The 65,904-nt window shown below is 49.7% G+C and overlaps 1 protein-coding gene across 1 annotated transcript; it reads left to right on the top strand.

Moving 5' to 3' along the window:
* The first annotated feature begins 12,340 nt into the window (after positions 1-12,340).
* On the top strand, positions 12,341-52,864 carry LOC144489236 (protein NDRG3-like). Its single transcript, XM_078207081.1, has 13 exons — positions 12,341-12,446; positions 14,565-14,685; positions 17,395-17,457; positions 18,940-19,000; positions 21,003-21,089; positions 21,727-21,783; positions 31,826-31,929; positions 33,126-33,191; positions 36,073-36,124; positions 40,992-41,039; positions 42,714-42,749; positions 48,313-48,364; positions 52,758-52,864. The coding sequence occupies exons 1-13, from the start codon at positions 12,383-12,385 to the stop codon at positions 52,847-52,849; spliced, it is 903 nt and encodes a 300-aa protein (XP_078063207.1). The 5' UTR covers positions 12,341-12,382; the 3' UTR covers positions 52,850-52,864.
* Positions 52,865-65,904: the final 13,040 nt, after the last annotated feature.

The following is a 65,904-nucleotide window of genomic DNA, read 5'->3' as shown; positions in this document are numbered from 1 at the left end:
GTGTGTGGGAGGCGGGGATGTGTGGAGAGGGGGGGGTGTGTGTGGGAGAAGGGGGGGGTGTGGAGAGGGGGGGCTGTGTGATTGGAGGGGGGGTGTGTGTGGAGGGAGGGGGTGTGTGTGGAGAGGGGGGGTGTGTGATTGGAGGGGGGGTGTGTGTGGAGGGAGGGGGTGTGTGTGGAGAGGGGGTGTGTGTGGAGAGGGGGGTGTGTGCGGAGAGGGGGGTGTGTGTGGAGAAGGGGGGTGTGTGTGGAGAAGGGGGGGTGTGGAGAGGGGGGGTGTGTGATTGGAGGGGGGGGTGTGTGTGGAGGGGGGTGTGTGTGGACGGGGGGGGTGTGTGTGGAGAGGGGTGTGTGTGATTGGGGGGGGGTGTGTGTGGAGAGGGGGGGATGTGTGTGGAGAGGGGGGGGGGGTGTGTGTGGAGAGGGGGGGGGTGGTGTGTGGAGAGGGGGGTGTGTGTGGAGAGGGGGGGTGTGTGTGGAGAGGGGGGGTGTGTGTGTGGAGAGGGGGTGTGTGTGTGTGGAGAGGGGGCGTGTGTGTGGAGAGGGGGCGTGTGTGTGGAGGGGGGTGTGTGTGTGGAGAGGGGGGTGTGTGTGTGGAGAGGGGGTGTGTGTGTGGAGAGGGGGGGTGTGTGTGGAGAGGGGGGGGTGTGTGTGGAGAGGGGGGTGTGTGTGTGTGGAGAGGGGGGGTGTGTGTGGAGAGGGGGGGTGTGTGTGGAGAGGGGGGGTGTGTGTGGAGAGGGGGGGTGTGTGTGGAGAGGGGGTGTGTGTGTGTGGAGAGGGGGTGTGTGTGTGGAGAGGGGGGTGTGTGTGGAGAGGGGGGGTGTGTGTGGAGAGGGGGGGTTGTGTGTGTGTGGAGAGGGGGTGGTGTGTGTGGAGAGGGGGTGGTGTGTGTGGAGAGGGGGGGTGTGTGTGGAGAGGGGGGGTGTGTGTGGAGAGGGGGGGTGTGTGTGGAGAGGGGGTGTGTGTGTGTGGAGGGGGGGTGTGTGTGTGGAGGAGGGGGGGTGTGTGTGTGGAGAGGGGGGTGTGTGTGTGGAGAGGGGGTGTGTGTGTGGAGAGGGGGTGTGTGTGTGGAGAGGGGGTGTGTGTGTGGAGAGGGGGTGTGTGTGTGTGGAGAGGGGGTGTGTGTGTGTGGAGAGGGGGTGTGTGTGTGTGGAGAGGGGGGTGTGTGTGTGGAGAGGGGGGGTGTGTGTGGAGAGGGGGGTTGTGTGTGTGTGGAGAGGGGGTGGTGTGTGGAGAGGGGGGGTGTGTGTGTGTGGGAGGGGGTGGTGTGTGTGGAGAGGGGGGGCTGTGTGTGTGAGGAGAGGGGTGTGTGTGTGTGGAGAGGGGGGTGTGTGTGTGGAGAGGGGGGGGTGTGTGTGTGGAGAGGGGGGTGTGTGTGTGGTGAGGGGGGTGTGTGTGTGGAGAGGGGGGTGTGTGTGTGGAGAGGGGGGGTGTGTGTGTGGAGAGGGGGGGGTGTATGTGGAGAGGGGGGGTGTATGTGGAGAGGGGGGGTGTGTGTGTGGAGAGGGGGGTGTGTGTGGAGAGGGGGGTGTGTGTGGAGAGGGGGGTGTGTGTGGAGAGGGGGGGTGTGTGTGTGGAGAGGGGGGGGGTGTGTGTTGGAGAGGGGGGGCGTGTGGAGAGGGGGGTGTCTGTGGAGGGGGGGGTGTGTGTGGAGGGGGGTGTGTGTGTGTGGAGAGGGGGGTGTGGGTGGAGAGGGGGGGCGTGTGTGTGTGGAGAGGGGTGTGTGTGTGTGAAGGGGGGGGTGTGTGTGTGGAGAGGGGTGTGTGTGTGTGGAGAGGGGGGTGTGTGTGTGGAGAGGGGGGTGTGTGTGTGGAGAGGGGGTGTGTGTGTGTGGAGAGGGGGGTGTGTGTGTGGAGAGGGGGGTGTGTGTGTGGAGAGGGGGGTGTGTGTGTGTGGAGAGGGGGTGTGTGTGTGGAGAGGGGGGTGTGTGTGTGGAGAGGGGGGTGTGTGTGTGGAGAGGGGGGTGTGTGTGGAGAGGGTTGTGTGTGTGTGAGAGGGGGGTGTGTGTGTGGAGGGGGGTGAGTGTGTGTGGAGAGGGGGGCGTGTGTGTGTGGAGAGGGGGGCGTGTGTGTGTGGAGAGGGGGGCGTGTGTGTGTGGAGAGAGGGGGCGTGTGTGTGGAGAGGGGGGGGCGGGTGTGTGTGGAGAGGGGGGGGGCTGTGTGGAGAGGGGGGTGTGTGTGTGGAGCGGGGGGCTGTGTGGAGGGGGGGGTGTGTGGACAGGGGGGGTGTGTGTGGAGAGGGGGGGCTGTGTGGAGAGGGGGGGCTGTGTGGAGAGGGGGGGGTGTGTGGAGAGGGGGGTGTGTGGAGAGGGGGGGGTGTGTGGAGAGGGGGGGGTGTGTGGAGAGGGGGGGGTGTGTGGAGAGGGGGGGTGTGTGGAGAGGGGGGGGTGTGTGGAGAGGGGGGGTGTGTGGAGAGGGGGGGTTGTGTGGAGAGGGGGGGGGGGTGTGTGGAGAGGGGGGGGTGTGTGGAGAGGGGGGTGTGTGGAGAGGGGGGGGTGTGTGGAGAGGGGGGGGTGTGTGGAGAGGGGGGGGTGTGTGGAGAGGGGGGTGTGTGTGTGGAGAGGGGGGTGTGTGTGTGGAGAGGGGGGTGTGTGTGTGGAGAGGAGGGTGTGTGTGTGGAGAGGGGGGGGTGTGTGGAGAGGGGGGGGTGTGTGGAGAGGGGGGGGTGTGTGGAGAGGGGGGGTGTGTGGAGAGGGGGGGGTGTGTGGAGAGGGGGGTGTGTGGAGAGGGGGGGGTGTGTGGAGAGGGGGGGGTGTGTGGAGAGGGGGGGGTGTGTGGAGAGGGGGGGTGTGTGGAGAGGGGGGGTGTGTGGAGAGGGGGGGGTGTGTGGAGAGGGGGGGGTGTGTGGAGAGGGGGGGTGTGTGGAGAGGGGGGGGGTGTGGAGAGGGGGGGGTGTGTGGAGAGGGGGGGGTGTGTGGAGAGGGGGGGGTGTGTGGAGAGGGGGGGGTGTGTGGAGAGGGGGGGGTGTGTGGAGAGGGGGGGGTGTGTGGAGAGGGGGGGTGTGTGGAGAGGGGGGGGTGTGTGGAGAGGGGGGGTGTGTGGAGAGGGGGGGGTGTGTGGAGAGGGGGGGGTGTGTGGAGAGGGGGGGGTGTGTGGAGAGGGGGGGTGTGTGGAGAGGGGGGGTGTGTGGAGAGGGGGGGGGTGTGGAGAGGGGGGGGTGTGTGGAGAGGGGGGGGTTGTGGAGAGGGGGGTGGGGGTGTGGAGAGGGGGGGGTGTGTGGAGAGGGGGGGGTGTTGGGAGGGGGGGGGTGTGTGGAGAGGGGGGGGGTGTGTGGAGAGGGGGGGGTGTGTGGAGAGGGGGGGGTGTGTGGAGAGGGGGGGTGTGTGGAGGGGGGGGTGTGTGGAGAGGGGGGGGGTGTGTGGAGAGGGGGGGGGTGTGTGGGAGAAGGGGGGGTGTGTGTGGAGAGGGGGGGCTGTGTGGAGAGGGGGGGGTGTGTGGGGAGGGGGGGGTTGTGTGGAGAGGGGGGTTGTGTGGAGAGGGGAGGGGGGGGGGTGTGTGAAGAGGGGGGGGGTGTGTGGAGGGGGGGTGTGTGTGGAGAGGGGGGGTGTGTGTGGAGAGGGGGGGTGTGTGGGGGAGGGGGGGGTGTGTGGAGAGGGGGGGGTGTGTGGAGGAGGGGGGGGTGTGTGGGAGGGGGGGGGTGGTGGGGGAGGGGGGGGTGTGTGGGGAGGGGGGGGGTGTGTGGGAGGGGGGGTGTGTGTGGAGAGGGGGGCGGGTGTGTGTGGAGAGGGGGGGGGCGGGTGTGTGTGGAGAGGGGAGCGTGTGTGTGGGAGGGGGTGTGTGTGGAGAGGGGGAGCGTGTGTGTGGAGAGGGGGGATGTGGGTGTGTGTGGAGAGGGGAGCGGGTGTGTGGAGAGGGGGGTGTGGGTGTGTGTGGAGAGGGGGAGCGTGTGTGTGGAGAGGGGGGTGTGGTGTGGAGAGGGGGAGCGGGTGTGTGTGGAGAGGGGGGTGTGTGTGTGGAGAGGGGGAGCGGGTGTGTGTGGAGAGGGGGTTGGGTGTGTGTGGAGAGGGGGAGCGGGTGTGTGTGGAGAGGGGGGTTGGGTGTGTGTGGAGAGGGGGAGCGGGGTGTGTGTGGAGAGGGGGGTTGGGTGTGTGTGGAGAGGGGGAGCGGGTGTGTGTGGAGAGGGGGGGCGGGTGTGTGTGGAGAGGGGGAGCGGGTGTGTGTGGAGAGGGGGAGCGGGTGTGTGTGGAGAGGGGGGGCGGGTGTGTGTGGAGAGGCGGGGGTGGGTGTGTGTGGAGAGGGGGAGCGTGTGTGTGTGGAGAGGGGGGGCGGGTGTGTGTGGAGAGGGGGGTGCGGGTGTGTGTGGGGGGGGATGTGTGTGTGTGGAGAGGGGGAGCGGGTGTGTGTGGAGGGGGGGGGCGTGTGTGTGTGGAGGGGGGGTGGGTGTGTGTGGAGAGGGGGAGCGTGTGTGTGTGGAGGGGGGGGTGGGTGTGTGTGGAGAGGGGGAGCGTGTGTGTGTGGAGAGGGGGGTGGGTGTGTGTGGAGAGGGGGGGCGGGTGTGTGTGGAGAGGGGGGGCGGGTGTGTGTGGAGGGGGGGGGCGTGTGTGTGTGGAGGGGGGGGTGGGTGTGTGTGGAGAGGGGGAGCGTGTGTGTGTGGAGAGGGGGGGCGGGTGTGTGTGGAGAGGGGGGCGGGTGTGTGTGGAGGGGGGGGTGTGGGGGTGGGTGTGTGTGGAGAGGGGGGCGGGTGTGTGTGGAGAGGGGGGCGGGTGTGTGTGGAGGGGGGGGTTGGGTGTGTGTGGAGGGGGGGGGTGGGTGTGTGTGGAGAGGGGGGGCGGGTGTGTGTGGAGAGGGGGGGCGGGTGTGTGTGGAGAGGGGGGCGGGTGTGTGTGGAGGGGGGGGTTGGGTGTGTGTGGAGGGGGGGGGTGGGTGTGTGTGGAGGGGGGGGGTGGGTGTGTGTGGAGGGGGGGGTGGGTGTGTGTGGAGGGGGGGGTGGGTGTGTGTGGAGAGGGGGGCGGGTGTGTGTGGAGGGGGGGGGTGGGTGTGTGTGGAGGGGGGGGGCGGGTGTGTGTGGAGGGGGGGGGCGGGTGTGTGTGGAGGGGGGGGTTGGGTGTGTGTGGAGGGGGGGGGTGGGTGTGTGTGGAGAGGCGGGGGTGGGTGTGTGTGGAGAGGGGGAGCGTGTGTGTGTGGAGAGGGGGGGCGGGTGTGTGTGGAGAGGGGGGGCGGGTGTGTGTGGAGAGGCGGGGGCGGGTGTGTGTGGAGAGGGGGGGCGGGTGTGTGTGGAGAGGGGGGGCGGGTGTGTGTGGAGAGGCGGGGGTGGGTGTGTGTGGAGAGGGGGGCGGGTGTGTGTGGAGAGGGGGGGCGGGTGTGTGTGGAGAGGGGGGGCGGGTGTGTGTGGAGAGGGGGGGCGGGTGTGTGTGGAGAGGGGGGGCGGGTGTGTGTGGAGAGGGGGGGCGGGTGTGTGTGGAGAGGGGGGGCGGGTGTGTGTGGAGAGGGGGGGCGGGTGTGTGTGGAGAGGCGGGTGTGGGTGTGTGTGGAGAGGGGGTGTGGGTGTGTGTGGAGAGGGGGAGCGTGTGTGTGTGGAGAGGGGGGGCGGGTGTGTGTGGAGAGGGGGTGTGGGTGTGTGTGGAGAGGGGGTGCGGGTGTGTGTGGGGGGGGCGGGTGTGTGTGGAGAGGGGGAGCGTGTGTGTGTGGAGAGGGGGGGCGGGTGTGTGTGGAGAGGGGGAGCGTGTGTGTGTGGAGAGTGGGGCGGGTGTGTGTGGGGGGGGATGTGTGTGTGTGGAGAGGGGGGTGTGGGTGTGTGTGGGGGGGGGATGTGTGTGGAGAGGGGGGGCGGGTGTGTGTGGAGAGGGGGTGTGGGTGTGTGTGGAGAGGGGGGGCGTGTGTGTGTGGAGAGTGGGGCGGGTGTGTGTGGAGAGGGGGGGCGTGTGTGTGTGGAGAGGGGGGGCGGGTGTGTGTGGAGAGGGGGGTGTGGGTGTGTGTGGGGGGGGATGTGTGTGTGTGGGGGGGGATGTGTGTGTGTGGAGAGGGGGGGGTGGGTGTGTGATTGTACGTGGGTGGGTGGTGATGTGGATGCGCACACGCGAATCCACATCGTCCCCGGAATTACAACAATGTGATCTGTTTTGCACATCTTCCTCTGCACCGACAGCAAGAGACCGCTCGGAGTGCAGTCACATGTCCATACGCTTGGGCAATGCAATCTGCAGAGTTGCTCATAGTCCAAGTGTCGCAAGCTGAACGGACAAGGCTTGTTTGTAACACTCATTCACACTCTGACCACTAACTCCTCATGGCAGCAGCGAGTCGGGGAGTTGGACCAGGCCCAAAGCTGTGAGGTGGAACCAGGGACCGGATCTGCCAGCAATGGTTCAGTGGATCGCATCCCCACCTCTGAGTGGCAAGGTCGTGAGTTCAAGCCTCACGCCAGGACTTCCACACAAACATTACAGCTGGAATTAGTGTGCAGTGCTGAGGGGGTGCTGCACTGTCTGTCGGGCTAGAATGTTAAACCAAGGACCCGTCTGCCCTTTCAGGTGGATGCCATGGTGTTTTTCCAAAGAGGTGCAGGGGATTATCCCAGTGTCCTGGCCAAGACTTATCTTCAGTCACAGCAGACATATCTGCTCATGGTCACATTGGTGTTTGTGGGATCCTGCTGTGCACAAATTGGCTGCTGCGTTTCTTACAGTGACTACACTTAAAAAGTGCCTAATTGGCCATAAAGCACTTTGGGACATTGAGGGAGGGTGGGGGAGGTGGGGCGGGGGGAGGCTCATGAAAGGCGTTACATAAATGCAATTTTTTTTCACTGTCTCTGGACATGCTGATTTGATTGATGGTCGGGGGCTGCAGATGTCCACCAACCTTGTGGAACCTCTCCCATTAGAATTTCAGCCTTCAGCTTGTGATTAATCCAGACCTCATTTCAATGTGTTGGGGCTAGGATAATGATGTTTGGTTTACAATGTAATGGTTCAGTGTTCAGTGCAGCACCTAACACCTAACAGCCCAACAGGTGTAAATCCACCCATACCCTCACTTTACTGAGAGCTACATTATAGCCTCATTGCCTGGAAGCATTGACCCATAGTGACCATTGTAGCTCAACAAAAGTAACCTGCATTTATATAGAGCCTTTAATTGCTTATCAACAAAATTTGACACTGAGCCAGATAAAGACATATGAAATCGGGCAGACCCTGCCTACACTTCCTGCTGCCTTGGAAAGCAGCCAGCATAATCAAGGACCATGGATATACCCTCTTCTGCCTTTTTTCAGCGGGAAAAAGATACAAAAGTCTAGGTCACGTACCAACCGACTCAAGAACAGCTTCTTCCCTGCTGCCGTCAGACTTTTGAATGGACCTACCTCGCACTAAGTTGATCTTTCTCTACACCCTAGCTATGACTGTAACACCTACATACTGCACTCTCTCCTTTCCTTCTCTATGAACGGTATGCTCTGTCTGTATAAGCATGCAAGAAACAATACTTTTCACTGTGTGCTAATACATGTGACAATAAATTAATTCCAATCAAAGATGACCAAATGTTTGGTCAAAGAGGTAGGTTTTAAGGAAACTATTAAAGGTAGAGAAAGAGGTTTAGGGAGGGAATTCAAGAGTTGAGGGCCACTGTTGCTGTGGGCATGGAAACCATTGGTGGAGTGAAGAAAGATGTGCAAGAGACCAGACTTGTTGGAATGTTGAGATTTCAGAGGGTTGCAGTGTGAAAAAAGTTAGAGGTAGGGAGGGCGGCAGGGTGGCACAGTGGTTAGCACTGCTGCCTCACAGTGCCAGGGACCTGGGTTCAATTCCCGGCCTGGGTCACTGCCTGTGCGGAGTCTGCACATTCTCCCAGTGTCTGCGTGGGTTTCCTCCGAGTGCTCCGGTTTCCTCCCACAGTCCCAAAGATGTACGGGTTAGGTTGATTGGCCATGCTTAGTGTCAGGGAGACTAGTTAGGGTAAATACATGGGATTATGGGAATAGGGCCTGGATGGGATTGTTGTCGGTGCAGACTCGATGGGCTGAATGGCCTCCTTCTGTTCTGTAGGGATTCCATGAGGCCAGGAGAGATTTGAGAAAAAGGAAGGAAATTTTAAGTCTTACCAAACTGGGAGCCTGTGTAGGTCAGCGAGCGGACCGTGTTGGGCGAACGGTTAATGCGAGGTACAATAAAGGCAGCAGAAATTTATATAAGCTCAATTTTATGAAGAGTTTGATGTGGGAGAATAGCCAGGAGAGCAGTGGAACACTCCAGTTGAGAGATGACTACCTCCACAGATCCAGAAGAGAAAGTTCAAGAGAGAGTTGTCGCTTAGCTGCTCTTATGAACCTTTTGATTTGATTTATTATTGTATTATGTATTAACATACAGTGAAAAGTATTGTTTCTTGCGTGCTATACAGACAAAACATACCGTTCATAGAGAAGGAAAGGAGAGAGTGCAGAATGTAGTGTTACAGTCATAGCTCGGGTATAGAGAAGCTGATGAGTAGAGCCTGGCAGGAAGTCAAGAGAGCTGGGTTGTGGGCCAAGAACACCAATAAATCATATTGTTTTAGGGTATGTCTTTCCTATTGCGTTCCATCCATTGGCACTGCAGAGAGGCCTACTGTTTCTGTGAAGTTTGAACTCTAGGTAGGTTGGAGGATGACGTGGATCGGTGATCCTGCCAGAACGCTCCAAAAAAAAACCAAGCGCACAACATGAGGTGGCTGGATCTGGTTTTGACACTGCCACATAGATCCTCCCATTAACCCCCATGCTTCTCTCACCAGTACTCACTCATCATGTCAAAGAACAACCAGAGGGAACCCACACCAGATGGATTATAAAGTTTATTTATTTGTGTCACAAGTTGGCTTACATTAACACTGCAATGAAGTTACTATGAAAATCCCCTAGTTGCCACACTCTGGCGCCTGTTCGGGTAACACTGAGGGAGAATTTAGCATGGCCGATGCACCTAACTGTGGGAGGAAACCGGAGGAAACCCACGCAGACACGGGCAAAACGTGCAGACTCCGCACAGACAGTGACCCGAGGCCGGAATTGAACTGGGGATCCCTGGCACTGGGGGGCAGCAGTGCTAACCCCACTGAGCCACCGCGCCGCCACATGCAATCTCCTGGCCTTGCATTGCTCTGCTGGAGCATTCTGGGAGTTCATAATGAGTTCTTCATGGGTCGGAACAGATTTTACTGCCAATTATATTGCTTAAATTGTGCCATATTGAGTTTTGTAAGTTCCAGTGTCTAAATCCAAGACTTTGTACAGCTCTGCTTGACCAGCTTAGGGGTTTAAAAAAAAAAGGGTGGCATGGACAAGTTGGGCCGAAGGGCCTGTTTCCACGCTGTTATCCTCCATGACTCTATGACTGTTAACCTTAGATGTACGTCAGTTGAACTTGCAAATTCTAAAGTTTGAGTGTGGAGAAGAAGGATAATGTCACTGAACGTGTAACCCTGAGGCCCAGGCTAACGTCCTGGAGATGTGGGTTCAAATCCCACAATGGCAGCTGGTGGAATTTGAATTCAGTTAATAAACTGGAACCGAGAGTTGATTTCAGTAACGGTGACCATGAAACTATCATCGATTGTCGGAAAAAGCCACCTGATTCGCTGATGTCCTTGAGGGAAGGAAATCTGCCGTCCTTACCTGGTCTGGCCTACATGTGACTCAGCAATATGGTTGACTCTTAATTGTCCTCTGAAATGGCCCAGCGAGACACCCAGTTCAAGGGCAAATTAAGGTTGGGCAGCAAATGCTGGCCTTGCCAGTGACGCCCACATCCCGTGAAAGAATTAAAAAACATACGAGCAGCAAGGGTTTTCAGTGCAGATGGCACTGTCGGTCCAGTTTGAGGCAGTTTCCCATTGCTGTTACTGTGTCACTGCGCAGTGTTTTTCCACTCAGCTGTCCCATTTGACCTTCATTAATCCACTTAGTGTAACCAGGGCGAGGTTTAGCTGTGGCAGTGAGCTCATAAAGAGCTAATCAGTCTCTGAGTCAGCGATGGCCAAGCATCTACTGAACAGAAAAAAAGTACGTCATTTTCAATGAAATTGTTTGGCTTTTCCAATGGTGTACTATTTTAGCACACTTTGATTCCTCACCCCTTTTTTTGATTAACAGTTGTAGTGGGGACTGAGGGCCACAGGGGCCACTATCACCAGATTTGGGGCTCAGTTGGTAGCACTCTTGCCTCGGAGGCACAAGGTTCGAGCCCCCCTCAAGGCCCTGAGCACTAAAATCCAGGCCGATACTCTTGTGGCGCTGAGGGCGTGTCTCACTCTTCGAGGTTGCGTCTTTCGGGTGAGATGTTAATCCCGAGGCCCCGCCTGCTTGTTTGGGCGGATGTAAAAGATCCTTCGATCCTACTGAGCTTCAACCTTGCTGAAAGGGGAGACATGTTGTTGAATCTTTTGATCTTGCACTTGACAAATGCAAGATTGCCAAATTTCAAACAATCGCAACAATTTATACTACAGGGGGAAAGAGTGTTGATTGGCTGGTGTTATATATTTAACTGGTTGCAGATTGCTTTAAGAGCTGATCACATGATTTGATGGTGATGTCATTAGAGTGTTGCACAAGCTGCTGCTTTTGGTTTCAGTTTGTACTCTGTACAGGCAACATCTGTCAATAAACCTGTTGCGTGTTACTTTGAATCTACACGTGCAAACCACATTTCTTCTTTTTGATGAATTCCACAACCCCTAACATAGTTAGGACATGACAGTCGACTCTGGCCGAGCCGTTGCTCTGGAGATAGCAATGGCGAACTGTTGGCTCCCTAAGCTCCTGGGTAAGGTGCCAGATTTGAACACTGCTCCAAGTGTAAACGAGAAACTTCAGTAACATGTCTCTCCTTTCAGCAATACCAAGAACATTCCTGCAGAGGCATGAAAACATTCTTCCAATTTTCCCCAGATCTGACATTGATCTGCTCTGCCATCGCCTCCCCCATGGCGAGAGCCACTCCCATTTGATGGCGACCGACCCTGTTATCCTTCGCTACCTCCTGTGTGATTTCTAACAATCTAATTCGGAGCAGCAGCAGCAAAGACAAACAGGTCAGCTTAGTCTCGGAAGAACCTGGAGAGGATGTGGAGGAGATTTTACTCGGATGGGACATGGGGAGGTGGGACTTGAGTTACTGTGAGTGACTGGAGTTAGAGAAGGTTAAGGGGAGAGTTGACAGAGGTGTTCAAAATCATGAAAGGCTTTGACAAGAGTAAGCAGAAACTTCTTTCCAGTGGTAGGGTGGCCGGTAACCAGCTGGCACTGATTTAAGGTAAAGAACTAGAAGCAAATGATTATTTTTTTTCACACAGTAAATTATGATCATCAGGAATGCACTGCCATTAAGAGAGCTTGAAGCAGATTCAGCAGCAACTTTTGAAAGGATAACTAATTGAAAAGGAAAATTGTGTGGGGATATAATATGGAGAACAAGAATTGGAGTGGGACTAATTGGATAGCTCCCTCAAAGTGGGGGGCACGGTGGCACAGTGGTTAGCACTGCTGCCTCACAGCGCCTGGGACCTGGGTTCGTTTCCCGGCTTGGGTCACTGTCAGTGTGGAGTTTACACCTTCTCCCCGTGTCTGCGTGGGTTTCCTCCGGGCACTCCGGTTTCCTCCCACAGTCCAAAAGATGTGCTGGTTAGGTGCATTGGCCATGCTAAATTCTCCCTCAGTGTATCCGAACAGGCGCCGGAGTGTGGCGACTGGGGGATTTTCACAGTAACTTCATTGTGGTGTTAATGTAAGCCTACTTGTGACCCTAACTTTCTTTTTCATTCGTGGTGCATGGGCATCGCTGGCTGGCCCAGCATTTATTGCCCATCCCTAGTTGCCCTTGGAGGGCAGTTGGTAGTCAACCACATTGCTGTGGGTCTGGAGTTGCGTGACGGCCAGACCAGGTAAGGACAGCAGATTTCCTTCCCTAACGGACAGTAGTAAACCAGATGGATTTTTCCGACAATCGACAACGGTTTCACGGTCATCAGTGGATTCTTCATTCCAGATTTTTTTTTTTCTTGAATTCAAATTTCACCACCTCGCCTAGGGGTTAAAAAAAAAGGGCGGTATGGACAAGTTGGGCCGAAGGGTCTGTTTCCATTCTGTAAACCTCTATGACTCTCTGACCTGCCTGGAGTGGGATTCGAACCTGGGTCCCCAGAACATTAGCTGAGTTTCTGGATTAATAGTCTCGTGATGATACCACTAGGCCATCACCTCCCGTAATAAATAAGCAAAGTGCTGTCACAGGCAAGCTTGGGCCGAATGACCTCTTTCTTTGTATCGTTCTCGGCTGATTCTTGGCAGAGATTGTTCTGTGGTGTCGGGGCTTCAGAAAGAAAAAGCAAGGTGTGACTTTGTGTTCTCTCTGCCTACAGGAACATGACATTGAAACGGAGCAAGGTGTGCTGCATGTTACCATGCGGGGCACCCCGAAGGGGAACAGACCCGTCATCTTGACCTACCACGATATAGGCCTCAACCGTAAGTCCTTGCCTTTTTAATGTTTCCCCTTGAGGGAACTGCGTGCGTCATTCTCTGGTCAGTCTGAGGGTGGGGGTGAGCAGACTGTTCTCAGATTGTGCGGTAACATGGGCTCAAACTCTTTGCAGTTTACTACTTTGACCCGAGCTGAAGTAGCTGACCTTTACCCCCATCCCTTTACAACATGGCGGAAGTCAGGAACTCGCTCTTGGGAAAGTGTCAGCAACACAGAGATCAAATGAGAAGGCAAATGGGTACGGCCAATCCTTACGAGAGGATTTGAGTATAGGGGTGATGATGCTTTATAGCAATTATACAGAGCCTCGGAGAGACCGCACCTGGAGTATTGTGTGCGGTATTGGTCTCTTTGTCTGAGGAACGATATACTTGTCATAGAGAGAGAGTGCATCAAAGATCCACAAAGCTAATTCCTGGGATAGGGGGATTGTCCAATGAGGAAAGGTTAAATAGGTTGGGCCTTTATTCCTTGGAGTTCAAAGAATGAGAGGTGATCTCATTCGAGCTTTTTTTTCAATTCTTTCACGAGATGTGGGACGGCACGGTAGCGCAGTGGTTAGCACTGCTGCTTCACAGCGCCAGGGACCCGGGTTCGATTCCCAGCTCGGGTCACTGTCTGTGCGGAGTTTGCACGTTCTCCCCGTGTCTGCGTGAGTTTCCTCCGGGTGCTCCGGTTTCCTCCCACAGTCCGAAAGACGTGCTGGTTAGGGTGCATTGACCCGAACAGGCGCCGGAGTGTGGCGACTAGGGGAATTTCACAGTAACTGCATTGCAGTGTTAATGTAAACTTTACTTGTGACTAATAAATAAACTTTAACTTTAATGCCCACCCCTAATTGCCCTTCGAACTGAGTGGCTTGCTCGGCCATTTCAGAGGGCTTTTTTTTAATGTGTCAACCACACTTCTGTGGGCCTGGAATCTCATGTAGGCCAGGCCGGGTAAGGACGACAGATTTCCTTCCCATTAGTGAACCAGATGGGTTTTTATGACAATCGACAATGGTTTCATGAAACGAAAGCAGAAAATGCTGGAAAATCTCAGCAGGTCTGACAGCATCTGCGGAGAGAGAATAGAGCCAACGTTTCAAGCCTGGATGACCCTTTGTCAGAGGAGGTTTCATGGTTGCCATTATGTTAAATTCAGATTTCACCTTCTGCTGTGGTGAGATTCGAATCCAGGTCCCCAAGAGTACTTCTCTGGGTTAATAGTCCAGTGACAATGCCATTACGCCACCACCTTTGTTCGAACATCCAAAATTCTCACAGGGCTCAAGAGGGTAGATGTGGGAAGAATGTTTCCACTGGCTGTGGGGGTAGGGAGGCGGTTAGAACCAGAGGACACAGCCTCAGAATATGGGAAAGTTATGAGATATGACGGAATTTCAGGAATGGAAAGTCGTGTTAACGGGTTCAGAAGAAATAAAGTCAGGTGGACCAAAAGAGAAAAATCATAGAAATCCTACAGTGCAGAAGGAGGCCATTCGGCCCATCGAGTCTGCACCGACCACAATCCCACTCAGGCCCTACCCCCACATATTTACCCGCTAATCCCGCTAACCTACGCATCTCAGAACTCTTAAGGGGCAATTTATTTTTAACCTGGCCAATCAACCTAACCCGCACATCTTTTGGACTGTGGGGGGAAACCGGAGCACCCGGAGGAAACCCACGCAGACACGAGGAGAATGTGCAAACTCCACACAGACAGTGACCCGAGCCGGGAATCGAACCCGGGACCCTGGAGCTGTGAAGCAGCAGTGCTAACCACTGTGCTACCGTGCCGCCCTCTGTCGAGCTATGACTCGGGGTCATCTGGACTCGAAACGTCAGCTCTTTTCTCTCCTTACAGATGCTGCCAGACCTGCTGAGATTTTCCAGCGTTTTCCCTTTTGGTTTCAGATTCCAGTATCCGCAGAAATTTGCTTTTATTAAAGTTAGGGGGAGGTTTGTGTGAAGCGTAAACACTGGCATTGACCAGTTGGTCAGTGGGCGATTTCTGTGTTGGAAGTTCCGTGCCAGAGAATGAAAATTATGTCACGCGTGTTGCAGTTGGTTTCTCGCACCGTGTCCCCACTGACCCTTTTGTCATTTTCCCCACAGACAAATCTTGCTTCAACACGTTGTTTAACTATGAGGACATGCAGGAAATCACGCACCACTTCGCCGTGTGCCACGTGGACGCCCCTGGACACCAAGAAGGGGCTCCACCTTTCCCTACCGGGTGAGAGGTTTCTGCACCTTGTATAGTGTTTTGTCACATGGCTTGTCGTCAGGATCGATTCTTGATGGACAAGCGAGTCAAGTTGACAGTTAGGTGGACTGGCCGTGCTAAATTACCCATTAGTGTCAGGGGGGGGTCTAGCAGAGTAAATACGTGGGGTTACAGAGTTAGGGCCTGAGTGGGATTGTTGTTGGTACAGGCTCGATGGGCCGAATGGTGGCCTCCTACACTATAGGGATTCTATGATAGGAAAGTTGAATTGAGGCCACAATCAGATCAACCATGATCTTATCAAATGGTGGATGGGTTCATGAGGCAGAATGGCCTCCCTACTCCTACTCCTGATGTGTTTGCTCATATATACTGTTACCAAGCCGATCCTACAGGAGTATTTGGATTAATTCTTTGGGTGCAGATGAACATGAGTGGGCCATTCAGCTCCTTGAGCCTGTTCTGCCATTCAGTCAGATCAACAAATCTTTACTCTATCTAACCATCCCGGTTTCACATCCCTTACTTAATAGCCATAATTAGCAAATACCTCTTCCTTGGAAGATGTTTACCCCCTTTGCCCCTCTGCCTTCTCAGCCTCCTTGTAGGTCATTGCCAGTGCCCTTGCAGCTGGTGATTTATTGGGTACGAATCTCCTCTCTCATTTTCCCTCTTTCCCCCCATCCTCTACCTCACCCTCCATACCAAGAGAGACCACAACCTGCAAGTGGCCTGGCATCCACCCACACTCAACTGTCCCGGTTTTCTGTGAAGATAACCCGTCCTGGGTTAATTTCCTTATTGGCTATTGTCAGTGAGAGAACCAGGCCGAAAGCCTTCCACCGTTTCCAGGGTGGACGAGGTTCCCAGAACAGAAATCACCGTTGGCCTTGGGCGGGATTTTACGCCCTCGCTCGGGCCGATGCCAGAGGAATGTCAACAAATCTGGGCAGCTAAATGGTGGCTCCTAGCTTTTTCCTTTGCAGAATGTGCTTCAAGAATCAGGAATAGGATATTCAGAGAAACAATGGATTTCATAGAATCCATACAATGCAGGAAGAAGACATTCGGCCCATCGAGCCTGCACCGACAACAGTCCCACCCAGGCCCTATCAACGTAACCCCATGTATTTACCGTGCTAATCACCCTGACAATGGGGTCAATTTAACATGGCCAATCCATCTAACCTGCACATCTTTGGAGTGTGGGAGAAAACCGGAACATCCGGAGGAAACCCACGCAGACACGGGGAGAATGTGCAAACTCTACACAGACAGTCACCCAAGGCTGGAATCGAACCCAGGTCCCTGGAGCTGTGAGGCAGCAGTGCTAACCGCTGTGGCACCGTGCCGCCTGCTAATTTATAGGAAATATAAAGGAATGTTCACAACCACCGACCCCCCCCTCCGCCCTCCCCCCACCCCGCCTCTGTTTCCTCCAGGGTGTGGAGATGCCGGCATTGGACTGGGGTGGGCACAGTAACAAGTCTCACAGCACCAGGTTAAAGTTCAACAGGTTTATTTGGAATCACGAGCTTTCGGAGCGCTGCTCCTTCACCAGGTGAGTGGAGAGGTGGTTCTCAAACACGGCATATATAGACAGAGACACAATTGCTAGAATTCCAACCATTATCCTGCAATTGTGTCTCTGTCTATATATGCCGTCTTTGTGGACCCACCTCTCCACTCACCTGATGAAGGAGAGCAGCGCTCCGAAAGCTCGTGATTCCAAATAAACCTGTTGGACTTTAACCTGGTGTTGTGAGACTTCTTACTGTACCCACCCCAGTCCAACGCCGGCATCTCCACATCATAGGAAACAAGGGAATGGGTCAACTGCTCAGACAAGCCAATCCTGAACTGTCCTGGTGCAACATAATACCACCACCCATTTACCCATCCATTAAGTAGGACAAATGGTTCTGGTATCGCTAAAGTCACCTTTGGGATTGTTACTCATAGCTTAACTCTTGGGAAGCTGTTGTAGAAATGTGTAGGATGCTGGGCTGCAGAAAATCTGCAGATAGGGAGAGTAATGAGTCTGATTTGATTTATTATTGTCACATGTATTGGCATACAGTGAAAAGTATTGTTTCTCATGCGCTGTACAAAGTATACCGTTCATAGAGAAGGAAAGGAGAGAGTGCAGAATATAGTGTTATAGTCATAGCTAGGGTGTAGGGAAAGATCAACTTAATGCAAGGTAAGTCCATTCAAAAGTCTGATTTGATTTGATTTATTGTCACATGCATTAGTCTACAGTGAAAAGCATTGTTTCTTGCGTGCTATACAGGCAAAGCATACCGTTCATAGAGAAGGAAAGGAGAGAGTGCAGAATGCAGTGTTACGGTCATAGCTAGGGTGTAGAGAAAGATCAACTTAATGCGAGGTAGGTCCATTCAAAAGTCTGATGGCAGCAGAGAAGAAGCTGTTCTTGAGTTGGTTGGTACGTGACCTCAGACTTTTGTATCTTTTTCCCGATGGAAGGAGGTGGAAGAGAGAATGTCCGGGGTGCGTGGAGCCCTTAATTATGCTGGCTGTTTTGCCGAGGCAACGGGAAGTGTAGACAGAGTCAACGGATGGGAGGCTGGTTTGCGTGATGGGACTGGGCTATGTTTCACCTGGTCTTGGGCAGAGCAGGAGCCATACCAAGCTGTGATACAGCTAGAAAGGATGCTTTCTATGGAACATTTGCTGACTTGTCTTTTGGTTTTGCAGCTACCAGTACCCAACCATGGATGAGCTGGCTGATATGCTGCCTACAGTGTTAGCCCATTTAAAGTGAGTTGGTTGCATGTACGAGCTCGGAGTAAATCCCAATTTTCTCCTCTCTCTCCCTCTTAGCCCAGCAATTACATAAGAAGATAAGAACATAAGAAATAGGAGCAGGAGTAGGCCATCTAGCCCCTCGAGCCTGCCCCGCCATTCAATAAGATCATGGCTGATCTGAAGTGGATCAGTTCCACTTACCCGCCTGATCCCTATAACCCCTAATTCCCTTACCGATCAGGAATCCATCTATCCATGATTTAAACATATTCAACGAGGTAGCCTCCACCACTTCAGTGGGCAGAGAATTCCAGAGATTCACCACCCTCTGAGAGAAGACGTTCCTCCTCAACTCTGTCCTAAACTGACCCTCCTTTATTTTGAGGCTGTGCCCTCTAGTTCTAGCTTCCTTTCTAAGTGGAAAAAATCTCTCCACCTCTACCCTATCCAGCCCCTTCATTATCTTATAGGTCTCTATAAGATCCCCCCCTCAGCCTTCTAAATTCCAACGAGTACTAACCCAATCTGCTCAGTCTCTCCTCATAATCAACATCCCACATCCCTGGTATCAACCTGGTGAACCTTCTCTGCACTCCCTCCAAGGCCAATATATCCTTCCACAAATAAGGGGACCAATACTGCACACAGTATTCCAGCTGCGGCCTCACCAATGCCCTGTAAAGATGCAGCAAGACATCTCTGCTTTTATATTCTATCCCCCTTGCGATATAGGCCAACATCCCATTTGCCTTCTTGATCACCTGTTGCACCTGCAGACTGGGTTTTTGCGTCTCATGCACAAGGACCCTCAGGTCCCTTTGCCCAGTAGCATGTTGTATTTTTTTTCCATTTAGATAATAATCCAATTTGCTATTATTTCCTCCAAAGTGAATAACCTCGCATTTGTCAACGTTATACTCCATCTGCCAGATCCTCGCCCACTCACGCAGCCTGTCCAGATCTCTCTGCAGACCTTCTACGCCCTCCACATGATTCACTTTTCCACTTATCTTTGTGTCGTCTGCAAACTTTGTTACCCTACACTCAGTCCCCTCCTCCAGATCGTCTATATAAATGGTAAATAGTTGAGGCCCCAGTACCGATCCCTGCGGCACGCCACTAGTTACCATCCGCCAACCAGAAAAGCACCCATTTATTCCAACTCTCTGCTTCCTGTCGGATAGCCAATCCCCAATCCACGCTAACACCCTACCCCCAACTCCGTGTGACCCAATCTTCTTCAGCAACCTTTTGTGAGGCACCTTATCAAACGCCTTTTGGAAATCCAAAAACACTGCATCCACCGGTTCCCCTCCGTCAACCGCACTAGTCACATCTTCATAAAAATCCAACACGTTCGTCAAGCACAACTTTCCCCTCATGAATCCATGCTGCGTCTGCTTAATCGAACCATTTTTATCCATACATAATCATCCACTGTATTTACCTTGATGAGCGACTGCGTATAATGATTTTTATCTGATTGTTTTGCAGCGTACAGAATGTGATTGGAATCGGAGTTGGGGCTGGGGCTTATATCCTCACCAAGTTTGCAGTGAGTATCCAAAAACGTAATTGAATCATAGAATCCCTACAGTGCAGAAGGAGGCCATTCGGCCCATCGTGTCTGCACCGACCACATCTACCACCTATCTCTGTAACCCCACATATTTACCCTGCTAATCCCCCTGACACTAAGGGGCAATTTAGCACGGCCAATTCACCTAACCCGCACATCTTTGGACTGTGAGAGGAAACCGGAGCACCCGGAGGGAACCCACGCAGACACGGGGAGAAGGTGTAAACCCCACACTGACGGTGATCCAAGCTGGGAATTGAACCCGGGTCCCTGGTGCTGAGAGGCAGCAGTGCTAATACTTTGCTACCGTGCCGCCCTTGAGGTCTTGAACAGAGCAGAAGCCATACCAAGCTGTCATACATCTGGAAAGGATGCATTGAATTTCTCCTGATCGGGCAAACAATTTCTGTCTGGTTTCCACAATTTTTGGTTGCACTTTTATGCCAATGTTTAACACTGAAAATGGTTGTGTAAAGGGGATCCTCTATGTAAACAGTTGGATGTAACGAGGCAATTTCAGGCTCTGGCCAGCAGGTGGCACTTGAAAGAGCTACTGAAATGTCTTGAGTTGTTCATCATATTGTATATATATTTTAAAAATCAGGTAGGGATCAACTGACCACCCCCATGATGTTGTTCCAAATTTGCTATTAATCTTTCCATCTTCCTTTTAACTAACAGTGTTTGCATTCCTTTTAATCAGTGATCCAAATGAGAGGATTGCCTTTACATTCAGAGACATTTGTTAGGGTACCAGATCAGAAACCCCAAGGTATGTTCTGAAGCCAGACTAGACCCCAACAATTTCTATTTTGGCATTAGCGTGAGGATAAGATGTTTCAATCCAGGCGTGATTCTACTGACAAACTAGGAAGCTTTGATCAGAACAAACTTTATTTAACAACACAGCTTAATTATAACAAATGAACTAGCTTAACATTTAACAGTTAAACAATACTTAAACATGACAAGATGCAATTCTTAACTGCTAACCTATCTCTGAGTTCCAATCAAGCAATATTCCTCTTATCGACTCAAAACTAGCACAGTGGTTAGCACTGTGCCAGGGACCCAGGTTCAATTCCCGGGTCCCTGGCACAGTCCCTAGCACTGTGCCAGGGACCCAGGTTCAATTCCCGGCTTGCGTCACTGCCTGTGTGGAGTCTGCACGTTCTCCCCGTGTCTGCGTGGGTTTCCTCCGGGTGCTCCGGTTTCCTCCCACAGTCCAAAGATGTGCGGGTTAGGTGGATTGGCCTTGCTAAATTGCCCCTTTGTGTCAGGCGGATTAGTAGGGTAAATACTTGGGGTTGCGGAGATAGGGTCTGGGTGGGATTGTTGTCAGTGCAGGCTCGATGGGTCGAATGGCCTCCTTCTGCACTAGGGATTTTATGAAACCTCTCTTTAAAAATTAGCTCGCAAAACACAGGTATACTTACTTTGAAACGAAAACAGAAAATGCTGGAAAATCTCAGCAGGTCTGACAGCATCTGTGGAGGGAGAATAGAACCAACGTTTCGAGTCTGGATGACCCTTTATCAGAGCTGAAAACAAGGAAATTAGGATGAGATTTATACTGTAAGGAGGGGTGGGGGTGAAGCTGTTTCACCATGATCCTGACCCTGCTTCACACTCCCGATCTGCTTCACAGTAACCCGGACGTGTGACACACTCCACCTAATGTTGATTGTACACTAAATCTGAGGAGGAACACTCCTGTTATTCTTCATAATTATACTATGGGACCATTATTCCCACCTACACGGAGAAACAAGGTATTGAGTTAATATCTCACCTGGGAGATAGCATTTCCAAGAATGTAGCCCTCCCACAGTGTTGGGACTGCAGTGTTTGGGTAGCATTTGTCACTGGAATGGGACTTGAACTCACAACTGAGCCGCAGCTGATCCGCGGGACACAGCGCAGTGTCCAATCACAATCTGAGCTCAAACTTCTGCCTGTTCTGTTTTGTTTTGTGCAGCTGAATCATCAGAATCTGGTGGAGGGACTTGTCCTGATCAACATTGACCCGTGCGCTAAAGGCTGGATGGACTGGGCTGCATCAAAGGTACGTTGAACCACACCCTTAATTCATTTATTCCGTGAAGAAATAACATGCCAAGTTTTACCCTCCTTTCCTGAAAACATTCAGAATGAGAGTCCTCGCTGGGTTATGACCTCCCACCCCCGACACTAATTGCTGGGGTGTGATTCCACCCCCCCCCCCACCCCAGCCCCAACACTAATTGCTGGGGTATGATTTCCCTCCCGCCCCCGACACTAATTGCATTCCAGTAACTTCAATTCCTTAGCCCTTGCAATGTGTATTGGCGTGTTGTTTGGTTGTGTTCTTTGGCAGCACAGTGATTAATCACTCGGGTGGGAGGGGCACAGCCCCGTCTGACACGGGATTGCTGGTTCACTAATGTCCTTTAGAGAAGGAAATCTGCCGTCCTTACCTGGTCTGGCCCACATGTGACTCCAGAGCCACAACTGTCCTCTGGACAAGGGCAACTAGGGACAGCCAATAAATGCTGGCCAGCCAGCAATGTCCATGTCCCATGAATGAATTTTTTAAAAATCGGGACAAATAACGTTGGGATATTTGGTACCTGGCGATAGTCGAGTGTTCTGGTGCCTCTGGTTTTTCGGTGGTGCTGCAGTTTTATTCTTGAGGGATTAACCGGCCCCTTATTCTCTTGCAGCTTTCCGGATGGACAACCAACCTGGATGACATTGTGCTGGCTCACCACTTCAGCAGCGTGAGTTGAAGCTATTTACTCGCTGTGCTATTTTGGGATCTTGCCCATGAGACTGACCTCCTGCTCCTTCCACTCCATTCCCACTAAACGGCTAACCACCCAATTCCCTTCACCATCCCCGTGCTAGCTGGTGTTGTGAATGATTCCCCCTCCCCCACCACTTTCAAATCTGCTGTCATCCACCGACCCTTCTCCTCAAAATACCAACCCTTGACCTGTTCACCCTCGCAAACACAGCCCCATCTCCGACCTCCCTGTTCTCTTCAGAGTCCCTGAACATGCATTGACCCAAACAGGCGCCGGAGTGTGGCGACGAGGGGATTTTCACAGTAACTTCATTGCAGTGTTAATGTCAGCCTTACTTGTGACTAATAAATAAGCTTTAAAAATGTTGCCACCTTCCAAATGCGTGCCCATCTTTCCCTGGAACCGCACATTTGAATACCAGCAGTCGGGTTTCTGCCCCAGCTCTTGCCAAAGTCATAAATGACTGTGCCAAGGATAAATGTGCCTTGTCACTCTTCTTGGCCTGTCTTCAGCCTTTTACATGGTTGTATGCAGTATCTTTCTCCATCGTCTCTCCAATGTTGTCCAGTTGGATGGGACTGCACTCACCTGATTCCGTTCTTATCAATCCAATTACTGCCAGAGAATTACCTGCGTTGGTTTCTCTTCCTGCTCCCACACCGTTACCACTGGGGTCCCCCAAGGATCGGTTCCTGGCCCCTTCCTATTTGTCATCTACACGATGTCACAAAAAATGTTGCATTAATTTCCAAATGGACAGTCACGGGCATTCAGCCCCTGATCTTCGGGTAAGCGTTCTCCAAGGTGGCCTTCAAGACACACGACAACGCAAAATCACCGAGCAGAGACTGAAGCCAAGTTCCGCACACATGAGGACGGCGTCAACCGGGATCTTGGGTTCATGTCACACTATCTGTAACCCCCATGACTTGCCTGGGCTGGCAAAATCTCACTAACTGTCCTGGCTTGAGACAATACACATCTCTTTAACCTGTGCTTAACCCTCTCTCCACTCACATTGTCTGCACCTGTAAAGACTTGATTACCTATTAAGACTCGCATTCCAACCATTATCTTGTAATTGAGTTTGTGTCTATATATGCCCTGTTTGTGAAACAAATCCTGCACTCACCTGATGAAGGGGCGGCGCTCCGAAAGCTCGTGCTACCAAATAAACCTGTTGGACTTTAACCTGGTGTTGTGAGACTACTTACAAATGGACACTGACCACAACCAGCTCTTTGTCACCAGCACCCCTCCTAACCCCTCCACTGTCTTTACACTTCAGACTGCTTTGATTTGATGTGATTTTTGATCAGATTTATTATTGATACATGTATTAGCATACAGTGAAAAGTATTGTTTCTTGTGCGCTATGCGGGCAAAGCATACTGTTCATAGAGAAGAAAAGGAGAGAGTACAGAATGTAGTGTTACAGTCATAGCTAGGGTACAGAGAAAGATCAGCTTAATGCAAGGTAGGTCCATTCAAAAGTCTGACAGCAGCAGGGAAGAAGCTGTCCTTGAGTCGGTCGGTACGTGACTTCAGACTTTTGTATCTTTTTCCCAACGGAAGAAGGTGGAAGAGAGAATGTCCGGGGTGTGTGGGGTCCTTAATTGTGCTGGCTACTTTTCCGAGGCAGGAAGTGTAGACAGTCAATAGATGGGAGGCTGGTTTGCGTGAAGGATTGGGCTGCATTCATGACCCTTTGTAGCTTCTTGCAGTCTTGGGCAGAGCAGGAGCCCCATACCAAGCTGTGATACAACCACAAAGAATGCTTTCTATGGGGCATCTGTAAAAGTTGGTGAGTTGTAGTTGACATGCCAAATTTCTCTAGTCTTCTGAGAAAGTAGAGGCATCGGTGGGCTTTCTTAACCATAGTGTCGGCATGGAGGGACCAGGACAGGTTGTTGGTGATCTGGGCACCTAAAAACTTGAAGCTCTCGACCATTTCTACTTGGCCCCCATTGATGTAGACAGGGGCGTGTCCTCCACTATGTCCAACGTCCAGTGCTAGATGAGCAGAAATTTTGTCCAATTAAGCATTGTGAAGACTGATGCTATTCTTTTAATTCCCCAGCATAAATTCAGTTCTCCAGCAACCAACTCCTCTCACTCTCCTAGCAACCGTCTGAGATTACACTAAACTGTTCGCAGCTTTGGCATCGTTTTTGTCCCTGAGGCGAACTTCCAACCAGATATCTTCGCGATCATGAAGACTGCTTATTTTCACCTCCGCGGCATCGCATGACTGCACCCACACTTCATCTTATCCATTGCTGAAACCCTCATTCACGCCTTTGCTACCCGTAGCTTAGCTATTCTCGGGTGGCCTTCCACATTCTAATCTCCGTCAACGTGAGGTCCCATGTGAGCAAGGACACTCTGCTCCCGTGTCCTTGCTCACACCAAATCCAGTTCACCCATCACCCCCGTATTTACTGACTTACATTTGCTACAAGTTGAGTAACATCCAAATTTTAATATTCTCATCCTTGTTTTCAGACCCCTCTGTGACCTTGCTCTGTGGTTTCCTCCAGCGTCCCAGCCTTCTGAGATATCTGCTGTCCCCAAATGACCTCCTTCTGCACTGTAATGAATAATGATAATAAAGGAAATGATAAAGATGAGAGATGAGGGAAAGGCAGTGGATGTTGTATACATGGACTTCAGTAAAGTCTTTGATAAGGTACCTCATGGTAGACTGGTATGAAAGGTGAAGTCACACAGGATCAGAAGAGAGCTGGCGAGATGGATACAGAACTGGCTTGGGCATGGAAGACAGAGGGTAGCAGTAGAGAGGGGTGCTTTTCTGAATGAAAGGCTGTGACTAGCGGCGTTCCACAAGGTTCAGTTCTGGGACCTTTGTTGTTCATAGTATATATAAATGATTTGGGGAAAAAATGTAGCTGGTCTGATTAGTAAGTTTGCCGACGACACAAAAATTGGTGGAGTTGTGAATGGTGAAGATGATTGTCAGAGGATACAGCAAGATATGGACCGGTTGGAGACTTGGGCGGAGAAATGGCAGATGGAGTTTAATCCGAACAAATGTGAGGTAATGCATTTTAGAAGGTCCAATGCATGCAGGAATTATATAGTAAATGGTAGAACCCTTAGGAGTATTGACAGGCAGAGAGATCTGGGCATACATGTCCACCAATCACTGAAAGTGGCAATGCAGGTGGATAAGGTAGTCAAGAAGGCATACAACATGCTTGCCTTCATCGGTCGGGGCATTGAGCTTAAAAATTGGCAGGTCATGCTGCAGCTGTACAGAACCTTAGTTCGGCATCATTTGGAATATTGTGTACAATTCTGGTCACCACACTAACAGAAGGATGTGGAGGCTTTGGAGAGGGTACAGAAGAGGTTTACCAGGATGTTGCCTGGTATGGAGGGTATTAGCTATGAGGAGAGGTTGGATAAACTCGGTTTGTTCTCACTGGAACAACGGAGGTTGAGTGATGACCTGACAGAGGTTTACAAGATTATGAGTGGCATGGACAGAGTGGATAGTCAGATGCTCTTTCCTAGGGTAGAAAAGTAACGTACTCGGGGACATAGGTTTAAGGTGCGTGGGGAAAAGTTTAGAGGAGATGTGCGAGGCAAGTTTTTTTACACAGAGGGTGGTGAATGTCCGGAATGCGCTGCCCGGGGGGGTGGTGGGAGCAGGTACGATAGCGGCATTTAAGGGTCATCTAGACAAATAAATGAATAGGATGGGAATGGAAGGATACGGACTCCATAAGTGCACACGGTTTTAGTTTAGGGAGGCATCAGGATTGGCGTGGGCTTGGAGGGCCGAAGGGCCTGTTCCTGTGCTGTACGGTTCTTTGTCTTTGTAGTGATTCTATGATTCAAATTCAGGCCTAACCAGTGATTTAGAAAAGTCCAGCAATACGCTGCTTTTGTAAGTTAAAGGATTTAAATTAGTTTTGGTCCAGTTCCTAATGGGCGTGAGTCATGCCGGAAAACTGTTTCCAGTAGGGTTAGTGGGGAGTGCGCTCAGTATTGTCTGCTCTGGTTTAATGTCAGCAATGGTGTTGGCAGAAATCCAGCCTGCGATTTCTGTGCCTCTTGCTGTTTTCTGCTTCTGAAGTACAGAATGAAATTTGCACCAATTTTACCTGTGTCCTGCTGAGGATTGAGAAAGACGTGACAGTTCTCTGCCGAGGGAGAGAGGGCTGACGTTGATGGCTGTAACCTGGCCCGCTTATCTGGAGTTAACTTTAATGAGGAGTGGCTAAAGACCCTCTGGCAAAGTATTTGTTTCAACCAGATTTTGGTGCCTCTGTCACACGAATGGACTCAAGGTCACTTTGGTTGAGGTGCTTGCGAGAGCACAGGCTCGAGTGGAGTTTACACACACACACCCTCACCAAACTACCACCAGGGATTTGTGCACTGACACGGCAGCAAAAGAATTCCTGTGGATGCTGGAAATCTGAAATGAAAACAATCAGCGGCTCAGGCTGCGTCCGAGGAGCGAGAAACGGGGAACCGCGGCGATTCCATGATTGACTGGCAGCTCTCGAGGGTGGACCTCCACCCAGTGAGGGGCAGAAGTCCCACTCTGTGCTTGTTCATAGAATCATGGGTCATAGAATCCATACAGTGCAGAAGGAGGCCATTCGGCCCATCGAGTCTGCACCGACCACAATCCCACCCAGGCCCTATTCCCGTAATCCCACACATTTACCCCAGCTAATCCCCCTGACACGAGGGTCAATTTAGCAATCCACCTAACCCCGCACATCTTTGGAGTGTGGGAGGAAACCGGAGCACCCGGAGGAAACCCACGCAGACACGGGGAGAACGTGCAGATTCTGCGCAGACAGTGACCCAAGCTGGGAATTGAACCTCGGTCCCTGACACTCTGAGGCAGCAGTGCTAACCACTGTGCCACCATGCCGCCCATTTAAGGGCATGGGCAGTGTTATCGCTGTGAGTGGCCTTTTAATTTTTTAAAATTCAGTTTGGAACCAACTTTTATAATAGTTGGGTTGGGTGTGTGTGTGTGTGTGTGTGTGTGTGTGTGGGGGGGGGGGGGGGGGGTGGTATGATGGTGAGAAAAAGACCCCCAAAAATTCAGCCCCTCTTCTCAGTAATGGTGACCATGAAGAGATTGGCGCTGGCCTAGTGCTATTATCATTAAACTATTAATTCAGAAACTCAGCTAATATTCTGGGGACCCAGGTTCGAATCCCGCCACGGCAGATGGTGGAATTTGAATTCAACAAAAAATATCTGGAATTAAGAATCTACTGACGACCATGAAACCATTGTCGATTGTCGGAAAAACCCATCTGGTTCACTAATGTCCTTTAGGGAAGGAAATCTGCCGTCCTTACCCGGTCTACATGTGACTCCAGAGCAAAATGTTCTTGACCCTTAACTGCCCTCGGGCAACTAGGGATGGCCAGCCAGCGATGCCCATGTCCCACAAATGAATATAAAAACTATCATCGATTGTTGTCAAAACCAACTGGGTTCATTGAAGTTCTTTAGGGAAGGGCACTTAGGAAGGGGCAACAAAGTGGTTATGACTTTAAACAGATAAATGGCTCAGTGGCACAGTGGTTAGCACTGCTGCCTCACAGCGCCAGGGACCCAGGTTTGATTCCAGTTTGGGTCACTGTCTGTGTGGAGTTTGCACGTTCTCCCCACGTCTGCGTGGGTTTCCTCCGGGTGCTCCGGTTTCCTCCCACACTCCAAAGATGTGCGGGTTAGGTGGATTGGCCATGCTAAATTGCCCCTTAGTGTCAGGGGGACTAGCCAGGGTAAATGCATGGCGTTATGGGGTTAGGGCCTGGGTGGGATTGTGGTCGGTGCAGACTCGATGGGCCGAATGGCCTCCTTCTGCCCTGTAGGGATTCAATGATTCTATGTTGTTGTTAAAGTGACAGACCACCCAGAGGCACTTAAGCAATTAACAGTAACCCTGTCACTAACTCCAATGACAAAAGCAAATGATGTGCCTGCGTTTTACATTATAGCTCAGCCTTTTGTCTCTGATTTGAAATCTGAGGCTAGGTTGCAGACACGAGAATTGATAATTTGGTCTCAGTATCTATAAACCAGTCTATTAAAATCTGGAAATGGCCCCATGATTGTGTGGGCAATGGAAATGTGTTGCTCCTGGTTTCCTGTAGCTGTCTGCAGTGCAGTACTCTCTTTGCAACTGCGTTAGTCAAAAGAGTAAGAAGTCTCACAACACCAGGTTAAAGTCCAACAGGTGTAGGAACCTGTTGGACTTTAACCTGGTGTTGTGAGACTTCTTACTGTGCTTACCCCCAGTCCAACGCCGGCATCTCCACATCATGACTTAGTCAAAAGAGTCAGAATGTGCCTTTCAGATGGTGTGTGATTGACCAGGTTTCTGATGAGAATGCTAACAAAACCCTTTTGAACAGACTCTCCCAGGAGCGAGAGCTGCAGTGATCTTCGCTCCTGTTGTTGTTCTGATTTTCTTTATATAATTTCAGCAGTCTGGTTTGTGAACATTTCACTGGACGAAGGCCTGAAATGAAATTGGAAAACGCTGGAAGCACATCAGGCAGCGTCTGTGGAGAGAGAAACACAATTAATGCCTCTGGGTCTGTGACCCTTCATTAGAACGATTGTGGTGACAGGACATTGATCGGAAACATTTAACTCTGTTGCTTGCGAACTGCTGCTGGCCTGGTACATGTTTCCAGCATTTTCCATCTTGTTTTTAGATTTCCAGCATCCACGGTATTTTGTTTTTGTTTGAATGGACAGCCTTGTCCACTGTAAGTCATAGGGAAGACTAGTGTAGGAACTAATTTTTTTTCATTGGGGCATCGCTGGCTGGGCCAGCATTTATTGACCATCCCCAATTGCCCGAGGGCAGTTGAGAGTCACCCACATTGCTGTGGCTCTGGAGTCACATGTAGGTCAGACCGGGTAAGGATGGCAGATTTCCTTCTCTGAAGGACATTAGTGAACCAGATGGGTTTTCCCGACAATGGTTTCATGGTCATCAGTAGATTCTTAATTCCAGTTTTTTTTTCCTGAATTCAAATTCCACCACCTGCCCGGGCGGGATTCGAACCCGAGTCCCCAGAACATTAGCTGAGTTTCTGGATTAATAGTCTAGCGATAACATCACTAGGCCATAGCCTCCCCTTGATAATAACAGTACATGCATGATGTTGGCAGTTAGGCTTGTACAGTGTTGGTGAGGAATGGGTGAAAGGAAAATTGCAGCAAATATTTGGGGTGGCACGGTAGCACAGTGGTTAGCACTGCTGCTTCACAGCGCCAAGGACCTGGGTTCAATTCCAGCCTCAGGTCACTGCCTGATTTTGCACATTCTCCCCTTGTCTGGGTGGGTTTCTTCCGAGTGCTCCGGTTTCCTTCCACAGTCCAAAGATGTGCGGGTTACGTTGATTGGCCATGCTAAATTGACCCTAATGTTAGGGGATTAGCAAGGTAAATATGTGGGGTGACGGGTATCAGGCCTGGGTGGGATTGTGGTCGTTGCAGACTCGATGGGCCAAATGGCCTCCTGTGCTGTAGGATTCTATGGGATTCTATGAAATGTTCATGCTATAATGAATTAGTTGCAGTCCCACATCCATCAATTAACTTACTATTCCACCAACTCACTGCTGCTTTAGATACTTTGGGACTCACATCCTGTTTCTGAGTCTGTTGCTTTGATTCCATATGAAGTACTGAGTGAATATAAAACTCACGAGTATGTAGTGCCTTTTTTATAATCTTGGGACTTGCCAAAGCACTTTCTAAATACCCAGTGAAATACTTTCATTTTGGCCTTTATTGCAAAGGGGTTGGAGTTTAAAAATAGGGAGGTTTTGTTACAATTGTTCGGGGTTTTGGTGAGGCCACACCTGGAACACTCTATGGTTTTGGTCCCCTTACCTAAAAAAGGATATGGTAGCATTGGTGACAATCCAATGGAGATTCACCAGGCTAATTCCTCGGATAAATCATAGAATCCCTACAATGCAGAAGGAAACCATTCGGCCCATCGAGCCTGCACCAACACCAATCCCACCCAGGCCCTATCCCCGTAAACCCCACATATTTACTCTGCTAATCCCCCTGACACAAAGGGGCAATTTAGCATGGCCATTCAACCTAACCCGCACATCTTTGGACTGTGGGAAGAAACCAGAGCAGCCGGAGGAAACCCACGCAGACATGGGGAGAATGTGCAAACTCCACACAGACAGTGACCCAACGCCAGAATTGAACCCTCCCTGGTGCTGTGAGGCAACAGTGCTAACCACTGTGTCACTATGCCTCCCTGGATGAGAGGGTTGTCCCATCAAGGGAGACTAAATAGTCTGGGTCTGTATTGCTTGGAGTTTAGAAGAGTGAGGGATGACCTTATTCAAGCATATCAGATCCTGAGCGGGCGTGACAGGGTAAATGGCGGCACGGTGGCACAGTGGTTAGCACTGCTGCTTCACAGCTCCAGGGACCTGGGTTCGATTCCCGGCTTGGGTCACTGTCTGTGTGGAGTTTGCACATTCTCCTCGTGTCTGCGTGGGTTTCCTCCGGGTGCTCCGGTTTCCTCCCACAGTCCAAAGGTGTGCGGGTTAGGTTGATTGGCCATGCTAAAATTGCCCCTTAGTGTCCTGAGATGCGTAGGTTAGAGGGATTAGCGGGTAAATATGTAGGGATATGGGGGTAGGGCCTGGGTGGGATTGTGGTCGGTGCAGACTCGATGGGCCAAATGGTCTCTTTCTGCACTGTAGGGTTTCGGTGATTTCTGTGAAATGTTTTCACCAGTGGGAGAGTCTTGAACAAGGCGACATAGCTACAAGATAAAGGGCCGAACATTTAAAACTGAGCTGTGTAGAAATTACTTCTCGCAGAGGCTGGTGAACCTCTGGAATTCTCTGCCCCAATGGGTGGTGGAGGCTGGATCATTAGAAGTATTTAAAGTGGAGGTGGATAAATATTTGATAGATCGAGGAATAGGGGGCTCGGGGGAAATGGCACAGAGAAGGAGCTGAGGCCGGCATAGGGAAGGCAATGTCCTCGTGGTATTATCACTAGACAATAAATCCAGAAACACAGCTAAAGTTCTGGAGACCCAGGTTAAAATCCCGCCATGGCAGATGGTGGATTTGAATTCAGTGAAAAATATCTGGAATTATGAATCTACTGATGACCATGAAACCGTTGTCGATTGTCGAAAAAACCCATCTGGTTCACTAATGTCCTTTAGGGAAGGAAATCTGCCGTCCTTACCTGGTCTGGCCTACGTGTGATTCCAGAGCCACAGCAATGTGGTTGACTCTCAACTGCCCTTTAAACAAGGGCAACTAGGGATGGGCAATAAATGCTGGCCAGCCAGTGACATCCATGTCCCACGGATGAGTAAAACAATATCAGCCACGATCGTATTGAATGGCGGGGCAGGCGTGAAGGACCTGGTGGCCCATTCCTGCTTCTCATAGAATCATAGAAACCCTACAGTGCAGAAAGAGGCCATCTGGCCCATCGGGTCTGCACCGACCACAATCCCACCCAGGCCCTACCCCCATATTCCTACACATTTACCCGCTAATCCCTCTAACCTACACATCTCAGGACACTAAGAGGCAATTTTAGCATGGCCAATCAACCTAACCTGCACACCTTTGGACTGCGGGAGGAAACTGGAGCACCCGGAGGAAACCCACGCAGACACGAGGAGAATGTGCAAACTCCACACCAACAGTTTCTATTTCTGGTGTGTTCTTGTGTTCAAAGTGTAGTGACTGTCGTGTTATGGGAAACCTGGTAGCCAAACAGCACACAGCAAGATCCCACAAAAGCTAATGTAATGACCATTTTATCGATGTTGAGTGAAAAATAAATATAGACCGGGAGACCAGCATAAACAGCAAGAGGCTTGGCCAGGAAAGTGGACTGTGCATCTTGTACATCGTTGATGGGCACGGTTTCATTTTCCGAACATTAACCGATTTTCTGTGTTTTCTCCCACTCCCAAAACTGCTGCCCCCTGTAGGAGGAGCTGGAAACAAACTTGGAGCTGATCCAGACCTATCGACTCCACATCGCTCAGGATATCAACCAAGATAATCTGCATCTCTTTGTCAACTCCTACAACAGGTAGAGAGAGGCGGCTTTACGATGGGACATTCAGTCTGCTTATATAGTGACAACGAATGGGGAAATGTTGACGTAGCAGTTTACAGTGGTAATGGCCTAGTGGTGTTACTGCAAGACTGCTACTCCAGAAACTAAGCTAGTGATCAGGGGACCCGGATTCGAATCCCGCCACAGCAGATGATGGCATTTGAATTATATTTTTTTAAAATTTGGAATTAAGAAGCTACTGATGGCCATTGTCAATTGTCGGAAAAACCCATCTGGTTCACTAATGTCCTTTAGGGAAGGAAATCAGCCGCCCTTACCTGGTCTGGCCTACATGTGACAGCAATGTGTTTGACTCTTAACTGCCCTTAGTTGTATCAGTCGCTACAAAGTCAAAGGCAGCTAGGGATAGGTGGTACGGTGACACAGTGCTGCCTCACAGCACCAGGGACCCGGGTTCGATTCTGGCTTGGGTCACTGCCTGTCCGAAGTCTGCGTGTTCTCCCCATGTCTGTGTTGGTTTCCCCCGGGTGCTCCGGTTTCCTCCGTCCAAAGGTGTGCAGGTTAGGTGGATTGGCCATGCTGAATTGCCCCTTAGTGTTAGTGGGATTAGCAGAGTAAATACGAGGGGTTATGGAGATAGGGCCTGGGTGGGATTGTTGTTGGTGCAGGCTCAATGGGCTGCACTGTTTAAAGTTTAAATTATTTATTGTTATTTATTGGCTGACATTAACACCACAATGAAGTTACTGTGAAAATCCCCAAGTCGCCACACTCCGGTGCCTGTTCGGGTACACTGAGGGAGAATTTAGCATGGCCAATGCACCTAACCAGCACATCTTTTGGACTGTGGGAGGAAACCGGAGCACCCGGAGGAAACCCACACAGACACGGGGAGAACGTGCAGACTCCACACAGACAGTGACCCAAGCCAGGAATCGAACCCGGGTCCCTGGCGCTGTGAGGCAGCGGTGCTAACCACTGTGCCACCCCGTGCTACCCTGTAGGGATTCTATAATAAACGCTGGCCAGCCTGCAATGCCCATGTCCCACGAATGAATAAAAAAAAAATTAAATCAGAAAGCGTGACCAAAAACTGTGACGAGAGGAAATAGGGTTTGTGAGCAGAAAGTGTAAGTCTATGTGAATATATGGATCCAAGTGTTGACTTGTGTAACAACTTACATGCATCTTTATTTTTCCTTTTATAGTCGTAGAGATCTGGAGATTGAACGGCCCGTTATTGGCGTCAATGAAGCGACTGTTAAAACTCTGCTGTGAGTAATTGTTTCAATTAAAGTTACAGGTTTGGAGGGGAGGCACTTATTGTGCACATATACAGAGAGACTTACTAACGCTGGGTTGCAGAGTTTGGAGGTGCCCATTTGTAATGTCTCACTTTGTGAATAAATCTTAACAGAATAAAGATTGACTCCATAAACAATTGGCAGCTGAGTGGCCGTGAAAGCTTCTGTTCTGTCTTGTGAGAAAGCCTGTTGACCTTGCATTGTACTTTCAAAGAATGTAGTCAATTTCTAAGATAATCCCAGGATGCTCGCTGAGTTTAAAATGTAACCAAGTTAGCTTTGAAGCTTGGCAGAGTTAGTTACAGAGGCAGGAATACCTTAAAATGAAGTCTTTCAACTGAAGCAAACCAGACAAAGGATCCCACTCCTTAGTAATCATGATCTGATCGGGCAAAACCAGCCTGGATTTACAAATAGGAAATCCTGTTTGACGAACGTGATGGAGTACTTGGAAGATGTTACTGACAACATTGGTAATGCAGAATCGATGGATATTAGTATATTTGGATTTTCAGGAAGCTTTTGAAAGAAGTTCCCCACAGGAGGTTATTAAGCAAAACAAAAGTATCTGGGATAGGAGGCAATGCACTGTCATGGATTGAGGATTGGCCAACAGGCAAAGGAAAATTGCCTGTTAGGGCAGGGATAGATGGGTCATTCTTACATTGATAGGCCATGGCTGGTGGGGTGCTGTGAGGGCCAGTACTTGGGCCCCAGCTGTTCACGGTATCTATCAATGATTTGGATGTGGGGATCAAATGTAATATTTCCAAGTTCACGGGTGACACAAAGCTAGGCGGGAATGTTGTGAGGAAGATATAAAGTGGCTACAGGAGGACTTAGACAGATTTAGTGAATGGGCAAGAACATGGCAGATGGAATATAATGTGGAAAAATGTGGGAGAAGGAGCAGATGTGCAGATTGTTTCTTAACTGGTGAGAAATTAGAAAGTGTAGGCGTACAAAGGGACCTGGCTACCACTTTTCATAAGTCACCTGAAGGCTAACATGCAGGCTAGCTATTACAAAGATTAATGAAATGTCAGCCTTTATCGCAAGAGGGTTTGAGTATAGGAATAGTGAAGTTTTGCTTCAATTGTACACCAGCTTGGTTAGGCCTCACCTGGAGTACCGTCTGCAATTTCGGTCCCCTTGCCTCAGAGAGGATATTACTGCCGTAGCGGGGAGTGCAACAGAGGTTCACCTGACTTGTTCCAGGATGGTGGGACTGTCTTATGAAGGGAGATTGGGCAAACTGGGCCTGTAATCTCTCGAGTTTCAAAGAATGAGAGGTGATCTCATTGGAACCTACAAGATATTTAAAGGAATAGACAGGGTAGATGCAGGAAAGATGTTTCCCTTGGTTGAGGAGGTTAAAACCAGTGGGCCACAATTTCAAAATAAGAGGGACGGAGATGAGGAGAAATTTCTTTACACAAAGGGTTTTGAATCATTGGAATTCTCGACCCCGGAGGGCTGTGGAAGCTTGGGTGGAATTTTCCCATCCTACCCAACGTGGGAATCGTAGAGGGCGGGACACGGAGTATTGACTCCGGGCGGGATTTGCCGGTCTTGGGGTGAGTGCAGCCGGAGTGCGGCTGGAAAATCCCACCCATTGTGTATGTTTGAAACAAAGATTGATAGACTTCCGATTAACAATAAAGTAAAGGGTTATGGGGGAAGCGGGTGACAAAGGCTTTGAAATGTCCAGTCAATGATCGTATTAAATGGCGGTACAGACTCGAAGGACCGAATGGCCTCCTCCTGTTCCTATGTATCCGTAGTATCCATTGTCTGACGGTCTGACATTTCAAAGGCATTATTGGAATGTAAGTTATTATTGTTTGTGGGGGGAAAGCAAGATCTGTAACATTAGCAGCATTTCTCAATCCCCCCCTTTAAGGAGCATCTATAACAATACAAGTCATTATGAAACAAAGCTGATGGACACACAGACTAACAGCTGTACTTGTGAAAGAAATTCCATAGATCAGATTGCAATGTGAAGCGACAGCTGTGTGCTCATTGTTATCCGTTTGCCAAGGGTTGCGGCTTTATGTTTATGTGATAACACTCTGCTGCATTCACATCTTTGGCAGCACCACAGATTTCCAACCTGCATGATCTGAGGCTAACATTTTCCAGGTTTCTGCTTGATTCTCACATTTCTTTAAGCTTTGTTTCCCCCAGGTGGTCCCACACTCCACAGATGCGCAGGTTAGGGTGGATTGGCCATGCTCAATTGCCCCTTAGTGTCCAAAGGTGTGTAAATTAGGGGGATTGGCCATGCTAACTTGCCCCTTAGTATCCCAAGATGTGTAAATTAGGGGGATTGGCCATGCTAAATTGCCCCTTAGTGTCCCAAGATGTGTAGGTTAGGTGGATTGGCCATGCTAACTTGCCCCTTAGTGTCCCAAGATGTGTAGGTTAGGTGGATTGGCCATGCTAACTTGCCCCTTAGTGTCCCAAGATGTGTAGGTTAGGTGGGGATTAGTGGGGTAAATGCATGGGGTTACGGGGATAGGGTCTGGGTAAGCAGCTCTGTCGGAGAGCCGGTGCAGACTTGACGGGTTGAATGGCCTTCTGCACTGTAGGGATTCTATTCTATAATACTTTGTTATAAATTGTTACTGAACGCACCGTTTGACTCACTTTGGAAAATTCCCAGAGCCCTAATGAAGGCTCTGTGTGATTCCTGGGTTTCCCGGTGTTTTGTGCTATCCTCTTCGGCCGCAATTCCATTTTGAATGTTGGAACGGAGTGAAATTCTGTGTTGGCTGCTGCATTCAGACCCTGTGTTAGGATGGAGCGTGTGGAGTGAGCCTGAACCTTCCTTTCTGTTTCCGCTCAGGTGCCCTGCTTTGCTGGTTGTTGGCGATACCTCTCCCGCGGTGGAGGCAGTGGTAGGTGACATCAGCCGCTCGTTTGATCATTTCCCGTTCTTCTGGTCTGACATGTGTAACTGATCAATAAACAGAAAGGTTCTGTTTACTTCTTGCCTTTCACTCCCTGTTCAGGAAACTGGCTGGGTGAGAGTGTGTGTGCGCATTGTCGCACTGGTTTCTTACTCTGATTCCTTTTGTTATATTAAACAAAGAAACAAAGAACAATACAGCACAGGAACAGGCCCTTCGGACCTCCAAGCCTGCGCCGATCATGTGTTCCTAACTAGACCATCCGTTTGTATCCCTCTATTCCCAGTCTGTTCATGTGGCTATCTAGATAAGTCTTAAATGATCCTAGCATGTCTGCCTCAACCACCTTGCTTGGCAGTGCATTCCAGGCCCCACCACCCTCTGTGTAAAATACGTCCCCCGCATATCTGTATTGAAACTTGCCCCCCTCACCTTGAACTTGTGGCCCCTTGTGTTTGTCATTTCTGACCTGGGAAAAAGCTTCCAACTGTTCACCCTATCTATGCCCTTCATAATTTTATAAACCTCTATTAGGTCGCCCCTCAACCTCCGTCTTTCCAGGGAGAACAACCCCAGATTACTCAATCTCACCTCATAGCTAATACCAGGCAACATCCTGGTAAACCTTTTCTGCACTCTCTCCAAAGCCTCCACGTCCTTCTGGTAGTGTGGCGACCAGAACTGGACGCAGTATTCCAAATGTGGCCTAACCAATGTTCTATATAACTGCAACATCATATGCTAACTTTTATACTCTGTGCCCCGTCCAATAAAGGCAAGCATGCCGTATGCCTTCTTCACCACCTTTTCCACCTGTGCTGCCACCTTTAAGGATCTGTGGACTTGCACACCCAGATCCCTCTGTGTGTCTACACTCCTGATGGTTCTGCCATTTATTGTATAGCTCCCCCCTGCATTAGACCTACCAAAATGCATCACTTCGCATTTATCTGGATTAAATTCCATCTGCCATATCTCCGCCCAATTTTCCAGCCTATCTATATCCTGCTGTATTCTCTGACAATGTTCATCACTATCCGCAACTCCAGCAATCTTTGTGTCGTCCGCAAACTTACTAATCAGACCAGCTACATCTTCTTCCAAATCATTTATATCACAAACAGCAGAGGTCCCAGTACAGAGCCTTGCGGAACACCACTAGGCACAGACCTCCAATCAGAAAAAGACCCCTTCACTGCTACCCTCTGTCTTCTGTGGCCAAGCCAGTTCTCCACCCATCTAGCTAGTTCACCTTTGATCCCGTGAGATTTAACCTTTTGCACCAGCCTGCCATGAGGGACCTTGTCAAATGCTTTACTAAAATCCATGTAGACGACATCCACGGCCCTTCCCTCGTCAATCATTTTTGTCACCTCCTCAAAAAACTCAACCAAATTTGTGAGGCTTGACCTCCCTCGTACAAAACCATGTTGTCTATTGCTAATGAGACTATTCAGTTCTAAATGTGTATAGATCCTATCTCTAACAATCTTCTCCAACAATTCCCCTACCACGGACGTCAAACTCACTGGCCTATAATTACCCGGGTTATCCTTGCTACCCTTCTTAAATAATGGGACCACATTTGCTATCCTCCAATCCTCTGGGACCTCACCTGTGTCCAATGAAGAAACAAAGATTTCTGTTAGAGGCCCAGCAATTTCATCTCTTGTCTCTCTCAGTAATCTAGGACAGATGCCAACTGGCCCTGGGGATTTGTCTACCTTAATGCTTCCTAAAACACCTAACACTTCCTCCTTTGTAATTGAGATTTGTTCTAACGGGTCTACACATCCCTCTGAGACACTACCAATCAATGTGTCCCTCTCCTTTGTGAATACTGATGCAAAGTATTCATTTAGGATCTCACCTACTTCCTTGGGTTCTAAGCATAATTCCCCTCCTTTGTTCTTGAGAGGTCTGACTCTTTCTCTGACAACCCTCTTGTTCCTAACGTATGTATAAAATGCCTTGGGATTCTCCTTAATCCTGTCTGCCAAGGACATTTCGTGACCCCTTTTTGCCCTTCTAACTCCCTGTTTAGTTCTTTTCTACTTTCTCTGTATTCCTCCAGTGCTTCATCTGTTTTTAGCTGCCTGGACCTTATGTATGCCTCTTTTTTCTTTTTGATTAGACCCACAATTTCTCTGGTTAACCACGGCTCTCGAATCCTACCTTTCCTGCCCTTCCTCTTTACAGGCACATGCCTGTCCTGCACTCCTATCAACTGCTCCTTAAAAGACTCCCAGATGCCAGATGTGGATTTACCCTCGAACAGCCTCTCCCAATCAACAACCACCAAATCCTGCCTAATCCGGCTGTAGTTAGCCTTCCCCCAGTTCAGCACCTTACCATAGGACAACACTCATCCTTTTCCATGACTATCCGAAAGTTTACAGACTTGTGGTCACTGTTCGCCACATGTTCCCCCACTGAAACTTTGATGACCTGACCGGGCTCATTCCCCAGTACTAGGTCCAGTATAGCCCCCTCTCTAGTTGGACTATCAACATATTGTTCCAAAGAACCTTCCTGGACACATTTTACAAATTCCTCCCCGTCCGAACCCCCAGCCCTAAGGGATTTCCAGTCTATAAGAGGGAAATTAAAGTCTCCCACTACAACAACCCTATTTTTTCTACACCTGTCCACAATCTCCTTACATATCCGTTCTTCAACTTCCCGTGGGCTGTTGGGAGGCCTGTAGTATACCCCCAGCATAGTGACTGCGCCCCTCCTGTTTCTGAGCTCTACTCACAGTGTCTCGTTACATGATCCTTCCAAATTGTCCATCCTCTGTAACGCTGTAATATGCTCCCTAACCAGTATTGCTACTCCCCCACCTCTTCTAGCCCCTCCTCTGCCTCGCCTAAAACACTTATACCCCGGAATATTCAGCAGCCAGTCCTGTCCTTCTTTTAACCAAGTCTCTGTCACTGCAACCACATCCAAGTTCCGCGCATGCATTAAGGCTCTAAGTTCATCTGTCTTGCCTGTTACGCTCCTTGCATTTAAGCAGATGCACTCCAGACCTCCAGGCCCACTGAGTTCATCCTCCCCCAGATTGCTCTTCCTCTTAGGTAGCCTTGTCTTGGCCCCATGCTCGTCCCCAGCCTCTACGCTTGCTGACCTATTGTTCTGATCCCCACCCCCCCTGCCGCATTGGTTTAAACCCACCCGAACCACACTCGCAAACCTCCCAGCCAGGATATTGATGCCCCTCCAGTTCAGGTGTAACCTGTCCTTTTTGTACAGATCCCATCCTCCCCGGAAGACTTCCCACTGATCCACGAATCTGAAACCCTCCCTCCTGCACCAGTTCTTTAGCCACATGTTCAGCTGCACAATTTCCCTGTTCCTAGCCTCACTAGCACGTGGCACGGGGAGTAATCCAGAGATTGCTACCCGAGAGGTCCTATTTTCTAGCCTTTACCTAACTCCCTAAATTGCTCTTGCAGGACCTCCCTGCTCTTTCTGCCCACGTCATTTGTACCAATGGGAACAATGACGTCTGTCTGATTACCCTCCCCTTTTAGGATGCTTTCTCCCTGCTCAGAGACATCCAGGACCCCGGCACCAGGGAGACAGGCTACCATCCTGGAGTCTCATTCGCGCCCACAGAACCGCCTGTCTGTGCCTCTAACTATTGAGTCCCCCACTACTATTGCTCTCCTATTCTCCCCCTTTCCCTTCTGAGCCACAGAGCCCGACTCCGTGCCAGAGACCTGGTCACCATGGCTTACCCCTGGAAGGTCATCCCCCCCCCCCCCGCCCCCCCACAGTATCCAAAACGGTATACTTATTTTGGAGGGGAACAACCACAGGGGATCCCTTGACTGCTTCCTCCTCTCCCCTCTCCTGACTGTCACCCAGCTAGCTTCATTTTTAGGTGTTACCACTTCCCGATAACTGCTATCTATTACCCCCTCTGCCTCCCGAATGATCCGAAGTTCATCCAGTTCCAGTTCCAATTCCCTAAGGCGGTCTGTGAAGAGCTGGAGCTGGGGGGTGCACCTCCCACAGGTGAAGTCAGCAGGGTCACTAATGGTGTCCCTTACCTCACACATCCTGCAAGAGGAGCATTGAACTGCCCTAACTGCCATCCTCTCCACCCAAACTCCCAACAAGATAATAAGAGTTAGAAAAAGAAAAAGGAAAAGAAAAGCTTACCTGTTCTCACACCGAGTCTTTTTTTTTAGGTTAGAGGAGGAGGGAGGGGTGGGAGACACTACACGTGTAGTGTCTCGGGTTTCCTCACCGTTCAAATTTATTGGGTAAAACAAAATTACCCAGATCTCCCCATGGCCGACTTCCGGTTTCCTGCTGCTCTGAAAACAAAAGCTCCGAAAAAGTAAGTTTAAAATCAAAAACTCAGCTTACCTTCCAGCTCTCCTCTCCAAAATCGCTCCCCTCTCTGCCTGCTCCGCTGGAAGAATGGGCTCTCACGCATGCAGCTGTAACAAAGCAGGATCAGGAATTTACCGAGACACCATGCTACACAATCCACTATGTGTGATGGGGTACATCACGCTTCACAATTCCACCGAGTATGGTGGATTTCACACCACTCTGTTTTTGTTACATCTGGTATTAAGTTGACTTGAAACTGGACAAGCTGCCAATCCAAATCCACTCCAGCAAAGGGTCTGTTATGGTGTGCAGTACATGCTCTGGAGGAGTCAGCAGTCCAGTTACCAACAAGGGCAGAGTTGTATATGTTCATCTCTTGTATGGACTGCAGATATCTCGGACAAAGGATGTACAGCATTCCCTCCTGAGATGTAATTGTGATGCCTTAATGCAGCTGCGGTTCAACTAATGCTGAATGTGATCATGCTTTTCGATTTGACTCTAGGTGGAGTGCAATGCCAGGCTAAACCCAACCAACACAACTCTGCTGAAGGTGAGATTTTCTTTGCAAGCCCTGCATTGTTTCCACTCTCTGTCTTTGGTACCTTAAAGCATAGTGCAAATGTTGAAGAATCCAGATAATTAGAAATCATAGAAACCCCTACAGTGCAGAAAGAGGCCATTCGGCCCATCGAGTCTGCACCGACAACATCCCCACCCAGGCCCTACCCCCATATCCTACATATTTTACCCGCTAATCCCTCTAATCTACGCATCCCAGGACACTAAGGGGCAATTTTAGCATGACCAATCAACCTAACCCGCACATCTTTGGACTGTGGGAGGAAACCGGAGCACCCGGAGGAAACCCACGCAGACACGAGGAGAATGGGCAAACTCCACACAGACAGTGGCCCAAGCCGGAAATCGAACCCTGGAGCTGTGAAGCAGCAGTGCTAACCACTGTGCTACCGTGCCGCCCCATTGTTGGTAATTAAAAGGCATCTTTCCCTGTAATAATAACGCATCCATTGAAGGGGGATGCAATGGCCTGGTGGTATTATCGCTAGGCTATTAGAAACTTAGCTCATGTTCTGGGTACCCAGGTTCGAATCCCGCCACAGTAGATGGTGAAATTTGAATTCCATTTAAAAAATCTGGAATTAAGAATAACCATGAAACTATTGTTGGAAAAATCCATCTGGTTCACTGATGTCCTTTAGGGAAGGAAATCTGCCGTCCTTACCCGGTCTGGCCTACATGCAGCAGCAGCAGCGCTCCGAAACTCGTGATACCAAATAAACCTGTTGGACTTTAACCTGGTGTTGTGAGACATCTTTATGTACATGCAAAGTGGTTGGCTCTCAACTGCCCTCTGAACAAGGGCAACTAGGGATGGGCATTAAATGCTGGCCAGCCGGCGACACCCATGTCCCATGATTGAATAAAAAAGAACACCAGTAGGTTTCATTTGTAAACTCCATTATTGATTGATTACTGTTCAACACACTCTCCCATTTAAATTGATTTAATGAACAACCTTGACTTGGTGACGGGGGAAATGTCAATGAGGAAGCAACTGGGGCATCTGGACCAAGCTTTGCTCCCTGAGAAATTAGAATCATAGAAATCCCTACAGTGCAGGCGGCCGCCATTTGGCCCACCGAGCTTTGCACTGACCACAATCCCATCCAGGCCCTATTCCCATGACCCCATATATTTATCCTGCTAATTCCCCTGACACTAAGGGTCAATTTATCATGGCCAGTCAGCCTAACCCACACATCTTTGGACTGTGGAAGGAAATCGGAGCACCCGGAGGAAACCCACGCAGGGATGTCCTGCAGTGATTGGCTTCCAACAACCTCAGCAAGCTTCCTAGATAAGATTCCAGGTATTGGGAAGTTTTCCCATTGACCTGAGCCTTGCAAGCACTCCTTACTGCCATAGTTGATTGAATGCTTGCCCAGATTGATCCTCAGAATAGTTTACCTCTGGTTCTGGCTCCTTCCTTTACATTTATTTAAATCCTGTTGGGAAGATGGTCCCCGGTTGAATTGTCAAACAACTGGAACATTCTTGATCATTAAGAAAGGGAGTGGTGATATACAGCAGCCAACACAGATTGTTCAGGGGCCTGTCATGTACTGGCCCTGACCTGCTGGAAGCTTTGCAATCAAGTTGTTCCTTGTGCAGTAACCTATCTTCTCTTCCACTTTGTTGGCAGATGGCAGATTGTGGGGGGCTTCCACAGGTAGTTCAGGTAAGTAGAGTTGGCTCCGGCTCTTCCCGAGGGAGTGCGGGTCCATACTTGTTCACTCTTTGTGGAAACCTGATTCTAAGTGTTTGGAATGAATGTTCCTCGATGCAGCCTCTTTTTAGATGGACCTCTATTTTTAGCTGTAATTTGCTTCAATCTTCTAGTATTTCGACAGCTTGCACTTCTTCTCAGCATTTACATCTCCGTGTTCGAGAGTAAGACATTTGGAGATGTTAAATGTGAGTCAGCGCAGTGTGTGTTTTGTGTGTGTGCCGCCCTGTGTTGAAACCTGTGTTTCACCCCTCAATAGTCTGGTTATTTCGATTTCAATTCTTTTCTTCCCTGACTTGTTGACTGGCAATGGAGTCTAGTTGAATCTTATCTGTGTGATTGTTGGAATGCAGTTACACCTACGATTTGATTTGTTATTGTCACATGTACTAGTATACAGTGAAAAGTATTGTTTCTTGCACACTATATAGACAAAGCATACCGTTCATAGAGAAGGAAAAGAGAGGGTGCAGAATGTAGTGTTACAGTCATAGCTAAGGTGTAGAGAAAGATCAACTTAATGCGAGTTAGGTCCATTCAAAAGTCTGATGGCAGCAGGGAAGAAGCTGTTCTTGAATCGGTTGGTACGTGATCTCAGACTTTTGTATCTTTTTCTCGACGGAAGAAGGTGGAAGAGAGAATGTCCGGGGTGCGTGGGGTCCTTGATTTTGCTGGCTGCTTTTCCTAGGCAGCAGGAAGTGTAGACAGAGTCAATGGATGGGAAGCTGGTTTGCGTGATGGGACTGGGCTACATTCACGACCTTTGTAGTTTCTTGCGGTCTTGGGCAGAGCAGGAGCCCATACCAAGCTGTGATACAACCAGAAAGAATGCTTTCTATGGTGCATCTGTAGACATTGGTGAGCATTGTAGCTGACATGCCAAATTTCCTTAGTCTTCTGAGAAAGTAGACTGATATTATGCTCATGCGACTGATTTTTAAATGGATGATTAGATGGATTTTAGCCATGTGGCTAACATTAAAAAAGTTACATCTTAGAGTCATAGAGATTAACAGCATGGAAACAGGCCCTTCGGCCCAACTTGTCCATGCCGCCCTATTTTTTTAAAATCACTAAGCTAATCCCAATTGCCTGCATTTGGCCCATATCCCTCTATACTCATCTTACCCTATTAGGCTATTAGGAGAGAATTAGGAAACATAGGTTGGACTAGGAGATTACAGGGACTGGGAACGTCCGACATGTGGAGTTTTTTCAAGGAGCAGCTACTGCGAGTCTGTGATAGGTATGTCCCTGTCAGGCAAGGAGGAATTGGTAGGGCTAGGGAACCGTGGTGCACCAAAAAAGTTTCTTTGTTGGTTAAAAAGAAAAAGGAGGCTTATGTTCGGATGAGACGTGAGCACTCGGGTAGTGCACTAGAAAGCTTTAGATTGGCTAAGAGGGAGTTGAAGAGCGAGCTTAGAAGGGCTAAAAGGGGACATGAGAAGACTTTGGCGGATAGGGTTAAAGAGAATCCTAAGGCGTTCTATAGGTATGTCAAGAACAGAAGGTTGGTTAGGGCAAGTTTAGGGCCAGTTATAGATGGCAGAGGGAAGTTATGTGTGGAACCGGAGGAGATTGGTGAAGCATTGAACCAATATTTCTCTTCGGTGTTCACGCAAGGGGACATGAATATAGCTGAGGAGGACACTGGGTTGCAGGGGAGTAGAATAGACAGTATTACAGTTGATAAGGAGGATGTGCAGGATATTCTGGAGGGTCTGAAAATAGATAAATCCCCTGGTCCGGATGGGATTTATCCAAGGATTCTCTGGGAGGCAAGAGAAGTGATTGCAGAGCCTCTGGCTCTGATCTTCAGGTCGTCGTTGGCCTCTGGTATAGTACCAGAAGATTGGAGGTTAGCGAATGTTGTCCCATTGTTTAAGAAGGGGAACAGAGACTTCCCCGGGAATTATAGACCGGTGAGTCTCACTTCTGTTGTCGGCAAGATGTTGGAAAAAATTATAAGGGATAGGATTTATAGTTATTTGGAGAGTAATGAATTGATAGGTGATAGTCAGCATGGTTTTGTGGCAGGTAGGTCGTGCCTTACTAACCTTATTGAGTTTTTTGAGAAAGTGACCAAGGAGGTGGATGGGGGCAAGGCAGTGGACGTGGTATATATGGATTTTAGTAAGGCGTTTGATAAGGTTCACCATGGTAGGCTTCTGCAGAAAATGCAGATGTATGGGATTGGGGGTGATCTAGGAAATTGGATCAGGAATTGGCTAGCGGATAGGAAACAGAGGGTGGTGGTTGATAGTAAATATTCATCATGGAGTGCGGTTACAAGTGGTGTACCTCAGGGATCTGTTTTGGGGCCACTGCTGTTTGTAATATTTATTAATGATCTGGATGAGGGTATAGTTGGGTGGATTAGCAAATTTGCTGATGACACCAAAGTCGGTGGTGTAGTAGACAGTGAGGAAGGGTGTCGTAGTTTGCAGGAAGACTTAGACAGGTTGCAAAGTTGGGCCGAGAGGTGGCGGATGGAGTTTAATGCGGAGAAGTGTGAGGTAATTCACTTTGGTAGGAATAACAGATGTGTTGAGTATAGGGCTAACGGGAGGACTTTGAATAGTGTGGAGGAGCAGAGGGATCTAGGTGTATGTGTGCATAGATCCCTGAAAGTTGGGAATCAAGTAGATAAGGTTGTTAAGAAGGCATATGGTGTCTTGGCGTTTATTGGTAGGGGGATTGAATTTAGGAGTCGTAGCGTTATGTTGCAACTGTACACAACTCTGGTGCGGCCGCACTTGGAGTACTGTGTGCAGTTCTGGTCCCCACATTACAGGAAGGATGTGGAGGCTTTGGAGAGGGTGCAGAGGAGGTTTACCAGGATGTTGCCTGGTATGGAGGGGAGATCCTATGAGGAGAGGCTGAGGGATTTGGGATTGTTTTCGCTGGAAAGGCGGCGGCTAAGAGGGGATCTTATTGAAACATATAAGATGATTAGAGGTTTAGATAGGGTGGATAGTGATAGCCTTTTTCCTCTGATGGAGAAATCCAGCACGAGGGGGCATGGCTTTAAATTGAGGGGGGGTAGTTATAGAACCGATGTCAGGGGTAGGTTCTTTACCCAGAGGGTGGTGAGGGATTGGAATGCCCTGCCAGCATCAGTTGTAAATGCGCCTAGTTTGGGGGCGTTTAAGAGATCCGTAGATAGGTTCATGGACGAAAAGAAATTGGTTTAGGTTGGAGGGTCACAGTTTTTTTTTAACTGGTCGGTGCAACATCGTGGGCCGAAGGGCCTGTTCTGCGCTGTAATGTTCTATGTTCTATGTACCCATCTAACTGTCTAAACGCTTTTTAAAAGACAAAATTGTACCCGCCTCTACTACTACCTCTGGCAGCTCGTACCAGACACTCACCACCCTCTGTGTGAAAAAATTGCCCCACTGGACACTTTTGTATCTCTCCCCTCTCACCTTAAACCTTTGCCCTCTAGTTTTAGACTCCCCCTACCTTTGGGAAAAGATATTGACTATCTAGCTGATCTGTGCCCCTCATTATTTTATAGACCTCTATAAGATCACCCCTCAGCCTTCTGTGCTCCAGAGAAAAAATTCCCAGTCTATCCAGCCTCTCCTTATAACTCAAACCATCAAGTCCATCTTGCCCAGAGTGACGGATGGTGGGTCCCTCTTAAAGGCAATGTTATCAGATGAGTTCTGCCCCCTCGTCTACACATCCTAGTAGTTGGTCTCAGAGTGGCGGAGGCCAAAGATCTCATTGAGGAATGATGTGTGAAGCACCATGACCTGAAAGAGGGAGTTAGGAACCAGATCAGTCCAGGGATCATTAGTCAAACAAGGCTCAAATAGAATAGAAAACTTGAAGAAAGAAAATTGCAACACAGGAACAGGCCCTTCGGCCCTCCAAGCTTGCACCGACCATGCTGCCCGACTGAACTAAAACCCCCTACCCTTCCGGGGACCTCTATTCCCATCCTATTTATGTATTTGTCAAGACGCCCCTTAAAAGTCCTCTTTTAGTAGGACAAGCATTGTAACTAGAAAAAGTTCCACTCTCCTTATCGAAAGCTCTCAATAGGAAGTAGGCAAATTCAACCCTTCAAGCCTGCTCCGCCGTTCAATCAGATCATCAAATCCACCTCCCCTTCCAACTTGTTGGACAGTCATTTGTGTTTGATTTGGAATGGGTTGTACAGAGAATTTTGTCCATTTGATATTCCCACAGTGAAGACCTTTAGATCTTATTCCAAACAGTTGACCAGGGATCCTCCTCTGCTCAGGGCTGTGAGCGAGGATGCCGAAGGTGACCAAGTTGCCTTCCTTCCCTACGAGCAGGTGCCTGCTTGCCACAGAGTACTTCTCAGTCACGTAGCTGGGATGTAAATTCATGAGCGCAAACTCATCTCTTCCACCAACTAACACACCAATGTCAGCTGCACGCACCCAGTTGCGCAACTCCCTGGAAGATACTACGCGAGCTCTCAGACGCAATCCCCCTTAAGTTATTTTGCAAGCAAAAGCAATACTGTACCGCCAATGTAATACGTTGTTCGTGCACTGTGGGGGGGGAAAAAAAAGTGTTTAAGTGCATGGGCCCTTTAAATATTTTGGCATGGCCACACGTGCAGAGTAACTTAAAGGGGCAGGCTTACCTGAGAGCTATTGGCTGTGTAAGCATATGATTCAGAGGGAACATCAGGTACCATGCGCACAATGCCAAATACTTAGAAAGGAAATTGCCCCTCAGGCCTTATTAAACTAACGGCCTCTCATTTTCCTTGCCAGTTCAGAGGAGGTTCACCAGGGATGAAAGGGTTGACGTATGAGGAGCGAGTTAAGTTTGAGGTTGTACTCGCTGGAGTTTAGAAGGATGAGTGGGAGATCTGATCGAGGTATATAAAATTCTAAAAAGAATTGAAAGAGTAAATGTCGACAAATGTTTCCTCTTATGGGGCAATCTAGAACAAGAGGTCACAGGTATGGGCTGAGGCAGCAGATTGAAACTGAGATGAGGAGGAACTACTTCTCGCAGAGAGGGTGGTGAATTTGTGGAACTCGCTGCCCCCATAGCGCGGTGGAGTCTGAATCATTGAATGGTTTCAAGAAGGAGACAGATATATTTCTAATAAAAACGGGATAAAGGGATATAGGGAACAGGTGGGGAGGGGGATTTGAGACCAGGGAGAGATCAGCCATGATCTGATTTGAATGGCGGAGCAGGCTCGAAGGGCTGAATTGCCTCCTTCTGCTCCTAATCCCTATGTTTCTATTTTTCTAGACGGTGCTCCTTGCCTCTATCTGGACTGTGGTCTTCCCACACATAACGCCTGGCTCAGATGGGGGGAGTCGATGTTTTACTATTGGCCCCCAGTACATAGAACCCTAGTAATTTGTGGTGCAGGAGGAGGTCATTTGGCCCATCCTGTCAATACTGGCTCGCTGCACATTGATGCAATGACAGCGTCTTGTTTACGTTTTACTTCAAATGTGTTGGCAAAAATAAGTACGTTGATTAATGACAGTCTGTGTTTCCACCCTAGCCTGGCAAGCTGACTGAAGCCTTCAAGTACTTTGTGCAGGGAATGGGTTACAGTAAGTATAATCTCTTGAATCTTGGCTATTTAATGCTGTGATATTCAGGGTCTTGTTTTCCATGCCTGTATTTAGCTGCTGTCTGTCCAATGACGGAGAAAACTGCTTTTTATTCTTGTTACCCCACAGTTTAACTTAATGTAAGAGTTTCCGACTAGACGGACCCCAGAAGCCATTAGAGTGGTAAAGGGACGGCCCTTTAGAACCGAGATGAGGAGGAATTTCTTCAGCCAGAGTGCGGTGAATCTGTGGAATTCATTGCCATAGAGTGCTGTGGAAACCGGCTCATTGAGTGTATTTAAGACTGAGATAGGTGGGTTCCTGATTGGTAAGGGGATCAAAGGTTACGGGGAAAAGGGGGGAGAATGGGAAACCACTTATCAGCCATGATTGAATGGTGGAGCAGACTCGATGGGCCGAATGGCCTAATTCTGCTCCTATATCTTATGGTTTCTCTTTCACGGAGCTGTTTTGCTTGGCCAAAGCAGAGAGCCTTTCTCACTGGATTGCTTCGTGTTAAGCAGCAGGCTACCACAGCGGAAGGCAGAGGCTCTAGTAGCCCAAGGGGGCTCTGTATGCAGGTTCCAGTTGGAATCTCCTGCAGTGTTTCCATAGAAACTTGTCCACATGTATACATGTATATACAGGATGATAAGACTAGACTCACCCCCACAATGGAACCATCTTGCGCATTGTTGGTGTGACATGATTTATTAAATTAATTAAATGAAAGCCTTACTTGCCTGCAAGTGATAGATTATCTGTGTATAAAAAATTCACTGTTGAAGAACTTCAACGAGTAATTGCTTGGAATTAGAAAATGTTTTACAGAATCAGACAATTCAGCCCAACAGGTCGAGACAGTGTTTATGCTCCACAAAAACCCCACCCACCCCTCTTCATCTGACCCCATCACATAACCTTCTTCAGTATTGCTGTCTCCCTCATGTATTTACCCATCTTCCTCTTAAACTCAGCAGGTATGGGCAGCACGGTGGTTAGCACTGCTGCCTCACAGCACTAGAGACCCGGGTTCGAGACCCGGCTTGGGTCACTGTCTGTGTGGAGTTTGCACGTTCTCCCCATGTCTGCGTGGGTTTCCTCCGGGCGCTCCGGTTTCCTCCCACAGTCTGAAAGATGTGCTGGTTAGGTGTATTGGCCATGCTGAATTCTCCCTCAGTGTACCCGAACAGGCGCCGGAGTGTGGCGACTAGGGGATTTTCACAGTAACTTCATTGCGGTGTTAATGTAAGCCTACTTGTGACACTAATAAATAAATAAAGGCATCTTTGCTTCGCCCACTTGTGGTAGCAAGTTCAGCATTCTAACCATTGAGTAAAGACATTTCTCCTGAATTCATCACTGAATTTATTACTGACTTAGCCCCTAATGTTGCACTTGCCCCACACATCGTCTCTTTGTCTACCCTATTAATCCTTTCAAATTTTGAAGACCCCCCCCCTTCCCCCGCCATTAGGTTTCTGTTTGTTTTGTATCTTCACACGCACTTTCCTTTTCTCTTTGGGGGATAATGGGGAAGCGTTGGAAGGATCAGCGGGCTATTAACCAACCCTTCGAAGTGTGCCACGAATCCTCCTCCTGTGGCCAACTCATCCCCGAGTGGGAAATGAACCTGGAGTTTCTGGCTCTGAGGCAGGGGTAGCGCCTCCTCGGCCAAACAACTGTCTACCTCCATCGTGTCACCCCCATCCCCACCCAGGCTTCCCTCTTCAGGAGAAAAGAGCCCGAGCCTGTTCAGCCTTTCCTAATAGTCCTCTCAATTCTGTCCTTGTAAAATTCTTTCTGTCACTCTCTCCAGTGCTTTTATATCCATCATGATTGGTAAACGTCATGGGAAGCACTCGTAATTTCCTGGGATGCACTTTTTGCCGTATCAAAGAACAGAGAAAATTACAGCACAGGAACAGGCCCTTCGGCCTTCCAAGCCTGCACCGACCATGCTGCCCCGACTGAACTAAAACCCCCTACCCTTCCGGGGACCATATCCCTCTATTCCCATCCTATTCATGTATTTGTCCAGATGCCCCTTAAAACTCACTATTGTATCCGCTTCCACTACCTCCCCTGGCAGTACGTTCCAGGCACCCACCACCCTCTGTGTAAAAAAAATTTGCCTCGTACATCTTTAAGCCTTGCCCCTCGCACCTTAAACCTGTGCCCCCTAGTAATTGACTCTTGCACCCTGGGAAAAAGCTTCTGACCTATCCACTCTGCCCATGCCCCTCATAATTTTATAGACTCCTATCAGGTCACCCCTCAACCTCCGTCGTTCCAGTGACAACAGACCAAGTTTCTCCAACCTCTCCCCATAGCTGATGCCCTCCATACCAGGCAACATCCTGGTAAATATTTTCTGTACCCTCTCCAAAGCCTCCACATCCTTCCGGTGGTGTGGTGACCAGAATTGAACACCATATTCCAAGTGCGGCCTAACTAAGGTTCTATAAAGCTGCAACATGACTTGCCAATTTTTAAGCTCAATGCCCCGGCCGATGAAGGCAAACATAGTTGAAATAACCTTCAGTATCTCTCCCAGCACCACAAACTGTCCCTCCACCAATTTGTGCTTGAACTTTTCCTGGACAAATTCCTGGTTAGCCATACCTTGGAGGTTCTGTGAGCAACTTTAGGCACCGCACGCTATGCTGTGCAGGGAGAGAGTGCAGCGTAGGTCTATCGGTGTGATACCTGGATCGCGAGGGTTGAACTATGAGGAACTAGAGTTGTATTCCCTGGAATTTACAAACGTCCAGGGTGATATTGATCGAAGTTTTTGAGACATATTAGTGGGAAGCCGGTAGGGTAGATAGAGAGAAGTGTTGAGTCTAGAAGAAGGGGACATGCCTTTAAAAATTAGAAGCAGGATTGAAATGAGGAAAAAAGCAAATTACTGCGGATGCTGGAATCTGAAACTAGAAGAGAAAATGCTGGAAAATCTCAGCGGGTCTGGCAGCATCTGGAAGGAGAGAAAAGAGCTGACGTTTTGAGTCCAGATGACCCTTTGTCAAAGCTAAAAGGCACGGAAAGTGGGAGATGTTTATACTGCAGGGGGAGGGAATGAAAGATCAGTCATAGCCACAAAAAAAGGGAAAGGCTGCTAATGGCAGCCCATAGAGAGAATAGAAGGTGTGAATAGCCAAATGGCAGAGAAGGTGGAATCAGAGGATAAACTGGGACAGATGAAGATGTGGGGGAGGGAGGGATGGATGGGGGAGGGAGGGATGGATGGGGAAGGGAGGTAAAATTGAGAAAAGGGGAGGCAAAGGGGGAGAAAAGGTGAGGAAAGGGGGGATAAAGTTGGGGGGTGAAATTAGGAAACTTGTTTATTGCACAAAGGCCATTGATGAGCTATCAGTTGTTTGCAAAAAGCCTTTCAACCTTAAATTTTAAATTAACCAAAGCATTTGAGGGATAGAGAGCAAAGTTATGTCACAGATCGGCCATGATCTCATTGACTTTTGCATTGGAGCAAGCTTGAGGGGCTGAACGGTCTCCTCCCCTTCCTATATCCCTCATTGCAACTCCAATTAAATTTGGGTTCATTCTCTCCTTCTGTCTGTTCACTCAAGTGTTTCTACTTAGAATGGAAATGTCCACAATTCTGAATGGAGAAGATATCCGCAATAGTGGTTGAGCGGAACCAGTGTTGTAAACTGGGCGGCACGGTGGCACAGTGGTTAGCACTGCTGCCTCACAGCTCCAGAGGTCTGGGTTCGATTCCCGGCTTGGCTCACTGTCTGTGTGGAGTTTGCACATTCTCCCCGTGTCCGCTTGGGTTTCCTCCGGGTGCTCCGGTTTCCTCCCACAGTCCAACGATGTGCAGGTTAGGTGCATTGGCCATGGTAAATTGCCCCTTAGTGTCCCGGGATAAATAGGCTAGAGGGATTAATGGGGTGGATATGTGGGGTTACGGGGATAGGACCTGGCTGGGATTGTTGTCGGTGCAGACTCGATGGGCCGAATGGCCTCCTTCTGCACTGTAGGGACTCTATGAAACTTGCTGGCCCACCTTTCTTTAACCCAGGAGTCCTGAAAGTTGCAGCAATTTCTCTTGGAGGGGAAACTTCTTAAATAAAAGCGGAAACACACTGGAAAAGCTCAGTGGGTCTGGCAGCATCTCTGGAGAGAGAGAAACCCAGTTAACATTTCGAGTCCAATATCAGAGCTGAAGATGGGTAGAGAAGTGTCAGGGTCCTTAAAAAGTCTGAAGCATCAACTTCCATTCGGTGTTTGTGCAATGGGGGAGAATCCAGCCCCAACAGCGTAAGTATTGCCTTAAAGCACAGGTCACTCACGTTCCTCACCCATGCAGGGTTATAACTCACCAAGGTGAGCTGGTGAACTAACTGTCCCATTACTGTCTTGTTTGCAGTGTTTCACAGCCATTGTAAGTATCTGAAGGAAAGGGCTGGAATGTCTGCATGCTCTTGGGATTGGGGCTTTTCTGTCTTAATGGGGAAATAGCCCTTGGGTTTCCTTTTGAGAGGAAGGCAAAAACATTCCGGGATCAACCAAATCAAAAGCCTTGAGGATCTGCATTTTTAAATAGGGTCCCAGCTGCCGAGAGTCCTTTGAGCATCTCATTTCAGACGAGCTATCTAACTCTGATTTCATTGATTGGTAACTGCAGCCACTCCATCCTGCAGAACATTTTCAAAGCTCGAATACAATTTGTGCCCTGGGTCCTGACAAACACATTCCCTTTTCATTCTGCCCACGTTGCGTAATCCCACCTGTCAAATCTCTTGAGAGGCTATCTGAACGTTACTTCCTTTTTTTTAAAATTCTCTCCGGGATAAAATCTTTCATCACCTTTCAGCCCGAAGATGTGCAGGTGAGGTGGATTAGCCGCGGTAAACGCGAGGGGTTACTGGGATAGGGCGGAAGGGGGGGCCCCGTGTGCGACGCTCTTTCAGGAACTCGGTGCAGACTGGATGGACTGAATGGCCACTTTCTGCACTGTCAGGATTCTGTGATCACGGGAGGAAGTCATTCAGCCCATCCACCCCCTGCTGGCACTTTGAAAGAGTTGTCCATTTAAGTCTGGTAGCCCTGCAAATCTTTTACTTTCCAAACAGAAATCCGATTCCATTTATCCCCATCCGGATGAGGAATTTGATGTTGAACAAAGAACAGTACAACACAGGAACAGGCCCTTCGGCCCTCCACGCCCGTGCTGATCATGATGCCCTAACTTTAAAAAAAAAACCTTCTGCCCTTACTCGGACCATATCCCGCTATTCTCTCCCTACATCTTCTATAAATTTGGGATCCACTTTGCCCACAGTTTAACACCCTTTGGAGTTGCATTTCTATCAGCACCTGGTTCTTCTGATTCACATTTCTGCTGACGGGCTGCTCCTCCTGCATCAATGTTCTTTTTTCTGAAGCACGTACAAGTGTCTTGCCCCCACCAAACCACCCCCCCCGCCCCCTCTCTCTCCTCCCCCCGCCCCCCTCTCCTCCCGCCCCCCGCCCTCCTTGAGAAAACGTTCACCTGCATGGCAGGTGAGATGGGAAGCTGGGAAACCCATCCTGCACAAGCCTCATCCAAACTCTGCATCGGGATGTCCACCGGAACTGGGAGTTCCACAAGTGGCTGGGCCCCAGGCTAGAAACAGAGAAGATTGGAGGAGGCCATTCGGCCCGTCGAGCTGCTCCGCCATTCGTCACGATCGTGGCTGATCGCCCAACTCAACAGTCTAATCCTGCTTTCTCCCCATAACCTTTGATCCCATTCGCCCCAAGTGCTATATCCAGCCGCCTCTTGAATACATTCAATGTTTTGGTATCAACTGCTTCCTGCGGTAATGAATTCCACAGGCTCACCACTCTTTAGAGATTTACAGCATGGAAACAGGCCGTTTGGCCCAACTTGTCCATGCCACCCCTTTTTTTAACCCCTAAGCTAGTCCCAATTGCCCGCATTTGGCCCACATCCCTCTATACCCATCTAACTGTCTAAACGCTTTTTAAAAGACAAAATTGTACCCGCCTCTACTACTACCTCTGGCAGCTTGTTCCAGACACTCATGCCCTGTGTGAAAAAATTGCCCCTCTGAACCTCTCCCCTCTCACCTTAAACCTATACCCTCTAGTTTTATATTCCCCTACCTTTGGGAAAAGATGTTGACTATCTATCGTATCTATGCCCCTCATTATTTTATAGACCTCTATAAGATCACCCCTAAGCCTCCTACACTCCACTCTCTTTGGGTGAAGAAATGTCTCCTCACCTCCGTCCTAAATGGTCTACCCCGAATCCTCAGACTGTAACCCCAGGTTCTGGACTCTCCCACCATCAAGAACATCCTCCCTGCATCTACCCTGTCTACTCCTGTTAGAATTTTATAAGTCTCTATGAGATCCCCCCCTCATTCGTCTGAACTCCAGTGAAAACAATCCTATAATGGGCGGCACGGTAGCACAATGGGCGGCACGGTAGCACAGTGGTTAGCACTGCTGCTTCACAGCTCCAGGGTCCCGGGTTCGATTCCCGGCTCGGGTCACTGTCTGTGTGGAGTTTGCACATTCTCCTCGTGTCTGCGTGGGTTTCCTCCGGGTGCTCCGGTTTCCTCCCACAGTCCAAAGATGTGCGGGTTAGGTTGATTGGCCAGGTTAAAAAATTGCCCCTTAGAGTCCTGGGATGTGTAGGTTAGAGGGATTAGTGGGTAAAATATGTGGGGGTAGGGCCTGGGTGGGATTGTGGTCGGTGCAGACTCGATGGGCCGAATGGCCTCCTTCTGCACTGTAGGGTTTCTATGATTTCTAACCTAATCAATCTCTCTTCATACATCAGTCCCACCATCCCCATCTGGGATCGACGTCCTGACCAGCTTCTGGTGGCTATCTGGTGACCCCCACCTTGTTGGTGCTTAAGACACCAGGGAGGGGTCGAGGCCAGGTTTGGCTGTGATGCTTCTTGCAGTCAGAAGCACCCCAGAACTTCACATCCTGGGAGGAAAAAAACATTCGAAAGGCAGCTGGGACCAGTGGCCCCAAGTAATCCAGCAGTGAGTCGTCACGGAGGGGGTGGAGATTAGAACTAAAGAGGGTTCTGACCGTTGAGATGGGATTACCGTCCTCTTTGAGCCAAATCCCTCCAACGATCCAAATTTAGAATCTGATTTATTTAAATCCCCATCCTGATATAGTAGACATCAGTTTGTTTGGTAGCTTCCCTCGCTGCCAGATGTTGAAATTCAGACCTGCCTGTAACTAATGCAGAGAAGCAGATTATAATGCTGGAGCCTTTCTGATACTGGAGAGAAACTCCCCAATGGAAACCCCAAGGCTTTTCCCCCCTTTTTGACATTATATGTTCCTAGCACACTGGTCTCTGATAAAAATAGTAGCAGCGCCTGGAGACAGAGCCTTATGTAATGCCTGATGTTGATGGTCTGACATTGTTACTGGAGTTGCAGTATGCCGCATGTTACCCAGGGTGCGCGGATCACTTTTCTTTCCCCACACCCCAGCCTCCAACCCCCTCGCCACGTCCCTCGTTCTGCCTGACGGATACAGGCCCAGCGAACCAAGAGCAAAGTGTAAACTGCGGCACTCATAACGGGCTGGGTGCACTTCCAATTCATTATCTCTGTCTGCCTGTGACTTGGACGGGTATTGTAAAGGCTTTGAGGAGTCCACGGAGAAGGGGAGAGAGGGGTGTAGGTACCCCCTCCCAGCGTATGAGGTTCCCACATCTCTACGTACCACTTCACAAATGGCTCTCTTTTAGGCAGGTATGGGGTGCCGGAGACCTGGAGTCGGGATGGTCTTGTTCCGTCCTGCCTCTGGGGTTCCAGCAGCATTCGAAACGCTCCTGGGAAATGCACCAAAGCATTTTGCCAAATTCTACAGGCGGAGGGGGTTGCAGGATGGCAGCCAACCAATGGACTGGCACATAGAACTCCTGCCCGGCCCAGTTCACCCAGGGAAGAAGGGGCAGAGAAGAGTTCTGGGTCAGGAGGCGGGGGATATAGGGGAGGTTCAGGTCAGTATTGTGATAAGAGGGGCCTAGGAAGGTCATGCCATCATTCAGTTGCCAAAATCCTCACTGAAGTGTAAAGTATTGACTATTGAAAAATGCCCCTGTAACAATGACTGCACAGGACAGAATTATAGTCCTTGTAACAGGAGCAATCTTATTTCTATTTCATCCCAATCTGGTTCCATTCACCCCATTGGGGGTTATTTAAATCCATGGACGGCACAGTGGTTAGCACAGCGGCTTCACACCGCCAAGGACCCGGGTTCGATTCCCGGCTTGGGTTTCTCCGGAGTCTGCACGTTCTCCCCGTGTCTGCGTGGGTTTCCTCCGGGTGCTCCGGTTTCCTCCCAAAGACGTGCTGGTTAGGGTGCATTGGCCGTGCTAAATTCTCCCTCGGTGTAACCCAAACAGGCGCCGGAGTGTGGCGACTAGGGGAATTTACACAGTAACTTCATTGCAGTGTTAATGTAAGCCCTACTTGTGGTGCTGATAAATAAAACTTTTTTTTAAAAATTCCTTTAGGGGAGGGGAGGAGTTTACAGACAGACAGAAATAATTCACTGGAGTTTGCACATTTTAAAGGGGAGTGAATTGTCCTCCAGGCTGCACTGCACTGTGCCTCTTGTGCGGCTGCCGGGGATTATTTCATCTGATCGTCCGAGGTTCGGAGTGGACAGCATTCCAGCCCTGTGACAGATGGGTGGATGACGCAGTGGGGTTATTTTAAACGTGTTTGATTCTGTTCATCTGCTCCTTCACTGACAAACCCACCCCCCCCTCCGGTTTGAGTCGGTCTTGCTGGCACGTTTTTCACAGCACCGTGACGCACGAGTTAGTCACTCACCCCTCACTCCTCTCCCTGTCATTCCCAGTTGTCGCTGATTGCATTGAAGACATGTCTGTGTGTGTGAGATTGGGGTGGAGTCCTCAACCCACAGGCCTACTGTGCCTCTGCTCTGATAGCTGGCTCAAGCTGAGTGATTGATAATGTGGATGCAGCTTTATTGAAAGCCAGTCACTTGCTGAATGGGGACCGAATGCGCTTTGAAAGAAGAGGACAGCTTGATTCGGTGTTATTAGAATCACAGGACGATTTAAGGCGGCATGGCGGCACAGCGGTTAGCACTGCTGCCTCGCAGCGCCAGGGACCCGGGTTCGATTCTCGGCTTCGGTCACTGTGCGGAGTTTACACGTTCTCCCCGTGTCTGCGTGGGTTTCCACCGGGTGCTCCGATTTCCTCCCACAGTCCAAAGATGTGCGGGTTACGTTGATTGGCCAGGCTAAATTAACCCTAGTGTCAGGGAATTAGCAGGTTAAATATGTGGGGTTACGGGGGTAGGGCCTGGGTGGGATTGTGGCCGGTGCAGACTCGATGGGCCGAATGTCCTCCTTCTGCACTGTAGGGATTCTATGATTCTCCAGGTGAGAATTTTGAACCTCTCCGTTCCTGTGGAGGTTATTGAAAGATCCCGCAGGATTCTATGATTCTATTCTATGATACAATGCTGCTTGTTGTGGTGTGAGCTGCGAGAGGTGCAATTTAACTCCCTGTTGGTGGCGAGTTCTCCTGTCCACCTCCGTTTGCTACCCCAGAACCGGCTCTGCCCGTCTCCCTGGATACGAGCTCCTCACATGGGAGGGTTTGCGGCAAAAGCTGTGAAATGTAACCTTTGCTCTTCAGTGTCTAATGGGAGGTAACGGGGGACAATCGTGAAATAATCGACCCTCGAGAAACTTTGTCATGTACGTCACCCTCTGATTGTGCCCTGCAGTAAGCAGATGTGACCTTCAGTTGTCGGTGACTTTGGGAAAGAAATAAGGCCATTTAAAATTTAAAAAGCATTTGAACAATAACAAGTAGATTGTAAACACTGTAGGGTGTCATCTTCCTGCAATGCTTTGCAACGCAGGGGGGGACTCCAATCTTTAAAAGCCCTAATTCATGACTGTAAAGGCTTAGATCCACTGTAACCCAGCAAGGGCTTTTCTTCCCTTCATTCCCCACAGTAGCGCTCCTTAAAGCTTGATTTTTTCCGGCTCTCTCCCAACCCCCATTACCCAGTCTCTTCCTTCCCCCCCCCCCCCCCCCAAAACACCTATACTGTTTCCCTCTCTCTCCTCCGGACCAATCTTCTCTTGTCTCCCCCTCTCTCCCTTTCCCCCAAATCTCCGGTCCCCCAGATCCCAACTCTTCTCCAATCCCCCAGATCCCAACTCTTCTCTGGTCCCCCAGATCCCAACTCTCCTCTGGTCCCCCAGATCCCAACTCTCCTCTGGTCCCCCAGATCCCAACTCTCCTCCGGTCCCCCAGATCCCAACTCTCCTCTGGTCCCCCAGATCCCAACTCTCCTCCGGTCCCCCAGATCCCAACTCTCCTCCGGTCCCCCAGATCCCAACTCTCCTCCGGTCCCCCAGATCCCAACTCTCCTCCGGTCCCCCAGATCCCAACTCTCCTCCGGTCCCCCAGATCCCAACTCTCCTCCGGTCCCCCAGATCCCAACTCTCCTCCGGTCCCCCAGATCCCAACTCTTCTCCGGTCCCCCAGATCCCAACTCTCCTCTGGTCTCCCAGATCCCAACTCTCCTCTGGTCTCCCAGATCCCAACTCTCCTCCGGTCCCCCAGATCCCAACTCTCCTCTGGTCCCCCAGATCCCAACTCTCCTCTGGTCCCCCAGATCCCAACTCTCCTCTGGTCCCCCAGATCCCAACTCTCCTCTGGTCCCCCAGATCCCAATTCTCCTCCGGTCCCCCAGATCTCAACTCTCCTCCGGTCCCCCAGATCCCAACTCTACTCCGGTTCCCCAAATCTCTTCTGGTCGCCCAATTCCCCTCCGGTCGCCCAATTCCCCAGTCTCCTTATGTCCCCCAAATCCCCAATCTCCTACTGTCCCCCAATTCCCAGTCATGGGATATAGCTATTCTTATTGTTTCCTGATGGCAGTGTTGGAAAAGGAACCAGCCCGTGCAATATTGCACCCATGAAACCAGAAGGTTCAATCTTCAATTGCCAGTTTACATCCGGCTAGTTGATGACACGACACGGTGGCACAATGATTAGCTCTGCTACCTCACAGCGCTGGGGACCCGGGTTCGATTCCCAGCTTGGGTGACTGTGTAGAGTCTGCACCTCCTCCCGTGTCTGCGTGTGTTTCCTCTGGGTACTCCGGTTTCCTCACATAATCATAAAGATGCGCAGGTTAGGTGCATTGGTGATGCTAAATTGACCCCCTAGTGTCCAAGATGTGTGAGTTAAGTGGATTGGCCATGCTAAATTGGCCCTTAGTGTCCAAGATGTGTAGGTTAGGTGGATTGACCATGCTAAATTGACCCTTGGGGTCCAAGATGTGTAGGTTAGGTAGCCATGGTAAATGCATGGGGTTATAGAGATGAAGTGGGGAGTGGGCATGGGTAAGATGCTCTTTTGTAGAGTCGCCGCAGACTTGATGGGCCAAATGGCCTCCTTCTGCACTGTAGGGATTCTATGGACAGCTGGTCAGAAGTGCAATTGTTCTCCAGATTAGAGGGGAAAATACAGCTCACGTTTCCAGTCATTATCAATATTGTTGCTTAAAATGTGCATGTGTGAAGCAGACTGGATCAGTTGCAGTGCCTGTTGTGGATGGATGGATAGATGGCTTGCTGGGACTTGCTGTCTGCTTGCATATGAAGAAAGGATGATTTAGCAATTTGGTGAGGGTCCAACAGCGACCATTGAACTGTAGGTGAAAGAGGCAACGTTTTCAAAAGAGAAAGTGGGGAAATTGGGGGCGGATGAAGAGAAAAGGCATTGTAGCTGTTGTGTTTGCATCTTTTCTATATTCATATACTTTATTCTCGTGTACCTTCACACGTTAACGATGGTAAACTCTGTGCCCTATGGCATCGCACTGCTGGAAAGGCAGGCGTGGATGTGAGTACCGTACGGGGAAAATAAACCGTGTACGTTTACGTATATATAAAAACCCTCAGACTGATAACTCTGCTACACCTGCTATTCCTCCAAAAGCGAAATGCTGCTTGGATGATAGAAAGCTGAACTATCAGAACAGAAAATAGGGCGGCACAGTGGTTAGCACTGCTGCCTCACAGCGCCAGGGACCCGGGTTCGATTCCCAGCTTGGGTCACTGTCTGTGCGGAGTCTGCACATTCTCCCCGTGTCTGCGTGGGTTTCCTCCGGGTGCTCCAGTTTCCTCCCACAGTCCAAAAGACGTGCTGGTTAGGTGCATTGGCCATGCTAAATTCACCCTCAGTGTACCCGAAGTACACTGGCGGCGAGGAGATTTTCACAGTAACTTTATGGCAGTGTTAATGTAAGCCTACTTGTGACGTTAATAAATAAACTTTAATCTAAACTTTAATCTTTTAAAATTCTGGGAATATTCGCAGAGACGATGGGCCGAAGGGTCTTGTTCTGTGCTATAAAATTCTATATTCAGTGGATTCTGTGGACAGGGAAAAAACAAAGTTAACCTTTCTGATCGCTGTGCTTTCATCAGAACTATTCACCACCTGCTATTCTTAACATCCTGCATATGTTTGTGCTACCTTTTAAAATAAAATACAAGAATCTGTGCTGTTCTCAATCCCTCCAGAGGTGGTGCAGTGACCTTTCTGCCGATTAGGACAAACAGGCCTACCATTCTGTTACCTGAGATTTGCTGATGTATACATATTCTGTCTAAGCCCGGGTGTTTAGATTCGAACCACTCAAGCTTTACCTGTACTTTATTGTGTATGATATCATTTGAACCATGTGTTGCACTCTCTGATTTCCTTATTCTCTAATATAATGACGCGGGAGTATGTAAGCATGAAGCCAAGCGGCAAATAATCTGGTTTTAGTTTCCAGTAAAACCCCACCCCCTCCTCCCCATTGTGCATTTTCTCGAGCTGAGAACAACCCCCACCCCCCATCACCTCCCCGCCAGATTCACACAGCACCCCCCCCCCAAACCCCAAACAAGTGCTGATAGGCCCACAGCCTTTCAGCCAAGAAAAAACTGGTGACCTTAGCAACGCAGTGTCCAACAGCTGAGTCAATTCTTAACTCCTGATCTATCTATCTCTTCAGGCGATGTTCCTCTTATAGACTCAAACCCCTCTTAAAAATTAGTCAGCGAAACACGAGTGTACTTGCCTCGAAACGAAAAACAGAAAATGCTGGAGAATCTCAGCAGGTCCGACAGCGTGTGAGGAGAGAGAACCGAGCCAACGTTTCGGGTCTGGATGACCCTTTGTCAGAGGACTGAAGAGTTGTCTCGGTGAAAGGATATGTACTACAGGGGGTAGCGAACTCCCAGGGTTCCAAGAATGTGTGCGCTTCCTGCTTGCAGTTATTATTTTCTGACCAGTAACAGCAGCCCCCCCAGCCTGCTCCCCCGCCCCCCCCCCCCCCCCCCACCCCGGCCGCCCAGCCAACAAAACGCTCCCCCCTGTGTGTGTTACAGCCTCAGCAACATACTCCCAGCTGTCTGCTGTTGTGTACTGTCTGTAATGTGCATTGTATAACCAATAATAACCTGGTTCTTTTCCTGTGTGTCGCCCTCACCTGCTTTACAGTCCCTTCTGTCCAGCTCAGCCACCTGCACAGTGAAACAGGTAGCTCTATGTGCTTTTAATGTTTCCCTCGTGCTTTAGTGTTCCCATAGTCCATCGCTCTCTCCTTTTTGTATTAATGCTTACATATGGTCCTATCCTATGGTTCTTTGGATCAGTCAGTGACAAGGTTATTCAGAGTGGGCACAAATTAATATGTTTGCACACCGCTTAATTCAAAGTCGGTTAATTGATGATTTAATTCCAATTTTTGGGCATTATTGCTTTGCCGCATTCAAAGGGTGGGATTTTGTGGCCTCGCTTGCCCCAAAACTGGTAAAATCCTGCCCGAGGTCCATGGCCAGCGTCCCTCGCCCGCTCCAATCCCAGGGCTGGAGGGGGCGGTGAAATTCCCCCCCAAAGTGTCAGGTGCAAATTGTTAGATAATTATATTTTAACACAACCAATGACTTTGAATCATATGGAGTGTCTCAAATGTTTGCAAGCCCATTGGTCAAAGTTTTGGCTCAGTTGCTGGTAAGTATTCGCGGCTGGGTTTTCCTTTTCCGTGGCTTTTTCCTTTGCATTTTGAAGACGGTTTTGAGCTTATCCCAAAAAAAAAACTCTGGCAAACCTATTCCGGAACTCGCATTCCCAGACCCAGCGTAAACACCAATCGGGTCAATCCCAAATCAGCCGGTTCCCACGCCGATGTGGTATATTCAAGAACCCTTTAACGGATAAAAATAAAATCCAGAATCACTTGGGGAAAATGCAAGGGAAAAGGAATGGACTTTGGACCAAAGAGACGAGGGATTAGGAGAGCAACCAAGGACTTATCCAAAGAGGTGGGTGAGGCAGAATGACGCAGGGAGGGACATCCCTGAACTTTTGAGTCTTGGTGGCCTGGGGCCTTGTAGAATATAGAGCATAACAGGTGGATGGCCCTCTCCTGAATGAAGAACTAGAAACCGGTGGTAGGTATAAGAGCCTCCGTGGTGATTCGGGGAGTACCAAACTCAATTTTTGGTAAGTCAGCAATCTTTAAAGAAAAATCCTGCCACAATGTCCTTGCCACACTCCGCCAAGGATCACTGGGTGAAGAAAGGAGAGTGTCCTAACAGGAATGGGAAGCAACTAGATTGATTGTGGATAAGCCACCTTAAAATCTGAAATTTGTAAGCTTCCCAGTTTTGAGCCAGACTGACTGAGGTGAATTCTATTCCATTGCCATGTTGAGTTGGTTTGTTTGGGCGTGGCGCTTCTTGCATGGCACTTTTCTTTTTTTCATTGCGATAACATTGTGACATGCTTCCTGGTTTTGTATGTGTGGTCGCGCGTTTCTACCGAGTGTCGCGGGAACCTCTGCTCTTTCTTCCAACCTCAACCCAGGATGCTTCCTGCACATGAATGAATTTAGGGTTAGCATGTCCAAACAGACCATATTTTCCAGGCGTTTCTCTGGTGACCTGCACTGCCTCATTTGGGCTGTGGGTTCGAGGTAACCTCGATTGACCTTGAGGGTAAAATGTTCTGGTTAATCTCTGGTCAGCAAGCAAGTGTTAGCCTTGACTCATTGTTGGCACTCTCCAGGGACCTGGGTTCAATTCCAGGCTTGGATGACTATCTGTGTGGAGTTTGCACGTTCTCCCTGTATTTCCTCCCGGTGCTCTGATTTCCTCCTACAGTCCGAGAGATGTGCAGGTTAGATGGATTGACCATGCTAAATTGTCCCTTAATGTCCCAAGATGTGTAGGTTAGTGGGATTAGCCATGATAGTTGTGTGGGGTTATGGGGATAGGGCAGGAAGAGAGCCTGGGTAAGATACTGTGTCAGGGAATGGGTGCAGATTCAATGGGCCAAATGGTCTCCTTCTGCACTGTAGGGATTCTACGAACCAGTTCAGAGTTAGAAGATTCTGATGAGATGTTGAACTGAAGACTCATCTTCCCTTTGTGTAGATATAAAAGACACCATAGCACCAATGAAAGAAGAACAAGGAAGTTCTCCCAGTGCCCTGGTATATTTATCACCCAATCATCACTAAAACCAAGTATCCCGCGATGTTTCTCACTGATATTTGTGGGACTTGCTGTATGCATAATGGCTGTTGCATTTGTGCATCTACAGCGACTACACTTCAAAAGTAATTAATTGGCTGTCGAGGATTTTGGAACATGAGGAAGATGTGAAAGGTGCTATATAAAGGCATGTCCTTTCTGTCTATCAGGGCTATAATGCTTAACTGAGGAAGCCTTTGTTGGAAGTTCCTCTTCTAGCTCTCGTAGGCAATCAAGGAAGGCCCCCAGAGTTGAGCCTTAATTATACCAAAGGTCTGTTGATGTTTCTTGACCAGGCTCTGTATTATCAGGAAACCTCCTTTGTTTTTCTTTAGTGCGTCCCTCTATGAAAGGGATGGGCAAGGCAGTCTTCAGGCTTCTGCCAGTCAGCAGCTAGGAGTTGCCCACTTGTGAGTGACTTTTGCCCACCCCCTCTCTCGCTGTTTGCAATTGTCAAAAGTTGCCTGTCGCCTTGCATCATATTGAGGCTCTGATGGGTTATGCTAATGCAGCAACAACAACTTGCAGTTATATAGCACCTTTAGCATAGTTAAAAAGTCCCCCGACGCTTCACTGAAGTGTGACCAAACCAGATTTCTCACGAGAGCGTGCGATGAGATGTTAGGACTGCTGAAAGAAGTGGCTTTAGTGAGTGCCTCAGGAGGTGAGAAAGGGGCAGTACAGTTCAGGGAAGGAATTCCTGAGTTTGGGACCTAGGCGGTTGAAGGTCTGGTGGAAGAGCAATGACAATTGAGGATGTACAAGGGGCCAAAAGAAGCAGAGAGATCTTGGAGAGAGGCAGGGCTGGAGGAGATTATAGAGAAAGGGGAGTGGATGAGTCAGGGCGGCACGGTGGCGCAGTGGTTAGCAGTGCTGCCTCTCAGCACCAGGGATCCGGGTTCAATTCCGTCCTCGGGTCACTGTCTGTGTGGCGTTTGCACATTCTCCCCGTGTCTGCATGGGTTTCCTCTGGGTGCTCCGGTTTCCTACAAAGATGTGCGAGTTAGGTGGATTGGCTGTGCTAAATTGACCTTAGTGTCAGGGGGATTAACAGGGCGTGGGGTTACGGGATGAGAGCTGGGCAGAATTGTTGTCGGTACAGACTTGATGGGCAGAATGGCCTCCTCCTGCACTGTAGGGATTCTGAGTCCATGGAGGGATTTGAAAACAAGAATGAGAATTTTGAGATGGACTGGGAGCCAATGTGGGTCAGCATTGGAATGACCAACATCTAGAATTAACACGGACATGGTCAAGAGTTTCAGCAACAAGTGAGCTGAGACAGGATTGAAGGAGGGGCGATGTTACAGAGTTTGAAGTCCTAAACAGTCATGAGGTATTTCCTTACCTCTGCTAAGCTTCCATGAAGACTGGGTTGACAATGTAGTTTTGGTTTTATTCCTATTCCTGTAAGTTAAAGGGACAATCCTTTAAAACAGAAGATGAGGAGGAATTCCTTCAGCCAGAGAGTGATGAATCTGTGGAACTCTTTGCTGCAGAAGGCTGTAGAGGCCAGGTCATTGAGTGTCTTTAAGACAGAGATAGATAGGTTCTTGATTAATAAGGGGATCAGCGGTTATGGGGAAAAGGCAGGAGAATGGGGATGAGAAAAATATCAGCCATGATTGAATGGTGGAGCAGACTCGATGGGCCGAGTGGCCTAATTCTGCTCCTATGCCTTATGGTCTAAGTTTTGAGGGAAATGGTAGGTACGTGTGCACCAGTGAGAGGGAGGAGTCTGCTGCTGCAGATACTCATTGGGGGGCTTGGTCAAGAGTGGTGTTTGAGAGAAGGTGAGGAGGGGTAGACCAACAGGAGGTGGAGAAATGGGCAACATGCAAAGGAGAGGGCTGTATTTCAGAATAGGGCTGACTGGTAAGTCTGGGAAACCTTCAGGCTCTTCATTGTAACGCAAATCTTGGAGCGTTTGGGA

Source organism: Mustelus asterias, unplaced genomic scaffold (assembly GCF_964213995.1).
Source record: "Mustelus asterias unplaced genomic scaffold, sMusAst1.hap1.1 HAP1_SCAFFOLD_2038, whole genome shotgun sequence".
Lineage (NCBI taxonomy): Eukaryota > Metazoa > Chordata > Chondrichthyes > Carcharhiniformes > Triakidae > Mustelus > Mustelus asterias.
Note: the sequence above shows the minus strand (reverse complement) of the source record. Positions and strands in the feature narration are given on the sequence as shown.

Excerpts from the sequence above, each read along its gene's own strand:
- LOC144489236 (XM_078207081.1), top strand. The coding sequence starts at position 12,383 with ATGCGGGGCACCCCGAAGGGGAACAGACCCGTCATCTTGACCTACCAC. Across the intron at positions 19,001-21,002 it reads ATATCCTCACCAAGTTTGCA|CTGAATCATCAGAATCTGGT; the intron begins GTGAGTATCCAA and ends TGTTTTGTGCAG. Across the intron at positions 48,365-52,757 it reads TGTGCAGGGAATGGGTTACA|TGTTTCACAGCCATTGTAAG; the intron begins GTAAGTATAATC and ends TCTTGTTTGCAG.